General features: G+C 34.7%; 1 protein-coding gene and 1 long non-coding RNA gene across 2 annotated transcripts; both read left to right on the top strand.

The window, feature by feature from the left end:
- The first annotated feature begins 50214 nt into the window (after positions 1 to 50214).
- LOC128285146 (uncharacterized) lies at positions 50215 to 58777 on the top strand. The gene is made up of 2 exons (XR_008275564.1): positions 50215 to 50573; positions 58575 to 58777. It is a non-coding gene; the product is annotated as an uncharacterized LOC128285146 (long non-coding RNA).
- A 7961-nt stretch (positions 58778 to 66738) lies between these two features.
- On the top strand, positions 66739 to 69928 carry LOC108452770 (transcription factor bHLH30). The gene is made up of 3 exons (XM_017750595.2): positions 66739 to 67226; positions 67445 to 68039; positions 68785 to 69928. Exons 2-3 carry the CDS (start codon positions 67470 to 67472, stop codon positions 69250 to 69252), a joined length of 1038 nt encoding a protein of 345 aa, XP_017606084.1. The 5' UTR covers positions 66739 to 67226; positions 67445 to 67469; the 3' UTR covers positions 69253 to 69928.
- Positions 69929 to 72089: the final 2161 nt, after the last annotated feature.

Raw genomic sequence — 72089 nt, 5'->3', positions numbered from 1 at the left:
ATTTAAAACCCAAAACTTCAAACGTAAATAAAAGGATGTCCAGTTCACCAGAAGAAAATCAAACTTTCAGAACGGGTGGCCACTACGAATTCCCTCACAGCTCCAAGCCCACTATGGTTGCGGATTTCTTGCGTGGATAAAAATAAAAGGGGTGAGTTTGGGGAAACTCAGTGTGTAAGGAAAACTCCTTCAAAGCCCAAGTCAGCTCAAGCCTATTGGGCCTAAGCCCATTCAGGTAACAGTGGTACTAGACCAGAGCCCTTTTCAGATTACAATAAACTGGGCCTTAGCCCCTTATTCAGATAACAGTATGGCCCATAGGCCCATTTCAACATACATGCAACATCAATAACATATGCAAGCCCATTTGGAGAGACTACCCAACCCACCAACCACTACACTCCACCCGTACCAGCCATACACTCCATGTGGGGAATAGCTCAACCCACCTAGCCCAACACTCCACAGTTGCAGCCTTGTTGCTCAGTTAATAGTAAATTGAGGCAAAGCCTCCAGTACGTGGACAAGCCACTTTCAGTACTTCATCGTTAATATCCCAATCCCATGCATCAGATAATAACAACATGGCATGCAGTAAATAACAACAGTCAAACATGCATTTAAGTCAATTTAACCCTAGGGGTATTTCGGTAATTTATCTCCTAGGGGTAAAACTTTAAATTTTCCACTTTTAAAGGTATTTCAGTAATTTATCTATTTTAGGGTTTTTCATGCATATTCCTACCTTGCACATACTACAGAATCACGTACCGAGGGTACTTACCGAATTTGGCCCGTTGGCCCATCATTCCAATTTTAGCCCATTAAGCCCAAAAATATCGAGGGCACAGAAATCATGCACTTTGCAATCCAAATTTTGCAGTTTACCAAAAACATTAATCGATTTACCTCACGAGCATTCGCACACTCACAAATCTACAAAATACTAGTTTTCGGCATTTCGGCTTTTCAACTTTTGCCGATCCAAACTAAGAAAGAGGGTGTTAGTTACACACCTGTTTGCGGCGATATGCTGACGAGATCCACACACGAACCGCCTACAATTGGATTACTAACACGTTAATCTAACTATTCAAATACAAACTACGTATTAACCCCTTACAATATTCGGCCAACCACACCTACAGATCATAGTAAGCTTATAAGAAATCAATAAGCAACTCATTAACAAATTTTTGTCAATGTTTACCACATAATCATAATTTCACTGCAGGCTGTCTTCTTGAGCAACAGTCACTAAATTATTTATAACTGGAGCTACAAAACTCCAAATCAAGTGCCGTTAATTTTTCTTGAAAATAGACTCATATATCTTCTATCTATAAAATCTTCAGAATTTTTGGTTTAGCCAATCAATACCAGATTCTTCTCAAAGTTTCCCATGTTTCACTGTTTGACTAATCTGACCACTCTTCATTACGAATCAAATTTCTCATTGTACAGAATTCAAAATATGTTCTTATTTATTTCATTAGAAACTACACTCAATAAGCTTTAATTAAATAATTTATTCAGCTTCTAATTCATCTACCACAATTTATGGTGATTTTCCAAAGTCACGTTACTGCTGCTGTCCCAAGTGGATTTATTACCAAATCACTCTTTCATACACCTATCTTGCATGCATGTTATTTAAACATGTATATCACCAATCAATCATCACATATCTATGATTTTTAATTAAGCATAATCTCCATTTCATCATTTTAAAGCACAGCATGTTAGCCGATTTTTCCCTTTAGCATCTAAGGCACATGCATGCTCATTTGTTTGGCTCAACTTCACATATCTTCCATTTTTCATCAAAAGAACATGAAACAACAACCATTTCCTTCATTTTAATTCATTACCAAATGCTCACAACACAACTAAAATCAAAATATACTTCAAGAGTTAAGGTAGAATCAAGAAGAACTCATGAACCTCAAAATAGAAGCAAGGTACCAAGAACTTACCTTCAATTTTCCTCCTCCTAATGACCGAATACTCAAGAGCTTTCTCCTCTCCTTTCTCTTCTCTAACTTTCAGCTATGATGAACAAAGATGGACAAAAAATTTGTTTTTTTCACCCCTTTTTCTTTTAATAAAACTTCATATTTCATCCATTTAATTCTTTAATACAAAAAGACATGAAATTCTTATCATGAAACATTTACCTAACCCATTATCATGAAACATTTACCTAACCCATTATCATGGAACATTTACCTAACCTATTATCAATTTGTATCAATTTGTACCATAAATTATGGATATCAAGTGTACATTTTGTCTACAACAACATGATGGCTGGCCACTTCATGTAAAATGGGAGGTTTGTCATGCAAATCCTCCTATTTTGCACTCCTATTTATTTGGCCACTCCTATTTATTTGGCCACTTCAATTTAGCCTATAGCATTTTCAAACATTTTCACATAGGTTCTATTTCATAATTTCACCCCTTTTTCTTATGGAACAAAAATTAACTAAAATTACGGGTTCTATCTTAAGCTTGGGCCTTCTAGAGGCCCACTAACATAATTAAACCTATGCCAACATTCACAGATTCCGAAAATTGGGCGTTACAACTCTACCCTCCTTAAAGAAATTTCGTCCTCGAAATTTACCTAATCAAACAGATGAGGGTATTGTTGTTGCATCGTCTCTTCGACTCCCAAACTCGAAGTTTCCTTCCTTAACTTGTTGAAAACGAGCGACCAAAGACTCATCGTTCAACTGTTTTTCCTTAATCGATCCACCGAGTTGGCCTCACTTGCAACTCATACCAGACTTCCATCATCATCTGAGACTCAGACGAGCAAACATTGCTCTCGGATCGAATCTGATTCTCGACTTAGAGCATCGGCTACCACATTAGCCTTGCCTGGGTGATACTCGATCGAATAGTCATAATCCGCTTTTTCAAGCTTTTGCAATCAAGTTTATTTTAAAATTTGCCCCATGAAGTTGTCGTGCTCTTCAATTTAGTCCCCACTGATGTGTTGTGTTTTGATGGGAAGGAATATTTCCTATTTTGGTCCTCTTAGGTTATGCGCATGTGGCATTTTGATCCTTTTTCTTTATTTATTTTTTAAAATTGCCCCAAAACTTTGTTTTTGTTCAAAAATTTAGTCATTTTTTTTAGATTTTAGTTTATTTTCGTATTATCTTCCTATTTTATTTTATTTTAAATATTATTTGATTATCATTATTATTATATATTAGTGTATATTTTTATTTACATACGTATATGTATTTATATCTATACATAGTACTTTTTTAATTACTTTATTTTAATATTATTATATTATATCTACTTTTGAATTTCTATATTATTATTATTATTATTATTATTATTATTATTATTATTATATAGCGAGTGTATATTTTTTATTATCTATGTATATGTATATGCATTTATATATAGTATTATTTTAATTACTTTATCATTTTTATTATATTATATTGTACTTTTTTTGTATTTTGATATTATTACTATTATTATTATCATTGTTGATATAGTGAATGTTTTTATTATATATGTATACATATATGAATTTATATAGTAATATTTTAATTACCTTATTTTAACATTATTATTATTGTACACTTTCCTTTTATGTTTATTATTTACCACTTTATTGATAATTAATTTAACTTATCGATTATTATTATCATTATCATTATTGTTATTACTTTACTATCGCAATATAATGTATTATGAATATTACTTTTATTTTCATTATTTTTATTTTTATTTAATACTTATATATATATATATATTATATAGTATTATTAATAGTTATTAATATTATCGCTTTTGTTAATATATTCGTATGTCATATATGTATTCTTTTAATATATATATATATTATACTCCATATTATGCATATCATATTTTTATTATTATGTATATATTTGAATATTGTTAGTTATATATCTTTTATACTATCGTATGTATATTTCTAATACTATATTGTATATTTCTAACACCATTATTATTTAAATATATACGTATTTATGTAGCGTCTGAATAGTTTTTTTATATCATTTCTAATATAGATATATAAGTATATATTTTATATATATTATGTACATATTTTTAATGTTTTCATGTATATATTTCTTATACTATTCTATGTACGTATTTTGATCATCTTATATACGTATTCTTAAATACTATGTTATATATATATATATATATAATATAAATTTTAGTACCATGTTATGTATATATTATTATTATAACTATTATTTTCACTATTATCACTTATTTTATTTTAATATTATTATGTGTTATTTGGTGTTCATACATTTTTATATCGTTCCACTATATAATATATATATGTGAGTTTATGCAATATTATTAATAATTGTTTTGTAACATTATTATTATCATTTCTAATACGTATATCTATTTTTGATTACTATATTATGTACGTACTTTTAATATTATTATGTATCTTTTTAACATACATGTACATATTCATGTAGTATTATTAGTATATATTTGTTTTTGTTATTAGTATTTCTAATACATATCGTATATATTCATTTTAATATTATGTATATATATTATGTATGTATCTAATATTATTATGTATACACTTTTCATTTCTATCATTATATGCTTTAATGTACATACATTCAGCATTATTAGTATTTTTAATGTTACGTTCACGTCACTTCACTCATTATTATATGTTTGCATATATGTTCGTCTCTATTTCGTATTTAATACTATTGTTATCATGTTTAATATCGCATACATTGTTTTTGTTTTTAATGTTATTGTCATATTTATTATTTACTTCGATATATTTCTAACTCTCTTATTTTTGTTTCTTGCCCATTTTATATCGTTTTGCTGTTCACTACTTTAAAGATTTTTATTCATGTTTTTATTAATTTCAATAAATAAGGCAATAAACCGATTTAACATTTAGTCATCGATTTCATCGCTATGTTGGGTGAAATTCGTCGGCTCGTGTTAAAATGGGACACCTTTCTCAAAAACCAAAAAAATTAAAAATTCTCGTGTTTTAGTCGGATCATGATTAAATGCTACATTGAACTCGTATTTTTGAAAATCAAGACGACGCATGTTTAATAAGATACCACTTTTGGGCGTCGTGGGGGTGCTAACACCTTCCCCGCGCGTAACTGACTCCCGGACCCTATTTTTCTCTGAACTTTCACGCAGGCCTAAAATTCGTCTTTCTTTTATAAAAAGTAAAACCTTTTTGTTAAAACGAAGATTTATCAGGTGCCCGATCACACTTAGAAAAAGGATCGGTGGTGACTCCCCTTGTTAAAATCAAACCTCGGTCTTTAAACTTTCAATCAAACACCCCAATTAGTGACCAAGCTAAATTTTTTACGTCCTACAGCTGGCGACTCCGCTGGGGACCCATTTTTGAGAGTCGAGTCGAATTAAACGCGTGTTGTCAAAATTTTCAAAATTCCTTGTTCAAATTAATATTTAGTCGTGATCCCAAAATTTTTATGGTTTTAGTTTTGGTATAGTTTTTAAATAAAACGTAAAGGTTTGTGAGTTTCTCCCCACACACCGTGCACGTGCATCTTTGCATAACATGAGCTCTATAACCAAGCTCCGTCCGTTTAAGTGAAAGTAAACGTTATGCCTTCGTGAGTTAAATTGTCCCTCCGTACAGGCTAGTGAATACTTTCGGGTTACATATGACTTATGCTTTCATGAGTAACTTGTCTCTCCGCATAGGCATAAGTAAATGTAATCCCTCGAATTGATCTCGTAAACCTATGATGGGCCATGACCAAGGCTCTGTACTAATCTTAGTAGATGTCAGTACAGACAATTCGAGTACCCACCTAGAACCAAAACCACATATAGTGAACCGTACGAACCCCTTAACTAGAGCCATGCCGAACCTCCGCTCGTTTAGTAGTCACCAAAATAAGTACAGGGGAGAAACACCTCTTACCTTTTGCACTTTCACTTTTTATGCAAGGGGATTGGATTGGTTTAATAAACTAGATCGGGTAGCGTAATTTGACAAATTTTTCATGATTTTTCTGCCTATATTTGACTACTAACCAGGGTTGTTCGTCTTTGCTTTATTTTTCATCATACATTATAGGCATCATATTAGAAATGTGTTGACTAGAGATTGGTTGCCAAAAAACGAGTTTCTGATGGAAGAGTTGATTATGCAAACAACCGAGAAAAATGTCGTGGTCCGGGATTGGTCTTTGAAAACCCAGAAAGAAAAAGGGAATAGTTTAATGGAAGGATGTGTTTCTAATCTACCCAAGCACGTAACTGTGAATGTCCGTCAGAATAATTTGGAAGACTTGGTCCGAATCTGGAATCAGTGGGACTCGGACACTAGGGGAATCTTCGCTGAAAGATACGGGGATGTAGCCAACCTGATTGCCATCAATGTTGACGAACGATTGATTCAAGCCATGGTCAGATTTTGGGATCCAGCCTATCAATGTTTTACTTTCAATTAGGAAGACATGACCCCGACTATAGAAGAATACGCTGCTTTGCTTCGTATTGATAATGTGCAATTCTACAAAATATATGTGAAAGAGCCCAAGCCGATGACCTTCAAGAAAAAATAGTGAAATTGACAGATATGACCGATACATGGGCCGAAAAACAAACAAAGAAGAAGAATGAAGTCATCTGTATCCCGTGGTTTTCCTTGCGAGATTTGGTTCTGAGCCATCCCGATGTGTTGAAGAGAGTGAATCTTTTCGCTTTGGCCATTTATGGATTGATCATCTTCTCGAAGGTCCTTGGACACATAGAAGTTGCGGTGGTGGATTTCTTTGAAAGATTAAAGCAAGGAATCAACCCTGTCCTGACAATCTTGGCCGAGACCTTCAGATCTTTAAACAGTTGTAGGAAAATGGGGAAATGACGCTTTATCAGATGCGCGCAGTTACTTAATGTCTGGATTTTGAGCCATTTCTGGAAAGTAGAGCGCACACTGTACCACATGTTTTCAAAAACCTTCACTCCATTGGAAGCCTATCTTGAGAGAGAATGGCCAAAGGATGTCACCGAAGAGCATTGGGTTTCAATTTTTCAGAACCTTCGAGCCGAAGATGTAACCTGAAGAGCACCGTGGATCCGCCCTTCGGTTCTGTTATACAAGGTTGGAAATCAAGATTGGATGCCACTACTCGGGTTATGGGAAGGAATTGGATACGCTCCGTTAATAGTCCAAAGGCAATTTTCTTCACGACAATTCATACCTACCACCGGAGGATTAGCACAGTCTGAGTTTGCTTTTGCGGGTGAAGGATATATGAAGAGGGTTTGAGATACCGCAAAGTCTTGGAAGAGAATTCATCTCATGGAGTTAGCTCTATACGCTGACACTCTCACCCAAGATTATGTAATATGGAGAAAGCAACGAATGAATAGTCAGCACATCTCGTCGACAAATTACATCATCCAGAATCCTTTCTCGGAAGAAGTGCCATCTGAGCTAAAAATGGCAAGACAAGAATTTGAACGAGAAAAGGCCAAGATGTCTCGGGACCTTAGTGCTCTTCAAAAAGAAAACTACCAACTAAAAATCGACGTTCGGATTGAAAGATCTAGAACCGAGAAAGAGCAAAAAGAAGCTGAAGTCGTAAAAAATGACTTAAGGGACCTCCATCTGGAAAATAAAAAGTTAAGAGGCACAATAAAAAATAGTGGGTTGGGCAAATCGCCAGCAGAATAGAAGGAGGAAATTAGCAACATCAAAGGAGGGATGGAATTCTAGAAACGGAAAGCGAAGAAAGAAGAAGAAAAAGCTGCACAGGCTATGATGGAGTTAAGGAAGAAGAACACCGAATATAAAGCTGTGTCTGCCGAGGTAATGACTAGTCGATCTAAATGTCAAGAACTAAAAGAGAGGATACGAGATTTAGAAGACATGCTGCAAGATCATCAACAACAGCTAGATACTCTCTTGGAGGCTTTGGAAGAAAAGAATAGTCAGTATGATAGAGACATTCGTGCTTACGAAGAGGGCCTCCAAGAAAAAGAAATGCAACCTAGCTATTTGATCAATGAAGTTCGTGGGGTAGCCATGCATGTGGTATAATTATCGGAAGAAGCTGAAATTCTGATTTGCCAATTCCCTCCAAGTCGAAGATCAAACATATCAGAATTCTTAGCACGAGTAAAAAAATATGGCGATATAGCTAGGAAGTTTGTGTAATGGCTGAATCGAAAATGACAAAATATTTTGTAATTGACTCTTTTGATAAATGAAATGCCTAAATAGGGACCGTCTTGAAATCAACACTAAATTCTTTCATATTCATGCATGACCAACAATCATTTGAAATTTATGCATTCATTCATTCATTGTATATCCCATAATCATTCGCTAAGGTTAAAACATACAATTCGCAGTTGCAATACCACAAAACTGGAACCACGTCATTTGTATAGGACACGCCGACAAGCTAGAGTAATGGAGGCTGAATTCAATGAAAGGATTGAAAGGATGGAAAGAATCCAAAGGGAATTACAAGAGCAGTTGGCCAAGTCGCAGCAAGAGACAAGAGACTTAATGGTGAGATCTCGAGAAGAATCACTCGAACAGAATGATCAAATGGCCAAGATGATGGAAATAATGTCGGCTCTAGTAAAAGGAAAATGACCTATGAACCCTGACGTTATGGAACCACAGTCAAGGGTTAACCTCGATCAAGATCCGCCCCATCCTCTAGGATTTACTCCACCGCACGCCCACGCAACACAAAAAGGGTACGCTCAATGGGAACCTACAGGCCTGGAGCAACGACCTATGCCACCTACCAATCTGGGGCAAAGAATATTCGTATCAAACCCAGAGGCTAGTCCTGCTGATCCACTCATTCCAGATTTAGACGATCCAGCAGAGATAGCCAGGTTAAAATTGGATGATCACGATGCAAAGGAGAAATATAGGAGCCGAGAGGAAAGGCTCAAGGCGATAGAGGGCACTGAAGTCTTCTCTGCACTGAGCGCTAAAAAGCTCAGTTTGGTACCTGATTTAGTTTTGCCTCCAAAGTTTAAGATACCAGATTTTGAAAAGTACGATGGGACAAGATGCCCAAAAATGCATCTCATCATGTTTTGCCGGAAGATGACTGGTTATGTGAATGAAGATAAGCTACTCATACATTGTTTTCAGGATAGTCTAGTAGGATCGGCTCTTCGGTGGTACAACCAGCTTAGTAGGGAAAAGATCCGATCCTGGAAGGACTTGGCGTCAGCATTCTATGAGCAGTACAAGCATGTATCGGATATGGTGCCTGATCAAATAACTCTACAAATGATGGAAAAGAAACTAGCAGAAACCTTTAGGCAATACGCTCAAAGGTAGAGAGACGTCTCGGCCCAAGTGGAACCCCCGCTAACAAAAACGGAGATAACCGTTCTCTTTATCAACACCTTAAAGGCGCCGTTTTATGACAAACTAGTGGGAAGTGCCACGAAGGACTTTGCAGATATTGTAATATCTAGCGAGCTTATAGAGAATGCCGTCAAGAGCGGTAGAATGGAAGGTCAGAAAAGTTCAAGAAGGGTAGCGCCCATGAAGAAGAAAGAACCAGAAGCCCATATGGTGGGAATGAGAAGTCGTTATACCCCTAATTCGTATCCAAACCAACCTCGACCTCGAAATTATCCACCTCTAAATTTTTATTACCCTCCCCAAACCCCTTACTACCAAGCACTACCTTCTTACTCTTCTTACCCCGTTTACGCCACAAGTAACCCGAGGCCAACCACCACATTTCCACAAAATACTATACCCTCCCAGGGCCAGCCTAAAAACGAACAAAGGCTAGCAAGACCCAATCCTGAGAAACCGCAATTTACTCCTATTCCTGTGTCGTATGGATAATTGTACCCAAAACTTTTGGAGAAGTAATTGATATCCCTGCATTACATGTCACGCCTTAAGCCTCCATACCCGAAATGGTACGATCCAAACGCTAGTTGTGCATAACATGCCGAGAACCAGGGGCACTCTACGAAAAATTGCCTTGCCTTCAAAAGGAGAGTTCAAGGACTCATCGATGCGGGCATTCTACGATTTGATGGTACTGGCGGTACGGCCGGGAACCCATTCCCAAACCACACCGAAGGAAATGTGAGATCAGTGGGAGAGGAGGAAAAACGGCAAAGTAGAAGATTGGTTTCTGAAATAAGAACACCTCTACAGAAAATCTGGGAGGTACTAGTTGAAAAGGGGTTGCTCTATCATCTTAACAGAGTTTTCGAAGGAAGAAATGCAAAAGGTCAAAGTTTTTGCGAATTCCATGGTATTGAAGGGCACGACATTCAGTCTTGCGAGGAGTTTAAGGGATTACTACAAAATATGATGGATAATAAGGAGATTGGGATTTTTTATAAAGGCGAAGAGGCCGATAGAGGAGAAATATGCGCATCTGACAATCAATCGTCAGGTTTCCCGTATAGCGTCGACCGACCGTTTATAATTTATTACGACGCGAAGAAGGAGCCGGTAAAACCAAAGATGATCATTGAAGTACCATCTCATTTCCCTTACAAGGACGATAAGGCGGTACCATGGAAATACGATATCAACATCGTCACACCTGAAGGTGAAAAATTCGAAACCACAACTGGAGATGTTGGGGAGGTAGGCCATTTTACCCACAGTAGGCGGTGTTATTCTAAAGAGATTGAGCTGATAAAGAAGAACAGTGACTGGAAGCAAAAAGGAAAGACAGTGATGTATGAGGCCGAAATTGAGCAGGAAACTCTACCAGTGCAAGAAACTAAAAAGCCTGTGGATGAGGAGGAAGCACAGGAGTTCTTGAAATTTATCAAGCACAGTGAGTACAATGTGGTAGAACAATTGAATAAGCAACCAGCACGAATCTCGGTTTTATCTCTACTATTAAATTCAGAGCCACACCGGAACTCCTTGTTAAAGTTGTTGAATCAAGCTTATGTGGCAAACAATATATCCGTTAAGAAGCTTGATAGATGGGTGAATAATCTAAACACAGATAATTTCATTTCTTTTAGTGATGATGAAATAACACCCAATGGTAGAGGCTCCGTGAAAGCATTGCATATCACAACCAGCTGCAAGGGTTACATAATACCGAACGTGCTCATCGATAATGGGTCAGCACTCAACGTCATGCTCTTGGCCACGCTTTCCAAAATTCCGATAGATCTGTCCTATTTAAGGCCCTGTCATTCCATAGTAAGGGCATTCGATGGGACAAGACGTGAAGTCATGAGGAAGATTGAGCCCTCTAGAAGTGGGTCCCTACATATATGATGTTGAGTTTCAAGTCATGGATATTACACCCTCATATAACTGCCTTTTGGGAAGACCCTGGATCCATTCCGCTGGAGCGGTCCCATCATCCCTCCATCAAAAGGTGAAATTTATCATGGATGGCTGTTTGGTTATTGTCGAGGGAGGAGAATACATTGTAGCATCTATTTCTACCGACGCACCATATATGGAAGTGAGTAAAAATGCTATAGAATGTTCCTTTTGATCCCTTGAATTTGTCAATGCCACATTCGTCGCTGAGGGAAACAGAATTCCCGTGCTAAAACTGTCGAGAAATACCAGGATGGGCATCAAGATGACTGTGGGAAGAGGAGCCCGAGCAATGAAAGGTTTGGGAAGGTACCTGTAAGGAATAGTCAGGGCTTTAAAGCCAGTACATCATAAAGCTCGAAACGGTTTAGGGTTCCAACCAGATGTGCATCAAAAAACAAAACAATAGAAAAAAGATCAAGAAAGAAGGATCGTAAGAACCTTGGGCCGAGAATTAGAATGGGAGCCTATAACGTACCCTCTTTTGTCAAAAGCATTTACATCTGCAGGAATGATATGCCCTGGGCAAGATAATCCATAAAGCACGCTGTTATTAATTGAAAGGGGTCTTCAGAATGTCAATATAAATGTCATTGACAAAGGAAGTGATGCAATTAAAGATGTTTCAACGATACGCCCTTGTCCTCCTAGATTCGTTTTGAATAATTGGACTGCTGTGGATCTCCTCGTAGTTTCTAAATCTTCTCCAGAGTAATGCTCAATATTAATACTATTCTTTTTGTATGTCCCTAAGTAATAGAGGGATTCTTTTGTAAGAGCTTATGATTTGCTCTTTATCATTTAAATGAACATTAATGAAGATGCATTTTGTCATAGTCTCTACATTTTCATTAACTTCATAATTTTTCCCTCTTCTCACAGCCTGTCATTGCATATATCTCACATCATGCCTGTTGGTCCCAATACTTTGATGCTCCTCTAGAGTTTCCTTTTCCATTCAACTTTCAGGTGCTCAGATATCAACGGCATGAACAAACCCGTTATGAGTCCTGAAATCGATTTTGAGAAAGCTGTTTGTTTAGGAGAATTCAAAACCGAAGAAAATGCTGAAGACTATGTCTCGTCTCCTGATTTGCTAAGAATGGTGGAACAAGAGGATAAACAGATTTTGCCTCATCAAGAATCTGTTAAAACAATAATTTTGGGAACTAAAGAAAGGAAGCAAGAAGTGAAGATTGGGACCTCTATTTCAGGGGGCACCAAGCATAATTTGATTGCTTTGCTCCGCGATTACAAAGATGTATTCTCATGGTAATATCAAGATATGCTAGGATTGGATGAAGATATAGTGGTCCATAAGCTCCCATTAAAGCCAGAATGCAAACCCATTCAACAAAAGCTAAAACGAATGAGACTTGAAATGCTGTTAAAGATAAAAGAGGAAGTCAAGAAGCAATTTGATGCTGGCTTCTACAAGCCTCAAAATATCCAGAATGGGTGGCTAACATAGTCCCGGTAATAAAGAAAGACAACAAAGTACGAATGTGCATGGATTATCGTGACCTGAATCGAGCAAGTCTTAAAGATAATTTTTCCTTGCCACACATTGATACGTTGGTGGATAACACAGCAAAACATTCAATTTTTTCCTTCATGGATGGATTCTCGGGGTATAATCAGATCAAGATGGCTCCTGAGGATATGGAGAAAACTACTTTCGTAACGATGTGGGGAAGATTCTACTACAAGGTGATGCTATTCGGGTTAAAGAATGCTGGGGTAACATATTAGAGGGATATGGTGATGTTATTCCATGACATGATGCATAAAGAAATAGAGGTCTACGTCGATGATATGATTGCTAAATCCCGAGGGGAAGAAGAGCATGTAGTGAACCTCAAGAAGTTGTTCGGAAGGCTGAGAAAGTTTCAGCTAAAGCTTAATCCAGCCAAATGTACATTTGGGGCTACCTCGAAAAAGTTGCTAGGCTTTATTGTCAGTGAAAGAGGTATCGAGGTTGATCCAGATAAAATAAAGGCTATTCAAGAGTTACCACCTCCGCGCACGCAAAAGGAAGTCACAAGATTTTTAGGGAGGTTGAACTACATCACTGGTTCATTACTCAACTTACTAACCAGTGTGACTCAATCTTTCTGCTTCTTCGAAAACATAACCTGGGAGAATGGAATGATGAATGCAGGTGGCTTTTGATAAGATAAAACAATATTTTTCTTGTCCTTCAGTGCTAGTACCGCCAACTCCGGGAAGACCATTAATATTGTATTTGACTGTATTCAAAAATTCAATGGGTTGAGTACTGGGGCAACACGACGAGTCAGGAAAGAAAGAAAAGACGATTTACTATCTCAGCAAAAAGTTCACAGAGTATGAAGCAAAGTATTCGTCAATTGAAAAATTCTGTTGCGCATTGGTTTGGGTAGTTCAGAGGCTCAGGCAATATATGTTGTATCATACAACATGTTTAATTTCAAAGCTGGACCCAATAAAATACATGATGGAATCACCTGTACTCTCAGGAAAAATGGCACAATGGCAAATCTTACTATCAGAATACGACATTGTCTATGTGAGCTAAAAGTTGATAAAAGGAAGCGTAATAGCTGACTTCTTATCGACTCGAACAATGGATGAATACGAGCCATTGAAATTTGATTTTCCGGATAAAGACTTGATGTGCATAACAGAAAAAGAGTGCGAGTTACCAAAAGAGAAGTAATGGAAGATGAGCTTTGATGGTGCATCGAACGCATTAGGGCATGGGATTGGAGCAGTCTTAGTATCACCAGAAGGGAACCATTATCCTTTTACTGCCAGGCTAAATTTCTTGTGTACCAATAACATAGCGGAATATGAGGCCTGTATCATCGGACTTCGTGCAGCTATTGAACGAAACGTCAAAATCTTAGAGGTGTACGGGGACTCAGCGTTGGTGATATACCAAATCCGTGGAGATTAGGAAGTGAGAGATTCGAAATTAGTCAAATACAACTATCTAGTGGCAGGACTGATTAAAGAATTCAAAGAAATAACTTTTAATTACTTCCCACGAGAAGAAAACCAATTGGCTGATGCCCTGGCCACTTTGGCTTCAATGTTTAAAGCAAACAGAGAAACAGAAATAATGCCTCTTCAAATGAGCATATATGAATTCCCTGTATATTGTATCAGCATTGAAAAAGAGCCAGATGAACGGCCATGGTTCCATGATATCTTAGAATATATCAAGAATCAAAGGTATCCCGAACAAACAAATGAGAAAGACAAAAGAAAAATCAGAAAATGGCACCGGGATTTGTTCTTGATGGAGGCATTCTGTACAACAAAGGAAAAGAACAAGTGCTCTTGAGATGCGTAGATGCTGGCGAAGCCAGAAAAATACTTGAAGATGTCCATGAGAGAATCTGTGGGACACATGCCAATGGTTTCACTATGGCCAGGAAGATTATGAGACTCAGTTACTACTGGTTGACGATGGAAAGCGATTGTATTAGTTTTACAAGAAAATGCCACAAATGTCAAATTTATGGCGATAAGATTCATGTAGCCCCTTCGCCCCTTCATGTTATGACTTCTCCGTGGCCTTTTTCTATTTGGGGCATGGATGTTATAGAGCCAATTTCCCCAAAAGCTTCTAATGGACACCGATTCATTTTTATGGTTATTGATTACTTCATAAAATGGATAGAAGCCGCTTCGTTTGCCAACGTGACGAAGACTGCAGTTTGCAAGTTTTTGAAAAACAAAATTATTTGTCGATATGGTTTGCGTGAAAGAATCATTTCAGATAACGCTTTGAATCTAAACAACAAGATGATGAAGGAAGTGTGTGAGCAATTTCAAATAAAGCTTCATAACTCATCACCCTATCACCCGAAAATGAACGGAGCTATTGAAACAGCCAACAAGAATATTAAGAAGATTATTGGGAAAATGACCGAGACATATAAAGATTGGCATGAGAAGCTACAATTTACTTTGTATGCATATCGCACATCTGTGCGGACATCGACGGGAGCAACTCCTTTCTCTTTGGTCTATGGAATGGAAGTTGTGCTACTTATCGAAGTTGAGATCCCTTCTCTACGAGTCTTAATAGAGTCGAAATCAGAGGAAGCAGAATGGGTTCGAGCTCGATATGACCAGTTAAACCTCATCGAGGAAAAACGTCTAAAGAAAATTTGTCACGGACAGAAGTACTAGAAGAGAATGATCGCAGCCCATGACAAGAAAGAACGGCCAAGAGAATTCCACGAAGGAGAACTCCTGTTGAGAAAGATTCTCCCAATACAAAAAGACTTACGAGGAAAATGGGTACCAAATTGGGAAGGACCATACGTTGTAAAGAAGACATTCTCGTGTGGAGCTTTGATTCTCACTGAGATGGATGGGAAGGAGTTACCTAATCTAGTGAATTCAGATGCTGTGAAGAAATATTATGCCTAAAAAAAAAGATCAAGGTGAAAACTCGAAAAGGGCGTCTTGATAATAAAAAAGATCAAGGTGAAAACCCGAAAAGGGCGTCTTGATTAACACAAAAGATTAGAATGAAAACCCAAAAGGGCATTCTAATGAAACAAACTGGCTTAAAATGCAAGGCGTTTTGAATGGTGGGTCAAACAGCGAGACTACAATATTTGAAGCATTTCTGAAAGCTCGAAATCTTCTACGAAAGAAGCCATGCTCGAAAAGATTCTTGATTGAGGAACGTGGAAGAGTTCATGCGTTGAATATCTAGAGCATTTGTATTTGTTGAATAAGATCCCTTATCTCTTTATGACACTTTTTATTATTATCATTAATTAACCTTCTTTGTTTGCTACATTTGAAATAAATAAATGTGATGTATCCTTTTTGTTCATACCTGACCATCTTCATGCATCTCATTAGGTGGTTTATTTACATGATAAATAGTGAAATGACATACCCTAAACAAAAGAAATGTTAAGCATTACCTGGATAAGAATTTGATAAGTACAAGAGCCTCAACGCAAGGACGAAGTTCAACCAGGGGCAAAAGAGCGATATCTGAGAAATGCAGATTAGTCGTGAAGCTAGAGGATAGGTACAGGGCCTGAAGAGAAAGTCAAGAGTCAAAGTAATGAATGCAGATCGTCAAAAAAAATTGTGACGAAAATGGACATACGACAAACATGCCTAAGGAGCATAGCAAAATCATGTAGGCATAAAGGCATTTAAGACAAACATGTGCATATCATGATTGTCGAAACCATTCTTTTGAAAATGGGGATCGACTTTGTTTGAAAGTGAAAATTAAAACGGAAGTCGCCACCAATCTTTTATCAGGTGTGATCGGATCACCTTTGTTTTAATAAATCAATTTTAGTTTACTAAAAGCAGGCCTTTGGTCTCTGAAACTTGAGAGAATGCGTTCCGGAGTCGATTACGTGCGAGGAAGGATTAACACCCTCGACACGCCCAAAAAATTGGTACCGAATTGATTAGTTAGTGTCTTAATGTCGAAAATTAAAAATCGAGAAGGGACTTGAAATACGATCTTTTCTATTAATACTGATTTTAAAATTCTTGAATTAGCTTAAATCGATTTGTTTAAAGATTTCATTATCTCGAGATATTGGAGTATCACATCCTGTAAGTTAGGACACAATACCATGAATTCTCGAGCACAAGGTCGTCTTTTAATTTAAATTGGAAATCCGTGCATTTCAAAACTGAAAAAGATATTTAGCTATTTAGAACCAACATGAGAACCGAAACCCCGTAAGTTAGGGCACAATTCTTCAATGTTCCAAAATGCGAAACATTGCCTTATTTATTGAAATTAGTAAAACATGAATAAAAATCTTTAAAATAATGAACAACGTAATGATATAAAATAGGCGGAGACAAAAATAAGCGAGTTGGAAATACATTGAAACAAATAATAAATATGACAACAATATTAAAACAATAACAATGCATGCGATATATTAAATGTAATAATAGTATCCAATGTGAAATAAAAACAACGAATATATACATAATAAAGATATTAAGAGTATGTACGTAAAATATATATATATTTATAAATAGTAATAGTGTTAGAAATATACTATATATAGTGTTTGAAGTATATACATAAAATAGTGAAAATATAACTAGTAATGTTAAGATATATATAATATATACATATGTATAAAATAGATATAAAAAATATGCACATAATATAGTGTAAAAAATACATACATAATATAATTAAAATATATACATAAGATAACATGTAGAAAAAATATATATATATATAAATAATATAGTTTTAAAGATATATACATAAAATAGTATAATATATATACGTAATATAGAATTTAGAATATACCTAATATATTAAAAGAATATATATATAATATAATATTAAAAATATAATAATAACAAAAAGAGAGAGAGAGTGGGTGATTTCTAGCCACAAGGCAAACCAACGTCCGATCATCGGACATGGCCACCATTGTCGATGTGCCACCAGTACTGCAAATGGGACCTCAAAAAAAACTTTTTCGGCAAAAATGGAAAAGCTTCCTCCTTTTATTTTTACTTTCGTATAAAAGAAACAAAATAAAACTGAAAGGAAAACAATAAGCAAACAAAGAACTTAAAACGAGAATAGACCAAAAAACCTCTTTTGCTTTGATATTTGATTAATCTCCAAAAAAAAAAAGCTAGCCTCTCCAAAAACTAGCCTTTACAATTAATTCTTCTCCTTGATTACTCTAAAAAAAACCTTTCGAAAATCCTTTACCATAACTTCCTCCCCCAAAACTTCTTCCTCCCTTAAATACAAAATATGAAAAGGCTTGTATAGCCATTTACAAAATATTTTTTATTGTTTATGTCTTCATTTGTAGGTACAAGTGGTGGTGGAGCAAGTGTGGCTAATGGAGTAGGTGGTGGAGTAAGTGTGGCTAGTGGAGTAGGTGGTGGAGCAAGTGTGGCTAGTAGAGTTGGTGGTGGAGCAAGTGTGGCTAGTGGAGTTGGTGGTGGCAAAGGCTAGGATTTAGTTGAGAAAAGTTTAGGTTGTGGGCTAGGGTTTTTTTATTTTGATTTGGGCTTAGGGTTTGGGCCATTGGGGTTTTGATGTAAATTGGGCTTTGGGTAGTTAAGATTTTGGGTTTTGGGTTTAATTTTGGTGGGTTAGGTAAGGTTAAATTGGGTTTTGATGTAAATGGGTTAAAATTGGCCTACATTTGCCCTCTTTGCTTATTATCGTGTAACGGGAATAAAGCAAAGACACAAAGAAAGGCCAATTTTGCCCGGTCTTTCTAAGTATGGACTTCTTTGGTGCTCTTCTCATCGAGGTAGTCTCTTTCCAAACCACTGTATCTTGTTGTCTTGATCAAATCCACTGCATCTTCTGATATATGCCTTGTAGCTTCGATTTACTCCAAGGTGACTTCAAAAAGATAAGATCTACAACTTCAATCTGCTCTTCTATCGCTTTAGTCAGATAAAATTTGTGGTCTTCTCTTCTGCAACTTTTAGAAAGGCAAGATCTGATATCATCGATCAGCTCCATCGCAACTTCAATTAGCTTCTTTGTAACCCGGGGATATAAAATCGTGTCTTTGATTAATTCTAGTCTTTATCTTTACTCGGCATGTGATCCTGAGCTTAACTCATTTCTCGCAATATGAATTGACTCTTTAAAACTAGACATTAAAAGCGAAATTGAAAATAGCTCAAGACGTGAGCCAAGGCTCAACCACTTCTCATAATATGAGTTGATTTTTAAAACAAAATTTGTAAAACAGATTTTGAAAATACCTCAGTATGTGACCCGAGGCTCAACTCACCTCCGTAATATGAGTTGATTTTTGCAAAGCATAAATTGAAAAAAATCAATTGAAAATACCTCGGCGTGTGACACGAGGCTCAACTCACCTCTCGCAATATGAGTTGATTTTTTGACAAACATAAATTGAAAAAAGAAATTGAAAATATCTCGGCGTGTCCCGAGGTGAACTCACCTCTCATAATATGAGTTGATTTTTGGAAAAACAAAATTTGAAAAACAAAATTTGAAAATACCTCGGCGTGTGAGTCTAGGCTCAACTCACCACTGCAATATGAGCTGATTTTTCAAACACGTAAATTGAAGAACAAAATGGAAAACACCTCGGCGTCTTGAGGTTCAACTCACCTCTCGCAATATGAGCTGATTTTTTTGAAAGATGAAATTGAAAATACCTCAACGTGTCTTGAGGATCAACTCACCTCTCATAATATGAGTTGATTTTGACAAACAAAATTGAAATTACCTCGGCGTCTTGAGGTTCAACTCACCTATCGCAATATGAGTTGATTTTTTTGAAAAAAGAAATTGAAAATACCTCAACGTGTCTTGAAGTTCAACTCACCTCTCATAATATGAGCTGATTTTTTTTAAAGACAGAAATTGAAAATACCTTAACGTGTCTTGAGGCTCAACTCACCTCTCGCAATATGAGTTGATTTTTGACAAACAAAAATTGAAATTACCTCAGCGTGTCCTGAGGCTCAACTCACCTATCACAATATGAGTTGATTTTTTTGAAAAACAGAAATTGAAAATAGCTTGAGGCTCAACTCACCTCTTGCAATATGAGTTGAGTTTTGACAAATAAAAATTAAAATTACCTCAGCGTGTCCTGAGGCTCAACTCACTTCTCACAATATGAGTTGATTTTTTTAGAAACATAAATTAAAAAAACGAAAATTGAAAATACCTCAGCGTGTCCTGAGGCTCAACTCACCTCTCGCAATATGAGTTGATTTGAAAAGCAGAATTTGTAAGGCAAAAATTGAAAAACAGAAATTGAAAATACCTTAGCGTGCCCTGAGGCTCAACTCACCTTTTGCAATATGAGTTGATTTTTGAAAAACAGAAATTAAAAGCAGAAATTGAAAAACAGAAATTAAAAATACCTCGGCGTGCCCTGAGGCTCAGCTCACCTCTCGCAATATGAGTTGATTTTTGAAAAGCATAAATTGAAAAACGGAAATTGAAAATACCTCGGCGTGTGACACGAGGCCCAACTCACCTCTCGCAATATGAGTTGATTTTTTGAAAGATAGAAATAAAACATCAAAATACCAAAAGATGTCATCTGGTGGAACTCAGTGTCCTTTCCTTTGATTGATCTGACTATCATCGAAATCTCTTGTTCTCTTTGAAATACATGTATATGTCATGCATGATGTTATCATGAAATGCACATGTTTGCCTTAAATGCCTTTATGCCTACATGATCATGCTATGTGCCTTGGGCTTGCTTGTTATATGTCCCTTTCCGTCATGATTTTTGATGATCTACATTCATTGCTTTGACTCTTGACTTTCTCTTCAGGCCCTGTACCCATCCTCTAGCTTCACGACTAATCTGCATTTCTCAGATATCGCTCTTTTGCCCCTGGTTGAACTTTGTTCCTACTTTGAGGCTCTTGTACTTATCAAATTCTTATCTGGGTAATGCTTAGCACTTCTTTTGTTTAGAGTATGTCATTTCACTATTTCTCATGTAAATGAACCCCATAATGAGATGCATGAAAATGGTTAGGTAGGGACAAAAGGATACCTCACATTTATTCATTTCAAATGTAGCAAACAAAGAAAGTTAATCAATGATAGTAAAAAAAAAGTGTCATAAAGAGAAAGGGGATCGCATTTCAACAAATACAAATACTATAGATATTCAACGCATGAACTCTTCCACGTTCCTCAATCAAGAATCTTTTCAAGCATAGCTTTCTTGCGTAAGAGATTTCGAGTTTTCAAAAATGCTTCAAATACTATAGTCTCTCTGTTTGACCTACCGTTCAAAACGCCTTGCTTTTTAAGCCAGTGCTTGCTTCATTAGAACGCCCTTTAGGGTTTTCACCCTAATCTTTTGTGTTAATCAAGACGCCATTTTTAGGTTTTCACCTTGATCCCTCTCTCTTTTTCTTTTTTCTTTTCTTTTCTCTTTTTTTTAAGATGCCCTTTTTTCGGGTTTTCATCTTGATTTTCCTTTTTTTAAGCATAATATTTCTTCACAGCATCTAAATTCACTGGATTCGGTAACTCCTTCCCATCCATCTCAGTGAGAATCAAAGCTTCGCCCTAGAATGCCTTTTTTACGACATATGGTCCTTCCCAATTTGGTGCCCATTTTCTTCGTAAGTCCTTCTGTATTGGAAGAATCTTTCGCAGCACGAGTTCTCCTTCGTGGAATTCTCTGGGCTGAATTTTCTTGTTATGGGCCGCGATCATTCTCTTCTGCTACATCTGTCCGTGACAAATTGCCTTTAAACGTTTTTCTTCGATGAGGTTTAACTGGTCATATTGAGCTCGAACCCATTCTGCCTCCTCTAGTTTTGAATCCATTAAGACTCGTAAAGAGGGGATCTCAACTTCGATAGGTAGCACAGCTTCTATTCCATAGAACAGAGAGAAAGGAGTTGCCCCCGTAGATGTCCGTATAGATGTGCGATATGCATACAAAGCAAATGGTAGCTTCTCGTGCCAATCTTTATATGTCTCAGTCATTTTCCCAATAATCTTCTTAATATTCTTGTTAGCTGCTTCAACAGCTCCGTTCATTTTCGGGCGATAGGGTGACCAGTTATGATGCTTTATTTGAAACTGCTCACTCACCTCCTTCATCATTTTGTTGTTCAGATTCAAGGCGTTATCTGAAATGATTCTCTCAGGCAAACCATACCGACAAATGATTTCATTTTTCAAAAATCTGCAAACTGCAGTCTTTGTCACATTGGCAGACGAAGTAGCTTCTATCCATTTTGTGAAGTAATCAATAACCACAAAAATGAACCAGTGTCCATTAGAAGCTTTTGGGGAAATTGGCCCTATAACATCCATGCCCCACATAGAAAAGGGCCACGGAGAAGTCATGACATGAAGGGGTGAAGGGGCTACATGAATCTTATCGCCATAAATTTGACATTTGTTGAATTTTCTCGCAAAACTAATGCAGTCGCTTTCTATCGTCAGCCAGTAGTAACTGAGTCTCATAATCTTCCTGGCCATAGTGAAACCATTGGCATGTGTCCCACAAATTCCCTCATGGACATCTTCAAGTATTTTTCTGGATTCAACAGCATCTACGCATCTCAAGAGCACTTGATCTTTTCCTCTTTTGTACAGGATGTTCCCATCAACAATAAATCCCGCTGCCATTCTTCTGATTGTTCATTTGTCATTCTCATTTGCTTGTTCGGGATACTTTTGGTTCTTGACATATTCTAAGATATCATGGAACCATGGCCGTCCATCCGCTCTTTTTCAATCTTTGAAACAATGTGCGGGGACTTCATATATGCTCATTTGAAGAGGCATTATTTACATTTCTCTATTTGCTTTGAACATTGAAGCCAAAGTGGCGAGGCATCAGCCAATTGGTTTTCTTCTCGTGGGAGGTAATAAAAAGTTATTTCTTCGAATTCTTTAATCAGCTCTGCCACTAGATCACTGTATTTGACAAGTTTTGAATCTCTCACTTCCCAATCTCCACGGATTTGGTATATCACCAAGGCTGAGTCTCCGTATACCTCTAAAGTTTTGATGTTTCGTCCAATTGTTGCACGGAGTCCCATGATACAATCCTCATATTCTGCTATGTTATTGGTACAGAAAAAGTTCAGCCTGGCAGTGAGTGGGTAATGGTTTCCTTCTGGTGATACTAAGACTGCTCCAATCCCATGCCCCAATGCATTCGATGCACCATCAAAGCTCATCTTCCATGACTTTTCTTTTGATGCCTCACATTCTTTTTCTGTAATGCACATCAAGTCTTCATCTGGGAAATCAAATCTCAATGGCTCGTATTCCTCCGTTGTTCGAGTTGCTAAGAAGTCAACTATTGCGCTCCCTTTTATCGATTTTTGGCTCACATAGACGATATCATATTCTGATAGTAAGATCTGCCATCGTGCCATTCTTCCTGAGAGTGCAGGTGATTCCATCATGTACTTTATTGGGTCCAACTTTGAAATTAGTCATGTCGTATGATACAGCATATATTGCCTGAGTCTTTGAGCTACCCAAACCAGAGCGCAACAGTATTTTTCTATGGACGAATACTTTGCCTCATATTCAATGAACTTTTTGCTGAGGTAGTAGATCGCCTTTTCTTTCTTTCCGGACTCGTCATGTTGCCCCAGTACGCAACCCATTGAATTCTCGAACACAGTCAAATACAATATCAATGGTCTTCCCGGTATTGGTGGTACTAGCATTGGAGGACTAGACAAATACTATTTTATCTTGTTAAAAGCCACTTGGCACTCCTCGTTCTATTCTCCGGGACTATGTTTTCGAAGGAGTCGAAAGATTGGGTCGCATTGGTTGGTAAGTTGAGCGATAAATCGGGCGATGTAGTTTAATCTCCCTAAAAATCCTCTGACTTCCTTTTGCGTGCGGGAAGGTGGTAACTCTTGAATGGCTTTTATTTTATCTGGATCAACTTCAATGCCTCTCTCGCTGACAATGAAGCTAAGCAATTTTCCTGAGGTAGCCCCAAACGTACATTTGGCCGGATTGAGCTTTAGCTGGAACTTTCTCAGTCTGTCGAACAACTTCTTCAGGTTCACTACATGCTCTTCTTTCCCTCGGGATTTAACAATCATATCGTCGACATAGACCTCTATTTCTTTATGCATCATGTTATGGAATAACGTCACTATAGCCCTCTGATATGTTGCCCCAGCATTCTTTAACCCAAATGGCATCACCTTGTAGTAGAATGTTCCCCACATTGTTACGAAGGTAGTTTTCTCCATATCCTCAAGGGCCATCTTGATCTGATTATACCTCGAGAATCCATCCATGAAAGAAAACAATGAATGTTTTGCTGTGTTATCCACCAACGTATCAATGTGTGGTAAGGGAAAATTATCTTTGGGACTTGCTCGATTCAGGTCACGATAATCCATGCACATTCGTACTTTGCCGTCTTTCTTTGGTACCAGAACTATGTTGGCCACCCACTCTGGATATTTGGAGGTTTGTAGGAAGCCAGCATCAAATTGCTTATTGACTTCCTCTTTTATTTTCAACAACATCTCAAGTCTCATCCGTCTTAGCTTTTGTTCAATGGGTTTGCATTTTGGCTTCAATGGGAGCTTATGGACCACTATATCTTCATCCAATCCTGGCATATCCTGATATGACCATGCGAATACATCTTTTTACTCACGGAGCAAAGTAATCAAATTATGCCTGGTGCCCCCTGAAATAGAAGTCCCAATCTTCACTTCTTGCTTCCTTTCTTCAGCTCCTAAGTTTATTGTTTCAACAAATTCTTGATGAGGCAAAATCTGTTTATCCTCTTTTCCACCATTCTTAGCAAGTTAGGAAACGAGACATAGTCTTCATCATTTTCTTCGGCTTCGAATTCTCCTAAACAAACAGCCTTCTCAAAATTGATTTCAGAACTCGTAATGGGTTTGTTCATGCAATTGATATCTGAGCACCTGAAAGTTGAATGGAAAAGGAAACTATAGAGGGACATCCAAGTATTGAAACCAACAAACTGAATGTTATGGTATGGCATGAGGCAAATGTAAAGATAGGCTATGAAATGATTATGGAATTAGTGATAATGCGAAAAATCGTGACAAAATGCATCTTCATTAATATTCATTTAAATGATAAAGAGCGGATGCAAGCTCTTACAAAAGAATTCTATTATATCTAAGGACATAACAGAATGTTAACGTTTGAGCATTACTCTGAAGACTTATAAACTACAAGAAGATCATCGGCAGTCCAATTGTTCAGCATGAAACCCAGGGGACAAGGCGTATCTTTGAGACGTCTTTATTCGCGTCAGCTCCTTTGTCAATGACATTTATACTGATATTCTGAAAACCCTCTTCGATCATTAACATTATGCTTTGTGCACTATACTGCTCTGGGTATATCATTCCCACAAACGTAAATGTTCTTGACAAATGAGGGAATTCCATGGGCTCCCATTCTAGTTCTCAGCCTAATGTTTTCGCGATCCTTCTTTCCTGATCTTTCTTCCACTGCTTTATTCTTTGACGCATGTCCAGCTGGAACCCTAAACCGTATCGAGCCTTGTGGTGTACTGGCTTTAGAGCCCTAACTATTCCTTGTAGATATCTCTCTAAACCTCTTCTCCCTCGAGCTCCCCTTCCTATAGTCAACTTGACACCCATTCTGGTATTTCTCGACAGTTTTGGCACCGAAATTCTATTTCCCTCAGCGACAAAAGTGGCATTGACAAATTCAAGGGATCGGAAGAAACATTCCACTGCGTCTTTGCTTACTTAAAGATATGGCGCATCAGTAGAGATAGATGCGATAATGTCTTCTTCTCCCTCGACGGTGACCAAACAACTATCCATGATGAACTTTACTTTTTGATGGAGAGAGGATGGAACTGCTCCAGCAGAATGGATCCAGGGCCTTCCCAGAAGACAGTTATACGAGGGTGTGATGTCCATGACTTGGAACTCGAAATTGTAAATGTAAGGGCCCACTTCTAAAGGGATATCAATCTTTCCCATAACTTCACGCCTTGTCCCATCGAATGCCCTTACCGTGGAATGACAGGGCCTTAAATAGGACAGATTTATTGGAATTCTGGAAAGCGTGGCCAAAGGCATGACATTGAGTGCCAAGCCATTATTGATAAGCACATTCGGTATTATGTAGCCCTTGCAACGCATCGTAACATGTAGTGCTTTCACGGAGCCTCTACCATTGGGTGGTATTTCGTCATCACTAAAAGAAATGAAATTATCCGCATTCAAGTTGTTCACCTATCTGTCCAGCTTCTCCACAGATATATTGTTTGCCACGTAAGCTTGATTCAACACCTTCAGCAAAGTGTTCTGGTGTGGCTCCGAATTTAACAGCAGAGATAAAACCGAGATTCGTGCTGGTTGCTTATTCAATTGTTCCACCACATTGTATTCACTGTGTTTTGATAAATTTCAAGAACTCCTGTGCTTCCTCCTCATCCAAAGGCGTGGAATTTCTGGAAAGCGCGGCCAAAGGTGTAATGCCCCCACACCCGAGACCGTCGCCGGAGTCGAGTATGAGGTGTTACTAAGCTTAGTTTAACATTTTTAGAACTTTGAATTATTTGTTTCTACATTCACAGCTTTTAAGCTACTTGCGTCACAGTCACAAGAAAAATCATATCTTGAGTTACAAAACTCGAAATTAAGATCCGTAAATTTTCCCTGAATCTAGACTCATAAAAATATCTATTAATTTTTTTCTAGAATTTTTGGTTGGGCCAATTAGTACAGTTTATTAGTTAAAGTTACCCCTGTTTCAAGACTCGACTGGTCTGACCTCTGTTTACTTCGAACCACATTTCTCTCTGTACAAAATTCATATGACTATGAGGTTTGTTTATACTAAAACTAGACTCAATAAGGATTCTGAGGATATAAAATACACCACCTAATTATATCTTTACAATTTATGGTGAATTTCTAAAGTAGGAATAGGGGATTCATAAACTGCTATGACTCTGTTTCACTAAAATTAAAATATCTTCTAACATATACTTCCTTTACTTGTTTCATTTGTTTCATGTGAAACTAGACATAATAAGCTTCAATTTGATATGTATTTAACCACCAAATTCAATTTCTATGATTTTTAGTAAATTTTCAAACTCGCGTTAGTGTTGCTGCGGTATTCTGTTTATGGTAAATTTCATCCTTTTTATGAGTTTTTATGCACTAAGTATCTTAATAGTTTTCCTTAACATCAAACATAATCTAAACTAACCATTTTCATAATTTATCATTATCAAGAATTTCCTCAACCATTTCACAACCATACCATAAGATCATTTACACAAAATGGGTATATTGCTATACATGCCATACTTAAATTTACAAGCCATTTACCAAAAATCTTACGGATAGTGTGGTGAGCCTTCGACCTATCCCGACTCGAAGTGGCTTGTCCAAAACTACAATGAGTAAGAAGGAGGAGTAAGCATAAATGCTTAGTAAGTTCATATGCAAATAATAAGTAACATAACAAGCAGTTATACCACAGTCAACATTAGCATACATCACTAAAACACATATCACATTTTAATCATTCTTCATCATCTTATTACCTTATCGTGGTTGTATCAATACTCAACCCGAGGGTTAAATACATACCTGTCCAAAATATCCATTTCATATCACTTACCAATCGTCTCTTTACATCTCGAAATTTTCCTCCATTTGAGTAGAACTTTACCCGTTGAACACATCGGAATATAATTGGATACATGGATAACTTGCACATAAGTGCCACATATTCAATCAAGCAATCATGTAACCGCCCATAGCGAACTCGGACTCAACTCAACGAGCTCAGGCGTTCGCATCCATAAGTGAACTCGGACTCAACTCAACGAGTTCGGATGCCTAGTTACATCTCACGAACTCGGACTCAACTCAACGAGTTCGGACATTCGCATCCATAAGTGAACTCGGACTCAACTCAGCGAGTTCGGATGCTCAACCATCCTAGTGACATGTCACTTGTATCCTAATCTATTCCTAAGGTTCAAACGGGCTTTTCCTCGAACACTTATCCTTGCCGTCTTAGTAGAATACCGAAATCAATACTCTCGGTAACAATTATATTTAACAAGTAGTTCACATAATTTACATATTATTTGAAATTAACCACAAAGCATACATTTCATAATAAAATTCAGCATAACATATAATTAACATCAATAACTTAAAATAACCATTATGCTACATTATTTACACATGAACTTACCTTGGTACCAAAATACAAAGATTTTGCAATTTAGTCCACAATCTTTTCTTTTCCTCGATTGAGGTCGATTCCACGTCTTTCTTGATCTAAAATAACACATTTAGCTTATTTAATACTCACATTATCAAATTAATCCTTAACTCAAATTTTGGAAAAATTACAATTTTACCCTAAACTTTTGCATATTTACATTTTTGCCCCTAGGCTCTGGATTAAACTTTATTCCTTATTCTTATGTTTTACAACATGCTGATCACTTTTCTCTTCTATGGAAACATCAAATTCTCACTCTAACATGTACTTGTGACTATTAGGTATTTTTACCGATTAAGCCCTTTTACTCGTTTTTGCTTAAAATCGAGTAGTACAAGTTGTCTAACATAATTTAAAACTTCATATTCTATCATAAAACATCAAAATACACAAATTTCACCTTTGGGTATTTTTCCAAATATAAACCCTAGGTTAAATTATTGCTAACATAAGCTTTATCGAGTTCTGGGATCTCAAAAACGTAAAAATCATTAAAAGCGGGCTTGGAATCACTTACTATGGAGCTTGGAAGCTTGAAACAAACCCTAGCTATGGAGAACCCTTGAAATTTCGGCCTAATGAAGAAGATGGACAAAATTGGCTTTTAATTTTGTTTTTAATTCATTTTAATAACTAAATGACCAAAATACCATTACTACTAAACTTTCCAAAATTCCTTCCATGTCCTAATTTTGTCCATGAACTTAAAATTGGTAAAATTGCTATTTAAGACCTCCTCATTAATATTCCAAAACAATTTCATACTAAAACTTCTAGAATGCAAGTTTTGCAACTTATTCGATTTAGTCCCTACTTTCAATTTAAGCACTTTAGGCATAGAATTTCATCACGAAATTTTCACACAATCATGCAATCATATCATAAACATCAAAATCATTGTAAAATAATTATTTCTATCTCGGATTTGTGGTCACGAAACCACTATTCGATTAAGCCTAATTTAGGATATTACAACTCTCCCCCCTTTTAAAGATTTTCGTCTTGAAAATCTTACCATAAACAGTGTGGGTATTGGTTTCTCATAGTTTCTTCAGTTTCCCATGTAGTCTCTTCTACCCCATGCTTTTGCCACAACACTTTCACAAGTGCAACACTTTTATTTCTTAGTTGTTTGACTTCTCGAGCTAAAATCTTAATCGGTTCTTCTTCATAAGTCATATCAGTCGCAGATTCAATTTACATCGGTGAAATTATATGTGAAGGATCTGAACGATACCGACGTAACATAGATCGTGAAACACATCATGAATCTTTTCTAATTCGGTGGTAAAGCTAGCCGATATGCTACCGGTCTAACTTTTCAATTATTTCATACGGTCCAATAAAACGCGGACTTAACTTGCCCTTTCGTCCAAATCTAAGGACTTTCTTCCATAGAGACACTTTCAAAATACCTTATCACCAACTTGAAACTCAATGTCCTTTCGCTTTAGGTGCGCATAAGATTTACGTCTATCCAAGCGACTTTCAAACAATCTCGAATTATCTTCACTTTTCTTGATTTCTTTTATTAAATCAACTCCATAAATCGATTTTCCTTGAGTTCATCCAATACAAAGGCGTTCGACACTTGCGACCATACAATGCTTCATAAGGTGCCATTTTCAAGCTCGTCGATAGCTATTATTGTAAGCAAATTCTACCAACGGCAAATATCTTTCCCAACTTCCTTGAAATTCCAATACACAACATCGAGCATGTCTTCAAGAATCGAATTACTCTCTCGATTGTCCATCGGTTTGTGGATGAAAAGTAATCTGAAATTTAACCGTACCTAACGCGTCTTGCAACTTTTGCCAAAACCGCGAGGTAAACCTTGGATCTCTATCTCGAAATAATCGATAATGGTATTCGTGTAATCTAACAATTTCTTTAATATCTGATTCAGCCAACTTGTTAAGAGAATAATTAAATGCGCAGGGATAAAATGAGCCGACTTAGTTAATCATCAACTATTACCCGGATGGCATCTTTCTTTCACGGAGTCAATGGCAATCTGAAACAAAATCCATAGTAATCCGATCCCATTTCCATTCAGAACCATAATAGGTGGAGTAATCACGAAGGTACTTGGTGTTCGACTTTCACTGTTGACAAATTAAGCATTTGGACACAAACTCGATATATCTCTTTTCATTCCATTCCACCAATACATTTTCTTCAAGTCATTATACATTTTCGTACTACGGATGAATCGAGAAATAACCACTATGTGCTTCTGTAGGATCTTTTGAATCAATTCCTCATTCTTGATACACAAATCCGATCTTTAAACATTAAGCACCCATCGAACCAATTAGAAATCGATCCGTGTCGACTTCACCTTTATTTTCTTTTGGCTAGCAAATCTTGATCATTTTCCGAGTTTGAAATCTCTTGTAAAACATTGGTTTTGCTCTTAACTCTGCTAGAATCGAACCATCATTTGACACTTTCAAGCGAGTGTTCATAACTCTCAAAGCAAACAACAACTTTTCGCTCAAAGCATCAAGCAACCACATTCGCTTTTCCGGATGATAATCAATAACAAGCTCGTAATCTTTCAACAACTCCAACCATCTTCGTTGTCTCAAATTCAAGTCTTTTGTGACATCAAGTACTTAAGACTTTTGTGGTCGGTATATACCCGACATTTTCACCATACAAATAATGTCGCCAAATTTTCAAAGCAAACACCACCCATGACCAATTCCAAATCGAGTAGGATAATTCCTCTCATGAGGTTTTAAGCGCCTCGAAGCATATGCCACCACTTTTCCTTCTTGCATGAACACACACCCCAAACCATTTAGAGAAGCATCACTATACACCACAAATTCTTTACGATTCGGTTTGTACTAACACTGGTGCCTCTGTTAATAACTTTTTCAATTCTTCAAAACTCTGTTGACATTCTTCCGTCCATTCAAATTTAACATCCTTTCGAGTAATCTAGTTATAGGAGCAGCAATTATAGAAAATCCATTTACAAACCGCCGATAATACCAGCTAGCCCCAAGAAACTTCTAACTTCGATTCGTTTTTGGTGGTTTCCAATCAACAATGGCTGAAATTTTACTAGGATCAACCCGTATACCATCACGAAACAATATGACCCAAAATCCAACTTCCGGAGCCAAAATTCACTTTTACTAAACTTAGCATACAAATGCTTATCTCTCAAAGTTTGCAAAACTATCCTCAAATGCTCGGCATGTTCTATCTCATCTTTTGAATAAATTAAAATATCATCTATAAACACCACAACAAATTTGTCCAAGTATGGTGAAATATGCGATTCATTAAATCCATAAACACAGAGAGGAGCATTTGTCAATCCGAATGGCATAACTAAAATTCATAATGACCATACCTTGTTCTAAAAGCGGTTTAGGTACATCGACTCCTTTACCCGCAGATTGGTAATACCGGATCTCAAGTCAATCTTTGAAAACCATGTCGCTCCTTTTAGTGATCAAACAAATCATCAATTCTAAACAGCGGATACTTGTTTTGATTGTCACCTTATTTAACTGCCGATAATCAACACATAATCTCATAGAACCATCCTTCTTTTCACAAATAACACGGAGCACCCCAAGGTGAAAACTTCGGTCTCACAAAGCCTTTATCAGTCAACTCTTGCAAGCTGCGACTTTAATTCTTTCAACTCTGTTGGTGCCATTCTATATGGAGCAATCGAGATCGGAGTTGTTCGGTATCAAATCAATACCAAATTCTACTTCCACGATTGAGGCAAACCCGCAATTCTTCCGGAAATCGTCCGCAAATTCACACTGGCCTGCATCGATTCAACTTTCTTTTCAACTTCTTTTGTATTAATTACATACCCCAAATAAGCTTCATAACCCTTTCTCGAGATATCTTTGAGCCGACATTGAAGAAATCACACTAGGCAATGCCTCGATTTATCTGATTCAACCCCAGAGTTTCACCATTTCCACACTTTAATTCTATAACCTTTTCTTTGCAATTTACTATAGCATCATGCAATGTCAACCAATCCATACCCAAAATAACATCAAATTCATCAAGCGGCAACAACATCAACTCGGTAGGAAAGTAATGATCCCGAATCATTAAAGGACATTTCTTACATACTTTATCAATAGTCACACATTTGCCTAACGGATTCGACACTCTAATCATAAATTCAGTATTCTCAATGGTATATTCATACTAGACACCAATTTCATGCACACATATGCATGAGTAGAACAGGATCAATCAAAGCAATAACATTAACATTATAGAGAAAATGTACGGTAATCACATCGGTGAGGAAGCATCTTCACGCACTTTAATAGCATAAGTTCTAGCGGAGCCCTTCCTTGAGTCTAACGGTGCATCCACAGCTACATTCTTCTTGCTTGTTTCACTTCCAACTTTTCTCGGATACCTTCCCTCGAGTGCGCACCACTAGCTTTTACATTCGAAATTTTTCTTTCTCGGCTCTCTCAGGCGGTCTCTAATAAAATGATCCGGAGAACCACATCGAAAACATTCATTTGCTCGCACGGACCAAAATGATTTCTACCACACGGCACTTTCGGGTTTAACAAATCTCATATTTCCCACACTAGCCGCAGTAAGTAGTCCGAGATTTAGGACCCACATTTCGCTTCTTAAAATTTCCATATGATTGCCCAGCTGAAACTTGGGAGCGAGGATTCATATTTCTTGACTTTCCGGTTTCTTTGTGAGGTGCATTACTCATTGGTCTTTTCTTCCAATTTCGTGTTTGATTCTACCTTTTCTTTTCCTTCAATAATTCTTCACCTTGCAAGCTCGATCGACAAGTACCACCATTTCTTTTAGTTCAAGGATCCCAACAAATACCTTAATGTCTTCGTTAAGCCCGTCTTCAAATCGTCGGCACATCTTGGCTTCAGAGGAACATATTCCCAGCATACTTACTTAATCGAACAAACTCTCTTTCATATTCGAGATTGTCATATTACCTTGCTTCACTCAAGAAACTCTTTACATTTCGATCAATAAATCTTTCACTAATATATTTCTTCCAAACTCTTCTTGAAAGAATTCCCGTGTTACCCTCTTTTTTGGTACCACCGAAATCAAAGTCTTCCACCAATTATAGGCTGAATCTCTCAACAAAGATGTAGCACATTTCAAACATTCTTGGTGTACAAGATAATTCATCAAATACCGGATAGAATTTTCAAGCCGAACTCGCTTTCTCGCATCATCATCAATATTTGCTCTAAATTCTTCAGCCCCTTGTTTACTGAATTCTATCAACGGGGTTCTGTGAAATTTTATCATATCCACTCCTTGAGGCATTGGAGGCATAGGTTGAGGAATTGGGGAGGTGGGGAGGTCGTACATTTGGGTTCGTCGACGAACTCGAGTGTACCATGCACTCATCATTTGGAGAAAGGCTTCGATCCCTTTCCCTCCTCCACGACCAACAGTGAGGGGTGGGTTTTCGATCGCGTTGCTCCATCAGCCGAGCTGGCGCATTACTCAGACTTCATCTCGCCACATTTGGATCGGGATCCATTTACTATATAAAAAAATTTCATTTAAAAAGGTCAGAAGTCGTCACACTATCACAATTCATACATATGGCATGTATAGCAAAATCCGTACATACAACACGTAGTCCGAGAACCGACTAAACCTGCTCTGATACCACTAAATGTAATGCCCCACACCGAGACCGTCGCCGAGTCGAGTATGAGGTGTTACTAAGCTTAGTTTAACATTTTTAGAACTTTGAATTATTTGTTTATACATTCACAGCTTTTAAGCTACTTGCGTCACAGTCACAAGAAAAATCATATCTTGAGTTACGAAACTCGAAATTAAGATCCGTAAATTTTCCCTGAATCTAGACTCATAAAACTATCTATTAATTTTTTTCTAGAATTTTTGGTTGGGCCAATTAGTACAGTTTAATAGTTAAAGTTACCCCTGTTTCAAGACTCGACTGGTCTGACCTCTGTTTACTTCGAACCACATTTCTATCTGTAAAAAATTCATATGACTATGAGGTTTGTTTATACTAAAACTAGACTCAATAAGGATTCTGAGGATATAAAATACACCACCTAATTACATCTTTACAATTTATGGTGAATTTCTAAAGTAGGAACAGGGGATTCAGAAACTGCTATGACTCTGTTTCACTAAAATTAAAATATCTTCTAACATATACTTCCTTTACTTGTTTCATTTGTTTCATGTGAAACTATACATAATAAGCTTCAATTTGATATGTATTTAACCACCAAATTCAATTTCTATGATTTTTAGTAAATTTTCAAACTCGCGTTAGTGTTGCTGCAGTATTCTGTTTATGGTAAATTTCATCCTTTTTATGAGTTTTTATGCACTAAGTATCTTAATAGTTTTCCTTAACATCAAACATAATCTAAACTAACCATTTTCATAATTTATCATTATCAAGAATTTCCTCAACCATTTCACAACCATACCATAAGATCATTTACACAAAATGGGTATATTGCTATACATGCCATACTTAAATTTACAAGCCATTTACCAAAAATCTTACGGATAGTGTGGTGAGCCTTCGACCTATCCCGACTCACGAAATGGCTTGTCCAAAACTACAATGAGTAAGAAGGAGGAGTAAGCATAAATGCTTAGTAAGTTCATATGCAAATAATAAGTAACATAACAACAGTTATACCGTCAACATTAGCATACATCACTAAAACACATATCACATTTTTAATCATTCTTCATCATCTTATTACCTTATCGTGGTTGTATCAATACTCAACCCGAGGGTTAAATACATACCTGTCCAAAATATCCATTTCATATCACTTACCAATACGTCTCTTTACATCTCGAAATTTTCCTCCATTTGAGTAGAACTTTACCCGTTGAACACATCGGAATATAATTGGATATATGGATAACTTGCACATAAGTGCCACATATTCAATCAAGCAATCATGTAACCCGCCCATAGCGAACTCGGACTCAACTCAACGAGCTCGGGCGTTCGCATCCATAAGTGAACTCGGACTCAACTCAACGAGTTCGGATGCCTAGTTACATCTCACGAACTCGGACTCAACTCAACGAGTTCGGACATTCGCATCCATAAGTGAACTCGGACTCAACTCAACGAGTTCGGATGCTCAACCATCCTAGTGACATGTCACTTGTATCCTAATCTATTCCTAAGGTTCAAACGGGCTTTTCCTCGAACACTTATCCTTGCCGTCTTCCGTAGAATGCGAAATCAATACTCGGTAACAATTATATTTAACAAGTAGTTCACATAATTTACATATTATTTGAAATTAACCACAAAGCATACATTTCATAATAAAATTCAGCATAACATATAATTAACATCAATAACTTAAAAATAACCATTATGCTACATTATTTACACATGAACTTACCTTGGTACCAAAATACAAAGATTTTGCAATTTAGTCCACAATCTTTTCTTTTCCTCGATTGAGGTCGATTCCACGTCTTTCTTGATCTAAAATAACACATTTAGCTTATTTAATACTCACATTATCAAATTAATCCTTAACTCAAATTTTGGAAAAATTACAATTTTACCCCTAAACTTTTGCATATTTACATTTTTGCCCCTAGGCTCGGGATTAAACTTTATTCCTTATTCTTATGTTTTACAACATGCTGATCACTTTTCTCTTCTATGGAAACATCAAATTCTCACTCTAACATGTACTTGTGACTATTAGGTATTTTTACCGATTAAGCCCTTTACTCGTTTTTGCTTAAAATCGAGTAGTACAAGTTGTCTAACATAATTTAAAACTTCATATTCTATCATAAAACATCAAAATACACAAATTTCACCTATGGGTATTTTTCCAAATATAAACCCTAGGTTAAATTATTGCTAACATAAGCTTTATCGAGTTAGGGATCTCAAAAACGTAAAATCATTAAAAGCGGGCTTGGAATCACTTACTATGGAGCTTGGAAGCTTGAAACAAACCCTAGCTATGGAGAACCCTTGAAATTTCGGCCTAATGAAGAAGATGGACAAAATTGGCTTTTAATTTTGTTTTTAATTCATTTTAATAACTAAATGACCAAAATACCATTACTACTAAACTTTCCAAAATTCCTTCCATGTCCTAATTTTGTCCATGAACTTAAAATTGGTAAAATTGCTATTTAAGACCTCCTAATTAATATTCCAAAACAATTTCATACTAAAAACTTCTAGAATGCAAGTTTTGCAACTTATTCGATTTAGTCCCTACTTTCAATTTAAGCACTTTAGGCATAGAATTTCATCACGAAATTTTCACACAATCATGCAATCATATCATAAACATCAAAATCATTGTAAAATAATTATTTCTATCTCGGATTTGTGGTCACGAAACCACTATTCCGATTAAGCCCTAATTTAGGATATTACAAAAGGCATGACATTGAGTGCCAAGCCATTATTGATAAGCACATTCGGTATTATGTAGCCCTTGCAACGCGTCGTAACATGTAGTGCTTTTACGGAGCCTCTACCATTGGGTGGTATTTCATCATCACTAAAAGAAATGAAATTATCCGCATTCAAGTTGTTCACCCATCTGTCCAGCTTCTCCACAGATATATTGTTTGCCACGTAAGCTTGATTCAACACCTTCAGCAAAGTGTTCTGGTGTGGCTCCGAATTTAACAGCAGAGATAAAACCGAGATTCGTGCTGGTTGCTTATTCAATTGTTCCACCACATTGTATTCACTGTGTTTGATAAATTTCAAGAACTCCTGTGCTTCCTCCTCATCCAAAGGCTTTTTAGTTTCTTGCACGGGTGGAATTTCTTGCTCGACTTCGGCCTCATGCATCACTGCTTTCCCTTTTTGCTTCCAGTTACTGTTCTTCTTTACTGGTTCGACCTCTTTCAAAAAACATTTTCCACTTTGGGTAAAATGACCTACCTCTCCAACATCTCCAGTTATGGCTTTGAGCTTTTCATCTTCCAGTGTGACGATATTGATGTCATATTTCCATGGTACGACTTTATCGTCCTTGTACGGGAAAGGAGACGGTACTTCGATTATCATTTTTGGTTTCATCGGCTCTTTCATCGCGTTGTAATAAATTATTAACGGTCGATCCGCGCTATAAGGGAGACCTGATGACTAGTTGTCAAAGGTGCAGACTTCTCTTTCGTTGGTCTCTTCCCTCTTTTTAAGGACCTTAATCTCCTTATTATCCATCCGGTCTTGAAGCAACCTTTTAAATTCCTCACACGACTGAATGACGTGTCCTACAATTCCATGGAAATTGCAAAAACTTTGACCTTCTTCTCCGAGAATTCTATCGGGGTGACAAAGCAATCCTTTCTTAACCAGTACCTCCCAGATTTTCTACAGAGGCGTCCTTATTTTCGAAACACATCTTCTGACTTTCCATTCGTCCTCTTTCCCCACTATGCTCACATTCCCTTCAGCATGGTTAGGGAACGGGTTCCCAGTTGCGTTACTGGCACTATCGAATCGTAGGATACCCACGTCAATAAGTCCTTGAACTCTCCTCTTAAAGGCTAGGCAATTCTCCATGGAATGCTCCTGGTTCCCCGCGTGGTATGCACAACTAGTGTTTGGTTCATACCACTTTGGGTATGGAGGTTTAAGGGGTGCCATGTAATGGGGAGAAATCAGCTGTTTTTCCAAAAGTTTTGGGTATAATTCCCTATACGACACAGAGATAGGAGTAAATTGCGGTCTCTCGGGATTAGGCCTTGCTGGTCTTGGTTCGTTTCTGGGCTGGCTTTGAGTAGGTACCGTGTTTTGTGGGAATGTGGTGACGGGTCTTTGGTTGTTCGTGGCGTATACGGGGTAGGAAGGAGGTGGTGCTTGGTAGTAAGGGGTTTGAGGGGGATAATAGAAATTTGGAGGTGGATAACTTCGAGGTCAGGGTTGGTTTGGATATGGATTAGGGGTATAACGGCTTTCTATTCCCACCATGTGGGCTTCTGGTTCTTTCTTCTTCATAGGCACTGTCATTTTTGAACTTTCTGAACCTTCCATTCTACCGCTCTTGACGACGTTCTCTATAAGCTCACCGAATATTACAATATCCGCAAAGTCCTTCGTGGCGCTTCCCACTAGTTTGTCATAAAACGGCGTCTTTAAGGTGTTGATAAAAAGGACGGTTATCTCAATTTTCGTTAGTGGGGGTTCTACTTGGGCTGAGACGTCCCTCCATCTCTGCGCGTACTGTCTAAAAGTTTCTGGCGGCTTTTTCTCCATCATTTGTAAAGTCATCCGATCAGGCACCATATCTGATACATGCTTGTACTACTCATAGAATACCGACGCCAAGTGTTTCCAAGATCGGATCCTTTCCTTACTGAGCTGGTTGTACCACCGAAGAGTCGATCCTACTAGACTATCTTGAAAACAATGTACAAGTAGCTTATCTTCGTTCACGGAACTGGTCATTTTTCGACAAAACATGACAAGATGTGCTTTTAGACATCTAGTCCCATCGTACTTTTCGAAATCAGGCACCTTGAACTTCGGAGGCAGGATTAGGCCAGGTACCAAACTGAGTTATTTAGCACCTAGTACCAAGAAGGCTTCAGTACCTTCTATTGCCTTGAGTCTTTCATCCAAACTCCTATACTTCTATTGAGCCTCGTGATCATCTATTTTCAACTTGGCTATTTCGACTGGATCATCTAAATCTGGAACTACAGGATTGGCAGGGGTTGCTCCAAGATTTGACATAAATGTTCCTTGCCCTAGATGAGCAAATGGCATAGGTCGTTGTTCCAAGCCTGTGGATTCCCCTTGAGTATACCCTCTTTGTGCTACGTGGGGGATAGAATGGATCCTGGTCATGATTAATTCTTGATTGAGGTTCCATACTGTTGGGGTTCTGCATGGGTCCTTTTCCTTTGACCAAAACTGATATCATCTCCATCATTCTAGCCATTTGATCCTTTTGTTCAAGTGATTCCTCTCGAGATCTTACTATCAAATCCCTCGTTTCTTGCTGTGACTTAGCCAGTTGTTCTTGTAATTCCTTCTGGACTCTTTCTATCCTTTCGATTCTTTCATTGAACTCAGCCTCCATTGCTCTAGCTTGTCGACGCGTTTTATACGAATGGCGTGGTTCTAGATTTGAAGTGTTGCAACTGCGAATTATATGATTCTAACCTTAGCGAATGATTATGGGATATGTATATACAATGAATGGATGAATGGATGCAAAAAGAGGCGTTGATTCCAATTCAATTTCATTAGAAGAACTTCACTAGAAGAAAGATTTCTTTACATAGAACGGATGATTACATATACGACTTTGCCCTAATGCCCAAAGTCCTAACTTTCCTAAGAATCCAAGCTAAGCTTCGGCCTCGGTCTGATTCCGACTCGTACTTTAAGCTTAATAAATCAGCCTGAACTGCCAAGGTTTGCAAGTGATCAACTATCTCCCGAACCTGAGCTATAGCTTCGCCCATGACATAGTCTCTATTTCTAATCTGGTTTTGAGAATGGTGAAGCTGTTCTCTGTAATAGTCGTTGTTTGTCTCAAGAAGTTCCACTCGAATTTTGCTATCTCACAGTGCGGTCTCGAGTTCTTCTATTTTCCCTTTCAACTATTCGATCCTGCTCAGACTAGCCTTTAGCTTAATTATCGAATTATGGCTACGATGTTGCCGAAGTAATCTTTCCAATTCAGCCACCCGAGCTCGTAACTTCTCCTTTTCGTTTTGGGTTTCTAACAAACACTTCTTCAGAGTGTCCTCTCGTACTCGGGCATCTTGAAATCTTTTCTCCCAATGGTCGGCTCTAGTCTTTTCCTCTTTAATCTCTTGACGCCATTGTTCCGACGTTTTACCTAATCCGGCAGTTTTTATTGTTATACGAAGCTTCTTGTAATCGATTTTTAGACTATCTAAATCTTCCTCGGCCTTGTTCTTTCCTTTCCTTAACTTCTCGGCCTCTAGCTTGTGGATATCAACGTCTAACCCCAACTTCATTTTATCTTCTTCTAGCTGCTCTATCTTCTTCCTCAACTCTGAGTTTCTTTTCTCAAAATCTTGCTTAATGAACTCTAACTCGGATGGGATGACCCGTAAATGCTCCTCTATCGGTTTTGTGTTCCCTTGATTCTGCCTAAGGATGTTGTCGTTGACTCTCCTACCCCACCACCATTCATAGTCGGGGGTCGTCATCAGGCCTACAGTGAATCCTTTTATTCTTTGAGTTTGGTTTCATGCATCTGATATCTCGCGAACCCTCTTTTTATAATTGTTGTCTTTATAGGGGAACTCACATTGTACCAACCCTTGTGTCACCGGTATAAACTGTCTTGATCGATACTGCCTTAACACCATCAGTGGAGTGTATCCAATGGCTCCCCATATTCCAGCCAGAGGGACCCAGTCAAAATCACCGCACCTATATAAGAGCTCGTCAGGAATCAACCACGGAGCCCTCCATTCAACGTCTTCGGTCCGTAAATTTTGGAGAATAGTTATCCACCTCTCTTCGGAGATGTCGTCCCGCCTCGATGTGGCCACTAATTCTCTTAATGGCGAATAATCCTTAGAAAATATCCGATAGGAGACCTTCTCCACCTTCCAAAAATGACTGTGGAACCAAGCCAAAAGAAGCTGTGCGCAACCAATAAATCTTCCCTCGCCCGCTCTCCGGCATGTATTCAAGGATCGAAAAGTTTCTGCTAGGATTGCCGGGACGGGTGTGGTACCTTTATCAAGTCGATCGAATAAATCTAAGACGGCTTCATCTATGTATCCAAGTGCTTTAGGAAAGACGATCAAACCGTAGAGACTTCAGGCAAAAACATCAACCCTTTTCTTCGAATCCGGGTGCGCAAGAATAAAATCCCTCAAATTCCTCCAAGGAATACATTTACTATCCCCTTTTTGCTTGATGCGGGTCGCAACCCATTGCTCGCTCATCCCCGTGATATTCATCAATTTCTTCAAAAAGGGAGGGACATTAACAGGTCTTGAATAGGCCCTATCAGCCTGAATCTTCGGGCAATTAAGTAACGCCATGTATTTCTCCACCGTAGGTACTAAATCAACTCCTCTGAAAGTGAAGCAACTGTAAGCGGGGTTCCAAAATTGCGCGAGGGCCCGGAATAAGTACTTCTCCACCTTTACATCGAGCAAATAAGGTAGGTCACCGTAGTTACAGTAAAAGAGTTGTTTGACTTCGCCATTCCAACTATTCCATATATCCCTTAACTCTTGCAGTCGTTTCGAGTCACACTTGATGCGAGTGAAATCCCACAACTCCGATTCATATCCTCGATCAAACTATCTCCTTTCTCTGTATGCGTTCTCTCGGACCACACTCGGACGGACGCATTATCCTCCATTCTATCAAGAAATCTTTTTCTATGCTAAACTCTTCTAATTAGTAACCGAACGTAAATCAACACCCTTTTATGATGAAATGTCATGCGAAAATGATCAAAATACAACAAGTTAGTATTATATACAAAGAATAGAATTCAAAGCAAATAGTGAGTAAATAAGCACCTAATCGGGTAACCACTAGGGTTTGGTGTGGTTCTACCTAGGTAGGCTCCTAGGGCTCATTACATGTAGTTTGGTTACAAGTAAAGGTACTGAACCAGCAAATTCCTCGATCCTCACCCATTATAGGTTCATACTGAGACCGAGTTCGATTCAGGGGAATACATTTCCCTACGGCTATACGGAGGTGAAAACCCCACGAAGACGCAAGTACGGATGTATCCCGAAAGCGATCCACTATCCTATACGGAGGTGAAGACCTCACGAAGGAGTAGTTTTTCACGTCCACTTAAGAGGGTGAAATTGACCAATAATGCAATGCGATATGCAAAGATACCTCAAAGAATTAAACCACTTAAAGCAAGCATATTATGAAGAGAGTCGCGAAAATAACAGACAACATGCAATGCAGTAAATTTAAAATCGATTTTCGATTTTTGACAAAAGACAAAAAATAATCAATTTAAGGTTCGACTCTCGAGGTCCCCAGTGGAGTCGCCAAGCTGTCGAAACCATTCTTTTGAAAATGGGGATCGACTTTGTTTGAAAGTGAAAATTAAAACGGGAGTCGCCACCAATCTTTTATCAGGTGTGATCGGATCACCTTTGTTTTAATAAATCAATTTTAGTTTACTAAAAGCAGGGCCTTTGGTCTCTGAAACTTGAGAGAATGAGTTCTGGAGTCAGTTACGTGCGAGAAAGGATTAGCACCCTCGACACGCCCAAAAAATTGGTACCGAATTGTTTAGTTAGTGTCTTAATGTCGAAAATTAAAAATTGGGAAGGGACTTAAAAATACGATCTTTTCTATTAATACTGATTTTAAAATTCTTGAATTAGCTTAAATCGATTTGTTTAAAGATTTCCTTATCTTGAGATATTGGAGTATCACATCCCGTAAGTTAGGACACAATACCATGAATTCCTGAGCACAAGGTCGTCTTTTAATTTAAATTGGAAATCCGTGCATTTCAAAACTGAAAAGGATATTTAGCTATTTAGAACCAACAAGGGAACCGAAACCCGTAAGTTAGGGCACAATTCTTGATGTTCCAAAATGCGAAACATTGCCTTATTTATTGAAATTAGTAAAACATGAATAAAAATCTTTAAAATAATGAACAACGAGAATGATATAAAATAGGCGGAGACAAAAATAAACGAGTTGGAAATACATTGAAACAAATAATAAATATGACAATAATATTAAAATAATAACAATGCATACGATATATTAAGCGTAATAATAGTATCCAATGTGAAATAAAAACAACGAATATATACATAATAAAGATATTAAGAGTATGTACGTAAAATATATATATATTTATAAATAGTAATAGTGTTAGAAATATACTATATATAATGTTTGAAGTATATACATAAAATAGTGAAAATATAACTAGTAATGTTAAGATATATATAATATATACATATGTATAAAATAGATATAAAAAATATGTATATAATATAGTGTAAAAAATATGTACATAATATAATTAAAATATATACATAAGATAACATGTAGAAAATATATATATATATATATAAATAATATAGTATTAAAGATATATACATAAAATAGTATAATATATATATATATCGTAATATAAATTTAGAATATACCTAATATATTAAAAGAATATATATATAATATAATATTAAGAAATATAATAATAACAAAAAAAAGAGAGGGAGAGAGTGGGTGATTTCCGGCCACAAGGCCGGCCACCGTCGATCCTTAGGACCATGGCCAACCCTTGTCGATGCCACCAGTACTGCACATGGGACCTCAAAAAAACTTTTTCGGCAAAAATGGAAAAGCTTCCTCCTTTTATTTTGACTTTCGTATAAAAGAAACAAAATAAAACTGAAAGGAAAACAATAAGCAAACAAAGAACTTAAAACGAGAATAGACCAAGAAACCTCTTTTGCTTTGATATTTGATTAATCTCCAAAAAAAAAACTAGCCTCTCCAAAAACTAGCCTTTACAATAACTCTTCTCCTTGATTACTCTAAAAAAAACCTCTCAAAAATCCTTTACCATAACTTCCTCCCCCAAAACTTCTTCCTCCCTTAAATACAAAATATGAGAAGGCTTGTATAGCCATTTACAAAATATTTTTTATTGTTTATGTCTTCATTTGTAGGTACAAGTGGTGGTGGAGCAAGTGTGGCTAATGGAGTAGGTGGTGGAGTAAGTGTGGCTAGTGGAATAGGTGGTGGAGCAAGTGTGGCTAGTGGAGTTGGTGGCGGCAAAGGCTAGGATTTAGTTGAGAAAAGTTTAGGTTGTGGGCTAGGGTTTTTTTATTTTGATTTGGGCTTAGGGTTGGGCCATTAGGGTTTTGATGTAAATTGAGCTTTGGGTAGTTAAGATTTTGGGTTTTGGGTTTAATTTTGGTGGGTTAGGTAAGGTTAAATTGGGTTTTGATGTAAATGGGTTAAAATTGGCCTACAACAATGATAACATCATGCATGACATATACAGGTACTCCAGTAGAGCAAGAGGATGTGATGATAGCTGTACTAAATCAAAAGAAAAGACACCTGAGTTCCATCAGATGTCATCTTTTGGTATTTTGATGTTTTTATTTCTGTTTTCAAAAAAATTAACTCGTATTGCGAGAGGTGAGCTGAGCCTCAAGACATGCTGGGGTAATTTTCAATTTCTGTCTTTCAAAAAAATCAACTCATATTGCGAGAGGTGAGTTGAGCCTCAGGACACGCTGAGGTAATTTCAATTTCTGTTTGTCAAAAATCAACTCGTATTGCGAGAGGCGAGTTGAGCCCCGGGACGCGCTGAGGTATTTTCAATGTCTGTTTTTCAAAAAAATCAACTCATATTGCGAGAGATGAGTTGGGCCTCGGGTCACAAGCCGAGGTATTTTCAAAATTCCGTTTTTCAATTTTCTTCCAAAAATCAACTCATATGGCGAGAGGTGAGTTGAGCCTCGGCTCACACGCTGAGGTATTTTCAATTTCTATTTTTTTTTCAATTTATATTTTTCAAAAATCAACTCATATTGCGAGAGGTGAGTTGAGCCTCAAGTCACATGTCGAGGTATTTTCAAAATTTGCTTTTCAAATTAAGTTTCAAAGAAACCAACTCATGTTGCGAGAGGTGAGTTGAGCCTTGGCTCACGTGCTGAGCTATTTTCAATTTCTGTTTTTAATGTCTGTTTTTAAAGAGTCAATTCATATTGCGAGAAATGAGTTGAACTCAGGATCACATGCCGAGTAGAGAATAAAGATTGGAGCTGATTGAAGACACCAGATCTTTTCTCCCTGAAGCTGTGGTGGAACTGCTCGAGGATATCAGATCTTGCCTTTCTAAAATTGCAAAAGAGAAGACCACAAACCTTATCTGACTGAAGCAATAGAAGAGAAGATTGAATCTGTAGATCTTATCGTTCTGAAGTTACAGTGAAGCAGATCGAAGCCACAAATCTCATATCCTTGAAGTTACATTGGAGTAGATTGAAGCTACAAGGCATATGCCAGAAGATGCAATGGATTGAACCAAAGCTACAAGATGCGGTGGACTGGAAAGAGACTACCTGAGCAAGAAGAGCACCAGAGCAAATCAAAACTCGGCAAGACTAGACAAATTTGGTCTTCCTTGAAAGTCTTTGCTTTATTCTCGTTGCACGACAATAAGCAAAGAGGGGCAGCTATAGAAGCCCAAAATTTGTCACTAACCCAAAACCTATTACAATTAAACCCAAAACCCATTACAATTAAACCCAAAAAAAACCCAAACCTGTTTACAACATTTTTAGCCCAAACAATAAACCCAACTAAACCTAATTACCTAGCAAGCCCAAATACCCTATTAGTCAAACTAGGGTTTCAGAAAAGCTGAAACCCTAGCCACCCTCTCCCCACTTGCCTCTGCCAAAGTCAGCCAACTGCCCCACTGCCACTGCACCGCCGTCAGGCCGGTCACGTCCGCCACCTGCTCCACCTGCAAAATCAGGCAAACACGAAAGTAATAATTTTTAGAGCATTGTAAATGGCTATAAAAGAAAGCCAAATCAAAAAACTGGCTTCTTCGACAATTTCTTAAAAAATAAAAAGAAAAACCATTCGATTTTTTAGCGAAAATAGCGATTCCATCAATATCCAAATGAGAAAATATCATCCAAACAACAAAAACGACCCAAAATTAGAAATAAGAGAAAATCAAGAGGCAAATACCCAAGGTGATTTCGGTTTTCTTTTCTTCTTTTATTTTTTATTTTATCTATTAATTTTCATGCATATTTATATTATAAATATATAAAAAATAATACAAAAAAATAAAAAATAAAAAATTACCTTTTCCGGCCACCGTGTATCGACGACGGTCCGGCGACCGGACGGTGACCGGCCTTGTGGCCGGAAATCCCCCTCCCCCTCCCTTCTCTCTTCCTTCTCTCTCTTTTTTTTTCTTTCTCTCCTCACCAAATGATTTTTTTTTTGCAAATTTTGGACCTTTTATAGCCCCCCAAAACGACGTCGTTTTGGGGTTGGCCTTTAAACCCCAAAACGACATCGTTTAGATGCGACCCGGTCCGACCCGCCTAAAGATCCACATGTTTTTGGAAAAGCGGGAATTTGCGCATGCTGTCCTTCCGCTTTTTCAAGCTTTTGCAATCAAGTTTATTTTAAAATTTGCCCTATGAAGTTGTCGTGCTCTTCAATTTAGTCCCCACTGATGTGTTGTGTTTTGATGGGAAGGAATATTTCCTATTTTGGTCCTCTTAGGTTATGCGCATATGGCATTTTGATCCTTTTTCTTTATTTATTTTTAAAATTGCCCCAAAACTTTGTTTTTGTTCAAAAATTTAGTCCTTTTTTTTAGATTTTAGTTTATTTTCGTATTATCTTCTCTATTTTATTTTATTTTAAATATTATTTGATTATCATTATTATTATATATTAGTGTACATTTTTATTTACATACGTATATGTATTTATATCTATACATAGTATTTTTTAATTACTTTATTTTAATATTATTATATTATATCTACTTTTGAATTTCTATATTATTATTATTATTATTATTACATAGTAGTGTATATTTTTATTATCTATGTATATGTATATGCATTTATATATAGTATTATTTTAATTACTTTATCATTTTTATTTTATTATATTGTTTTTTTGTATTATTACTATTATTATTATCATTGTTGATATAGTGAATGTTTTATTATATATGTATACATATATGTATTTATATAGTAATATTTTAATTACCTTATTTTAACATTATTATTATTGTACACTTTCCTTTTATGTTTATTATTTACCACTTTATTGATAATTAATTTAACTTATCGATTATTATTATCATTATCACTATTGTTATTACTTTACTATCGCAATATAATGTATTATGAATATTACTTTTATTTTCATTATTATTTTTTATTTAATACTTATATATATTATATAGTATTATTAATAGTTGTTAATATTATCATTTTGTTAATATATTCGTATGTCATATATGGATTCTTTTAATATATATATATTATACTCCATATTACATATATCATATTTTTATTATTATGTATATATTTGAATATTGTTAGTTATATATCTTTTATACCATCGTATGTATATTTCTAATACTATATTGTATATTTCTAACACCATTATTATTTATATATATATGTATTTATGTAGCGTCTGAATAGTTTTTTTATATCATTTCTAATATAGATATATAAGTATATATTTTACATATATTATGAACATATTTTAATGTTTTCATGTATATATTTCTTATACTATTCTATGTACGTATTTTGATCATCTTATGTACGTATTCTTAAATACTATGTTATATATATATATATATATATATATATATATATACATATATAATATAAATTTTAGTACCATGTTATGTATATATTATTATTATATCTATTATTTTCACTATTATCACTTATTTTATTTTAATATTATTATGTGTTATTTGGTGTGCATACATTTTTTATATGTTCCACTATATAATATATATATATGTGAGTTTATGTAATATTATTAATAATTGTTTTGTAACATTATTATTATCATTTCTAATACGTATATCTATTTTTGATTACTATATTATGTACATACTTTTAATATTATTATGTATCTGTTTTTAACATACATGTACATATTCATGTAATATTATTAGTATATATTTGTTTTTGTTATTAGTATTTCTAATACATATCGTATATATTCATTTTAATATTATGTATATATATTATGTATGTATCTAATATTATTATGTATACACTTTTCATTTCTATCATTATATGCTTTAATGTACATACATTCAGCACTATTAGTATTTTTAATGTTACGTTCACGTCACTTCACTCATTATTATATGTTTGCATATATGTTCGTCTCTATTTCAGTATTTAATACTATTGTTATCATGTTTAATATCGCATACATTGTTATTGTTTTTAATGTTATTGTCATATTTATTATTTACTTCGATATATTTCTAATTCTCTTATTTTTGTTTCTCGCCCATTTTATATCGTTTTGTTGTTCACTACTTTAAAGATTTTTATTCATGTTTTTATTAATTTCAATAAATAAGGCAATAAACCGATTTAACATTTAGTCATCGATTTCATCGCTATATTGGGTGAAATTCGCCGGCTCGTGTTAAAACGGGACACCTTTCTCAAAAACCAAAAAAATTAAAAATTCTCGTGTTTTAGTCGGATCATGATTAAATGCTACATTGAACTCGTATTTTTGAAAATCAAGACGATGCATGTTTAATAAGATACCACTTTTGGGCGTCGCGGGGGTGCTAACACCTTCCCCGCGCGTAACTGACTCCCGAACTCTATTTTTCTCTGAACTTTCACGCAGGCCTAAAATTTGTCTTTCTTTTATCAAAAATAAAACCTTTTTGTTAAAATGAAGATTTATCAGGTGCCCGATCACACCTAGAAAAAGGATCGGTGGCGACTCCCCTTTTTAAAATCAAACCTCGGTCTTTAAACTTTCAATCAAACACCCCAATTAGTGACCAAGCTAAAATTTTTACGTCGCTACACCCTTTAATTATTTTTAATCTAAAATTCAACTTTCACCCTATATGCAATTTAGTCCTTATACCTAATTACTTTTAATTCAAGCAAATTCACTTAACTGAAACCTAATTAACTACACAACTAAATTTGTAAATATTTATTAAAAATATTTAGGAGTCCGATTTACGGTAACAGAGTCCTGGGAATGCACCTTTTTTTAATTTTATCATTTTTAATTAATTAACCATCAAAACATTAAAATTTCTTAACGATAATTTAATACCATCTTAATGACACTCCGTAAACATTTATAAAAATATTTACGGTTCAGTTTATAAAAATAAGGTCCCGATACCTTATTTCCTAAAACCACATGAACTTAATAAATCACTTTATAACATAAATTATCAAATCAAAAACCATTTTTTAAAAATCACATTTGACTCGTAAATATTAAATAATAATATTTATGAACTTACTCGTCAGATTTGGTGGCCCCGAAACCATTGAAAAACAGATTGTTACAATGCAATCCTAGACATATGACGACATAAATCTATCGGATTTGAGACAAATCTAATTGGGGAATCCATAGCATGAGTTAATGCGATAATATGGGTTTTAATTAGAAATAAATTTCAATTAATTAACTTAGAGTTAGTTGCTCTTATGCTCAAAAGAGATATTAGTATAATTTAAGGATTTCTACGAATCAATGTGTTAAGTAAAGAAATTGCGTAATTTAGACTGATAGTGACAGATGAAATCTAGGCGGATTCTTACTTAGGTATTTTTCTTCTCTCGGTTGTTATTCGATTATTTCCGTGTTTGGTTCTTTGTTGCGTTCGTTAGTTAATTAAATTAGTTAATTTTAGTTTTAATCGATCATTTGAATTATCCAGTTAAATAATAGAAAGACGATAATTACTAGTACTTGTGGTCTTTGTGGGAACAATATATTTGCTCACCGTAACTATACTATTAATTGATAAGTGCACTTGCCTTAGTAAAATTTTTGGTTAGTTTTGTGATCATCATTTATTACACCTTAAAACAAGTGGCATCATCCTAAATCTACTTGTGGAGTTTTTTATTCCACCGACAACATATCAAATATTCATGTTTTTAAATTAATTTTGAAATTACAATAAAATAAAACCATAATTAGAAGAATAAATAGGTAAAGATGTTAAATATAATGATAAATAGATGGGAGGATACAATTAAAATGCTTAAAAAACAACGAGCATAGTGGTTACACCGACTTCCCTCGTACTATCGAGAGACGTTCAAAATTTATCATCATTTATTATCATCCTTATCTAGTCTTAAGGATTATCTTTAACCAAATAATAATAATGATACCGACCTTGAAAGCATATAATTTCTTCATTGTGGTACGTGAGAAAGTGATTGAAAAGCTTTCTTATATTTTGGTTTTATTGCTCCTTTTGGCATTCTACATTTCTTTTCTTTTCAATTTAATTTTTCCCTTCTATTGCCAAAGTTATTTTATATTTGCTCTCTAGATATTAGCAAAATCACAAAGTGAGCGAAATGAAGAGATTTGATTGAAGCTTTGTGCAAGCTCTCGTTAAGATATTAGTCATGTCCTTAAAAGTAATTATTCCGTAATTAGTGGCTTGTAATCATACAAGCTATTGGTTTCCACTCAAGTTGTTATGGAGGCTTAATGGCCATTGATGTTTTAGTTAATTAAGTTAAATGTATTAGTGGGTCATCCAATTTCTTTTATTGTTCCTACAACACCGATTGAAAAGAAAAGAGGAAAGGAGAAAGGAGATAGGAGATGAGTCTCTCGATTGTCATCCACTGATTTGAGGAAGAAAGAAGGTGAGTTTTTCCGTTTCATTTTTATGAAATTCTAGTTTATAGAAGTAGTATAATTCAACCCAAAAATTAGATGTTCCAATTGTTAAGCTTTCTCTAAGTTCACAAAGAAATAATGATTTTTTGTAACCATGAAACAATAAGTGATGAGATTAGATTATATAAAATCTTGTTAGAATCATAACGGTAGTATTGCTTTAAGCTTAAATTGAAAATTAATTATATAGATGAGAAATGATTATATGAAATTGTGATTCTATGTCATCCTTATCCCTTTTTAATAAGAGAATGACAAATTCGATTTTTTCTCCTGATTTTTAGCATTTTTAGTTTGATTTGAAATTTTTCAAGAAGAAAAAATTGAAAATTAAGAGAAAAAATTTGATTTGTCACTATTCTACTGAAAAAGGAAATCATAGTTTCGTACAATCCATTCTCTTATATAGATAATTATATGTTAATAGAATTTGTTTGTAAAGGATAAAATATTTGATGATTGCTATTAAATACTAATAAAATAGAGTCCTTATAGTATGTTTATAGGAAGTCAGAATTAAATTAAATTAGATAAATTACAAAATATAGAAATTTCATTTAATATTTAAAAAGTATATAAAATGAATTTAATTTTAATATATATTAAGTTGAGAATTTATTAATTGTTTTATACTTGATAAATTAAACGAGGTTAAAAATTGGAATGTCCGTGGAATAGTGGAAAGAAGGAAACGGGCAATGAGCAATAAATTCGATTGTGTTCTCTAATAATTGTTCTCAGTTTATTATAATTGAATGATATAGGTAACGACATATACATTTGACTATTTAATTTAATTGACTTATGTCAAATTATATATACATATATAATTGCGATTGTGAATTGTGTTAGATAATACTATATACGGTACAATAAGTTTTAGTAAGGAATAGTAAAGAATGATGCCCTATTAACAAATAAGTTTTAGTGGCGTTTGCAATTTACTTCGTATTGAGTACTCTTTATTTTGGTAATATACTGATGAGTGTTGGGTATATATATTTTGAACCTAACGATGAGCACTAGGTGCATATATATTTAGCGTCAGATGTATATTACTTCGATAGTTCTCAAAAGTATTGAATGTCTATGAGAACATATCGATGAGCACTAGGTACATGTTATGTTAGTGTGATAGTGAATTATTCCGTGTATTGATTTTGAAACCGTGTTTAGATAATAGAGACTTCTTAAGTATAAATATAACATGGTTAAAATATAAGTTGGTATGCAAATAAAAGCTTGAATTAATCATTTGAACTTTAATACAAGTGAGAAGCATAGCATGTAAAAGATTATGTGAATTTGTGTATTATGATCCCTAGGGGCTGATGACATTATAAAATGAATTGAAGCATTCGATTTATAGAGTAAAGATCAAAATAGAAATGATATTATGAATGGAACACAAATGTAGATACTAATCTTAGTAATATAAAAGCTTTGAAGGCAAAATTTATTTGTTAATATACGAGAATTGAATTACTTAAATAATTTATGTTTGAATTGATTAATTGAACCTTAATATAATTGAGAAGAATGATAGCATGCAAAAGGTTATGCGAATTTACAAGTCATGGGAGACGATGTAATTATAAAACGAATTGAAGCATTTGATTTATAGAAATAAAATTACAGTAGAAATGATATTATGAATTGAACATAAATGTTGATACTAGTCTTACTAATACAAAACCTTGAAGCCACAATTTATTTGTTAATAAACGAGACATACATCAAATTTTGACGATCTTGATAAAGCACTAAAGAATGAAATTATTATTATTTAATTGATTAAGTAGCATGATATATACTTAATAGTTACATAAATTATGTTAGTACTACTGAGTTTCTCTACTTCTCTGTCCAACGTGCAAAATTATCTGTTTTTATGCACAATAATAATTGGGTAGGGTAGAGTTGTGGTTGATGTTAGGAGGACTCTCTTCTTATCTCAACAATTTTGTATTCTACTTATTGTCTTAAATTTTGTGTTAATATGTACCTAAATTTCTAAATAGCTATTGAAGTGTTCATGATCATTATGAATAAATAATATTAATGAAATGGTAATTCAAGCTAAATAAGGTTTTTAGATATATTATATTTAAAAATAAAATGATTTTGAATTATATCATAATTATATACTTAATTGTTCCATAATTGAATTAACATAGTTTGAGTTATTTCGAAAGCGTAATGTGACATCACACTTTTAATTTGATGATCGATCGGATGTGGGTGTCATAATAAATTACATAAAATATATAAAATAAAAATAAAAATAACATTGTAATTAAAATTAAAAATTACATTAAAATAAACCAAACTTGATTATAAAATTTTAATTGTTTTTAAAATTTTAGTTTTCTTTTTATCTGTTGGTGATTGACCCATATAAGCAACGAACAAGTAAAATAGAAAAGATTAAACATACAAATATTTACGTGGAAAACTCCTCTAAATAGGATAAAAAAACACGAGCAAAAGAGGCTTTGCCTTTTCACTAAATGAGTAAACAAACAAGAGTACAATATGGATAAAGTAAACCTAAATGTACTAAGCATACATTACCAAATCCCGAAACAAAACCCTAACTTGGGAACAAATTTCTCTCTATAGTTAACACCATAAATTCTTTCAAACTTATATGCGACTACATATTGTGGCCCACAAAGAAAAGTCATTGCTGATTGGCAAATCAAAACATGGATAGAATGACCCCTTTAAATAGGTTGAGATAAAAGGGCTAAAATGACTAAAATATCCTTGAAGTAATCAGAGTTCAACTGGGAGAAGAAGTCCTACTTGGAGTCTAAAACGCGGCTACATTAGATGAGATATCGTTGCGACATCACGACTCTCCTTATCATGACTTCGCCCTTGCTCCTGCCTCAAGAGATTTTCGCCTCGTCTTGACGACCCTCGTCGTGACATCGTCCATTGATTGTCGCGTTGTCGCAACGTCACATACATTCTCACAGGGGCGTAGCCAGGGGGCCTGGCATGGGCCCCAGCCCCCTTAAAATGTAAAATTGCATTTTAGGTCCTTAAATTTTTTTAAAATTTTAAATTAGTAAAGGTAAAATTTCACTTTGGCTCCCCTAAAATTATAAAAATCTGATTTAATCCTTTACAAATTATAAAGATATAAACTATAAAAAATTAAAATTTTATTTGGCCCCACTAAAAAATTTTTCTGCCTTCGCCCCTGCCTCCTCGTTGTGATGTTGAGCTTCTATCTCCGGTAAGTGCCTGCAAAACGTCTGATAAATGCGAGGCACACCCCATATATCTCTACTTTGACTCGTATTTATCATGTTTCCTTTTCCATGCCTGTCATGGGCATAACTTGAATTTTGCAGAATGTCAACTAAGTCTAAATCATACTTAAACTTGGAAATTGAAAAATTTTTAGTCTTCAAATCAAAATTGTATAATGCAATAAGAGCTAGTAATACCTGAACAGGAGAGAAAACATCAACTCTTTTCACTTGAATGTAACCCTTTGTGACAAACCTTACATCAACATTCTACAAACCATTCGAACCCTAAAGACCAAAAGAGGATGGGACTATTCTTTAAATCAAGCACATGTTTGACATCTGAGACGACTCCACCTTCAACCGGATTATATGTAAAGAACAACAAATCATCACACTTGTGCTTGGCCACATCAGCTACCTCTGTAATTATCTGAAACTGTCAGAAACTGAAATTTTTGATCTCGTTGAATTTTTAGATATCCAAATTCATTGTTGTTTCACTAAAAGAGTCAATTTGTGGAAGTTGAACCTTACTCTGATACCAATTTATTGGGGATCAACCCATACAAGCAATGAACAAGTAAAATATAGAAGATCAAACACACAAATATTTACGTGGAAAACTTCTTTGAAGAGGATATAAACCACGGGCAAATGAGGCTTTGACATTTCACTAAATGAGTAAACAAACGAGAGTATAATATGAAAAAAAATAAACCCAAGCATACTAAATGTACATTACCAAACCCTGAAAACAAAGCCCTAACTCGATTTTTTTTTCTCTATAGTTAACACAAAAGACTCTCTCAAACTCATATGCGACTACATCTTATGGCCTTCAAAGGAAAGTTCTTACTAATTGGCATATCAAAACAAGAATACAAGGGCCCTTTTAAATAGGTTGAGATAGAAGGGATAAAATGACTAAAATATCCCTAAAGTAATTAGAGTTCAACTCAAAGAAGAAGTCCTGTTAGAAGTTTAAAACACAACTACATTAGATGAGATATCGTAATGACATCGCCCTTGCTCTTGCCTCAAGAAATTGTCGCGTCATTCTGATGACCCTCATCGTGACGTTGTCCCTTGCTCATTGTATCGCCGCAACGTCACATATCTTCTCATCGTGACGTTGCATGTCTGTATCCGGTAAATATGTGCAAAACATCCGATAAATGTGAGACACAGCCCACAAATCAATTCGTATGATGGTATATTCATCACGAATTTCATAGCTTAATATTTATAATATTTTGAATATATTCATCATGAATATAATGGCTAAATTAATGTGGAGGATTACTTAATATTGGGAAAGAATATTTTAAGGAAAGACAAAAAACGAAAGTATGTATCATAGAAATTAAGTTACACATTTGACATATAATATTCTCAAATTAATTAAAATATTGGGTTTATCTAATTTTCAAATTTTAATGTTTGTGTTAATTCATATTTATATCAAGTGTGTATTATATGATAAAATGTCAAGAGTTAAGGAATAATATTGTGGTCTTATACACAATTTTAATTTATGAAGTGTAATTTTACTGTGTGTTATAATTTGTTTTATTTTTCTTAACTATTTTTGAATGTTTGGTTAAAGTTCTATGTGAGTAGGGTAATATATTCCTAGAGCTTTTTAATTGCAACGTTTTGGGAAGTTGGCATTTCTTTACCCAGTTGGAAAGCAATGCTTCTCTCACCTTTTGTCTTATTGCATTTGTCATCCTCAAGGTTTATCTCGAAAGTTTGGAAAGAGTCAATAAGTTCATTGATTAACAAACTTTCAAGACCTTTAGTTTCCTCAATAATAATGAACTTAATAGAGAATCCCTCTGGAAGAGATATCAATACCCTTTTTACCAGTTTGATATTTGAATATTCTTCACCCAAAAAAAAAAAAGGCCTGGTTTGAAAGATCAGGCAGTGCTGCGTAAAACTCTCCAATGGCTTCAGTTGCATTCTCAGGTTCTCGAACTTGAAGGTCAGGCATATTCGATTTCTTGATACTAGAAGTACCTTCATGTGCACTTTCCTAGATACCCCAAGTAGATTTGGCAGTGATACATTTAGCAATCCTCTTGAATTCCTAGCAAGCTTTTCCAACTTATCTACTCTCTCTTATTTTCAATATCCATCATTAGTGGCTCCCATCCAGTAAGAACAATATGTCAAGCCTTCTTACCAATAGATTTAATATATGCTTTCGTGCGAGCTTTTCAATAGGCATAATAACCAATTTCCAGTATTAGAGGATGTGAGGTAGATAAACCTTTCATAGCTTAAATCTAACAACACAAGGGATCTCCACTAACTATATTAAGTGACAAGCTCTAATACCAATTATTGGCCTAAACAATTGCCGAGACATAAGTTGTGTGCTTAAAAAAAGTGGCTAAGGGAATGAGTACTCCTTCGAGCACTACTATAACATGAATAGAAATGAGAGACATAAAGTTTGTTTATGTAATATGATTTTCCTATGTCTGCGGAGCCTAACCCAGTAAGATTTATCCACTATTTCAAACACTTCTAAAAAGTGACCCCAAATCTATCACACCCCTGTGACAATTTTTTTACTTTTGTACCATTGAATATTAGAATTCTCACCACTAAATTCACCCTTATGAACTAAACATGTATCAATTATATAGAGTTATTTGAGACTTGCTAACATAGAGAAGACCTATCACAATCCCTACTAAACAAAAAACAAATTAGCTAACTACAATATAATAATAACAAAAAAAAAGGTAAACATGGACTCTTGACGGCTAATAATGAAACGTTCCAATCCAATATTCACGATCCAAGAGATTATATAAGGATAATCCAATCTAATCCAATTTTCAAAATATGTTTCCCCAAGTAATATGATCTTCATTAATAACCTAAATACAATCTTTATAATCACTATAGCCCATAATTCCAGTTCAATAAATTGCCAATAACACAAATATAGAAATTGCATAACTAATCGTAGTTATTCTGAGAGTGGGAACTTCCTTGGACACTCCTTTATACTTTTCACATTTTTCAACAAAATCCTTAAACTTTAAATCTTAAATCTTTAAAATTAAATTCTAAACTTAATTAAAAAAAAATTTAAATTAAATGGCTCACAATTATTCGGAAATTTACAAAGACTGTGAGCTAATCATTTTCCAATATGAAATGACAAGTGGATTAAATTCTTTTTTTTTAAAAAAGAAATATTTCAACCAAAATTAATGGCTTTCATGAGTAAAATTATTAGAACAATAGCTTATTTAATTAAAAAATTAAAAAAGTTGTTTAAAAAGATCTTGTAATTAATATTTTTTGGGTACACTAAGCGTATGATTTATAGATTCATGTATATATATTAGCCAGTGTTGGTCACTGTGATAAGGAAATGCTTTTTAATTGTTTTGCTTTAAGGTAAGCTTATGACTTTTGCCGGCAAAAGTGTTGTTGGATCCTACGGTTTGGCTTAACAAGGGATTGACAGAATTGCTTTTTCCAAGCTTTGCGGCATATAATGTGTTTCGTTATAATTGAATTTGTATGCTTGGTTTATGTTGGGTCAGTTTGACTTTTCTATTTTAGATTTTGTGGGTGATAATTTATGTGGTATTTTTTTTTTGATGTTCTGTTAAAGAATTTTTTTATTATTAATAATAAAATTTTGTTTGCTGAGAAAACATGTACATATATTGACGTAGAAAGATGAAAATCCAAGAGAGAACATGTGGACATATATACCTTACCTTATCATATATAGTAGTAGTTTTCATTGCTTAGATTGAATTTAAAAGATTACTTTAGCTTTTTGGGCGGGTCATTACCATATTGCCTACTGTCACACAAAATTGTTTCCCAAAAGCTAAACATAAGTGATGCCCCATAAAATGCAAATGATGAATGAATTAACAAGCAAAGAAGAACAGAGAAAACCAACCCAGTTGATGGGTAATTAATTACTCCAATTTAAAATTTCGACTAATTAACTGATAAGTAACATAGCTCTATCTATCTATATGTACATGTGTGTGTGAATTGGATGATGTCTTTCATCATGTCTTTTGTTTTAGTTTTATTGAGCCTGGTTTCTCTCTTCTTACCCCACAATGCCAGGGGAGTGGCCCTGGATTAATATTGTGGGATGTCAAGGTGGTGCAATTGAATAAGACTGAACAGCAGATGAAAATATCTTCTCAAAATATTACTGCCTGGCCTTTTTCCATGATTGCAATAACTCATCAGTTTGGGCTTGTCGTATTTCCCCATCATAGGATGTCTAGTTGCCTTTACATCTTAACACTTGCTTGTAGGTTTGTACGCGCACTTCTACCAATGATAAGCCAACCCAACCATTTTGTTTGGCTTTTTGGATGACCAAAAATTATACATATATAGATATATACATATATATCAGTCAGATTTTGCCTTTTGTTTGCTTCAAAGTTTGCCAATCAAGGCAAATCCTTGGATAGATGACCAGTCATCAAGTCCTTTACGAGGACCTCATCTTCCAGTGTCTAGCGTGTCGCCTGCCGATGTACTTGTTTTTCTTTTTTTCCTGCCACACGGGAAGCACCTAATTTATTGTATATATCTGAAAATCCATATGGGCAAAATAGATCATCAAAACTACGCATTTAGAATTACGAATTCAAAGTGCTAATTGCCCAATATTCCACTACTCTTTGTTGATAGAGTACATATGCAGATTCTCTTTCAAAAAGGAAGGAGGATGTTCGGCTTCAACTTGTAGCTGATTGAGACCAATGTACTCTCAGATTATCTACGTTTAGTAAACAAAAGAAATTGGGACATACTGCTATGCTATTCATGCTAGGTAAGCTTTTTTTGTTAACTTTAATGGGAATATAATTCTTCTCCAATTTCCCAAGACATAAGTAGCAATATTCTAAATGGACTGCTCTGCTCAATATGACATGCATATGTGTGTATGAACGCTTTAACTGTCAGATACCCTGAACTGGGATCGATAAAAAAAGAAAAGAAAAGATGCCTAAGGATGGATAAAATTGCCCTCTGCACTCAACTCAGTTGAGATTCCGGAGAGAGCAAGGTTTAGGAATTTTATTTCACGTTATAGCCCGGTACTGCAACCACTTGGTCAATCAATATTAATGGACAATTTACAACCGTCAGCCTCAGCCATTAGCATATAAGCATTTCCAGCTGCTAGCTACTAGCTACTAGTACTACCTCATAAAAGTCAGTGGGCCTTGCTTGACCATAAAAACCCTGTTGATATGTTGTGATCGGTAAAGTGGAACACTTTCGACAAGCACCACTACTGATTGATTGGGGCTATTGGCTATACCTTTCACATAAATTGGATTCCAGTTTCAAAGTATCACCTAAGTAGATGAGGCTAGCCACAAAGTTTCAAATTTTCAATTAAAGGAAGCTGTTAATTGCACAGTAATCTACATGATTAACTTGTAATCTTGTCAGTTGAACGTTACTTCTCTTATGGCATGCATGTTGATCAAACTTTTGAAGCTTGCATGTTTCCTAGAGAGGGTTTCAGTCCCTTTATGTTTGGGTCTTCAAACTTGGCTTTTCAACCAAGAGGCAATTAAGCAGCAATGGATTTAACACTTGGACATTTGGAAGGCAATCTATTATTATATTTCTGTTTTACTGAATTGGTGGTAAAGAATGAAATTGTCACAACATCCTCACTTTTAATAAACAATAAATATTATTTTGAGGATAATTTTATTTTTATATAAATTTTAAAAGAATAATAATTTATTATTATTTATTACTATATTTAAATATTTTATTGAGATAGCATCACATTTTATCAATTAAAAACTTAAATATAGTAATAGATAATAATAATAATAGTTTTTGTGATTGCCATGGATTTGATATTTGATGAATAAGCCTACAATAAAAAAGGGCAGGCTATGGTATGGAAGTAACATTGTAACTCCACCGTTGGACTAGGAAAAAAATTCAAGTCTGGATTTATAGTTAGATTTGATAAAATAGGCTGAAAACTTACATAGAGCATTATAGATCATAGCCCAGCAAAAAACATTAAAGAACCCAAATTCCACATGTTCAGGCCAGGCCTCAATTTCAACTTTCAATTGTATTTCTCTACACATCTACTTCCTATACTGCTGGGCTCTTTTTTTTTTGTATTATTCATTTTTTTGGCTTCAAATATTAATTGATATCAAAATAAGCCTGATCAAATTTACTAAATGCTATATATTTTCTGCGATTGTATGTTTGTATTCTCATTACTATTATAAACCAAATGAAAAATGGTCTCTCCTGTGTTCATGATTTTAGTGCTCCAATCATGAATCCTTGATAAGCAAGGTTATCACTTCTTTTTTTTATTTTTTTTATTTCTGTCTGGCATGTTATATATGTATCATATGAATAACTTTTAAGCGTGCAGCGATTAACCCAAGTTTTTTTTTTTTTTGATCGAAATTATTGCAAATGACAATGATGAATATACATGTGAGGGGGCCTAACAAGCCTCTATAGCTAGCGTTTTGTTCAAGCATGGTCATGTCTTTGTGCTCTTTGTTGGACTCTCATGCATGCATCCTTGCATGCATTCACTTTTTCTATATCTATGATTTATTATTTGTATATATAAAAATAATACAAGCCATCTTTCCTTTCTTTTTTGTGTAAGTATAAATGCAGGCCATGTAATTAAGTACTCCTCGATATGGTTGTTTCTCTACACTGGATCTGCCCTAATTTAGCCTTTACAATCACGATATTTGACCTCTGTGACAAAAGCTTGCATGTGATTAAAAGCAAGGTATCATGTTATTACTTTTCAGATTAATTTGGAATTTTTCAACTGTAGTATATACATAGAGAGAGAGATTGTGGAGCCGACTTGCTTAATTAGAAGATTTTTTAATATTAAAAACTAATTTATGCTCCTCCAACTTTATGAAAAAATTATTTTAACCATTTATTTAATTTTTGACTTTTGTAGCTTCAAAATGAATGGATATTAACTTTTTTAAAATATATATATTTTAATAATTTTTAGTTTTTAAATAAATTTTATGTTTTTAAAATATTTATATGTAAAAAATTAATTAATTGCTAATGTGACATCCACATGACAAGCCACATGTATGCCACGTTAATAAAGTTAAACATATGTTAATTTTTACATCTATTTTAAGGTAATTTGATAAACAACTCAAGTTTAAAGGATAAAAAGATGAAAATTAAATAGAGGGCTAAAATAACATTTTTAGACAAAAAAAAATTTGGTTTAATTGATAAAATTAAAATTTCTTTCTCGAGGTTTAGAGTGGATTATACTAAAATGGCCTTTTTTAGATAATGTAAGAATTGCATCATATGTGTAATTAAGTGTTAAAAATATTTGTTGTTTAATGCATCCATCCTCAAACTACTAACTAATAAGAGTGGTATGAAGTCCATTTTAGCTTGCAATTTCTCCAAGTTTAGAATAATAATGATATAAATGGAGTTTGTTGCATAGGATTTATTATTTTATATAAAATGTTGAGTGAGATGAATGTTTATAGAGTGCAATTGTAAAGGTGAAATCAGATTGGAAAGGAAAAGGAAACAAGGGAAAGCATTGTAATGATAAAATAGTTTTAGATCATAATTGCGTATTTAAGAAATGTTGGTAGTTTGGGTTGATGTGAATTAGAGACAAAATAATAAGGAAGCTAGTTATAGTGGGACTCACTTTCGGTTTAGGAAATAAATTAATGGAAGGAAAGGATAGATAAGAGCATATTGGTACTTTGTAAAAATGTGAGTGAAAGAGACGTGTTGATGAGGGTGAGGGAATGTAATTGGAAATGCAGAAACCCACTGTCCCACTTTGAGGACACATTCCATGGAAATTTGGGGTTCTGCTTTTGACTCTCCCCTCTCTTCTACGGAACACCCTCCAGCCGCAGCCACGGCCATAAATGCATATCATGAAACCATGCCCCATTTTCTCTATAGGCAACTTATTTTTATTAATCTCATCCCTAGTCAAGCACCAAGGACGGCTTTACTCAGAAGTTGAACGCTGTGGATTTAGGGTTAAAGATGAGATTCGGTTTGGACGGACCCACCAACTGATCTTCTTGCATTGGATTGGATGCTTCTCGCCGTCCATCCATTTCTTATTTTATGCGCCTTTAACATTTACAATGTTATATTAATTAATTGATTAGTTACTTTGTAATTTTTAGATAGAGCTGTTATTAGTTTAAGTTTAAAGATTCATATGAAAAGTTTAAATAAAAATATAAGATTTGAAAATTGATTGTAGCTCTTAATTTAAGTCCTGTTTTTAATTTGAATTGGGCTTTGGATAAGATATTTTTCTCAAGCCCAATCAATTTTATATATTTTACGACATGCATATCCAAAAAAAAAAAAACCTATCCCATTAATTTAATGCCAAAATGAATCCTAAAATCAACCCAAAATACAAAATATATATAATAAAAATTAATTAAGGCTTTAATTGGTATGACAGAAAGAAAATTTGGAAAGATTGAAAGCTTGAAAGAAAAAATGGAAATATTCAAAAAGAAGAAGCAATCTTCACTTGGTAGAAATGAAAATGATATAATTCTCTAATTTTCTCTCCTCCGAAAGAAATGATTTTAAATGTAATTATAATACTAATTCCTTAAGTTTTATTGGCATGCAAGGAAACATAAAAACAAACAAAATAAAGAAGAAGAAAACATTAGGTAGACACTACTTCTAAAACTAGAGTTAACTAATTATTAGACTAGTATTAATTAATGTAATTATTAAGTTAGCTTTGAAAGTAGGATTTTCAAAGCCAAGTCATTTACTTTATTGATTTAATCTCCCCTCTCCTCACAAAAACACCAAAAATTTGGTATGCGAAAATAGTAACAAAATAATATATAAATTTTAAAAGTACAAAATTTGTTACTACTTCCCTCACTCACCAACTATACTGAATAATAATTCCATGAAAATATTTCGAAAATCAAACCCACAAAAATGGCATATGACATCACGATATCCAACTAATTATAGAATATCAGAATTTATTGAACACTTTTCAAGTCTGCATATTTTGACAAGTTTATTGTACATAGCAAGTTTGAAGTTGATCTTAGTGAGTCTTTTAATCATGAACTTTGGCAGCGCTCCATACAGTTAAGTTCCATGGGTGGAACTATTTTTTCCTTAATAAGCATGCTCCATTGCTACTTTATTTCTGTGGACGAAAAATTCCTTTTTTTATATTTCAATTCATTCATGCTTCTTTCTTGACTTACAACGAAAAAGAAGACTTCCTAACCCTAAAAATGATAATAAATAATTCCAAAAAAAATATATAAAACCTTAAAAGTTAGAATTGAATCCTGTAATACTAGAAAAAGTAAACTAAAATAACACTGATATGAGAGTTTTTCTTAAACTCATTATTTGAATGTTGATTTCATTATACCATATTGTCAATCTTACATAACAAAATAGTCCATTTGCATTTGAAAAATACTGGACAGAATTTGGGGTTTCGCCTCTGGGAACAATTATGGTGTTGAAAAGGGGTAAATTGGTTGGATGATTTTTGTTTTGCTTTTCTTGGCAAAGTTTCTGTCTTGAATAACCTTGTAATTACGCATAGTTTGCTGGTCATCAAAGATTTAAGAGGTTTAAGCCATGATTTCTTTTTCCTTCATCACCTCTTTTTAACTTTTTACCATAAAAACATTACATTTCGATACTTGTATCAATCCTTTTTAGGCCAACCAACCAGCAAGCTTAGCCGGTAAAGGCTATAACACAAAAATAGCGAATAAAACATAGAAGCTACCCTGCCTGCCTGCCATTTGTCCGAAGCTAATGGAAACATCTATAATTAATTCCCTTTTAGAGTCTTGGTCTATAAGTTTTATATACTCAATACCATGGGCATTGAATTTCACCAAGCAAGAAATGTAATCATGTTTTCTTTCCGACGGATAAAGGAATATCTAGTCATTGAACTTAATAATTTTTTCCGGTTTAGTCCTTGAATTTTTTTTGTCCATATTAATCTTAGAAGCTGACAATTTTCTCAATTTTGATCTTTGTTGTGACGCAACACTTTAAGATTGTGCTACATTATGTCTTAGAGCGTCACATCATTATAAAGACTAAAATTGAGAAAAGTTGTCAAATTATAAAATTAACATTGATAAAAAATTTAAGGACCACGAGTTGAAAGTATAAAAATTATCCCACTTTCAAATGACATGTCCAAACAAAATCTTCCTTTGGCTCATAATTAATATTATATATGTTTATGTTTGAGTTTAATATAAGAAATAGCACCCCAATTATGTATCAAAATCTTAATTGATGGCATATAAAATAATAGCGCAAGTAAATTTCAGCTAGAAGCTATGTAAATTGTTAATCGAAAGAAGATTAAGGGAATCTGAATAGTGTGGGATTCATTTAGATTATATAATATATGCTATTTTTTGAATGCTAACATGTATATATTATTACTCCACTTATTTTCAGCTGAGGACATGCATGATTGTTGATTGTGGAAACACCTTTCCCACATTTTCAAATCAGGCTTCATTACTTCGAGTACTACATTCAGGGCATAGCTTGAGGGGTTGGTCAGGGCTCCAATCTTTTTTCTTTTTTTTTTTTTTTAAATAAAAAGTAGGAAAAAATTACTCTGGTTTAAAATTTATAATTTCGTTTTTCTATTGTCTTAGTATAATGTAACAAAAATATAGTAACATATATAACTTTTCTATTGTCTTGATGTATATAATTGCAAAGATAAATAAATTTCAAAAATTAAATGTTATTTCTCCTTTAAAATGTAATTTATAAATCATATTGTATTGGTTCGAAATTCATAAAAATGTTAAATGATCTACAATATGGCTATTTCAATGTATTTATCGTATCATCAAAGCAATTTTAATATGAGTTTTACAATAACAATATATTTGTATAATATCAGACTGTGGAAATTTGGTTATTATATTACATGAAAAACTATATAATTCTTCTTTATTTCTTGATATCTAATACTATGGTTTTTATTTTGTTGGTATACACTAAAGTTAATATATAAGTACATTTCATCATTTCATATCCTAAAGGAGTTAACCGTTTCTTTCTTGCTTCGTCAGGTAGTCCTCTATGATTGTACTTTTGTTAGGAGTTTTGCCGAAAGGGAGCAAATGGGAGAAGCTCCCATGTCTTCATATTTTGATGATGCTTTGGTAATAAGTCTCCCAACTGAAAAAGAAATATATACAAATATTGCAAGGTAGCCAAGCCCATTCCAATGCTACCTTTACATGTGCATGTGAAAATGAAGACTGAAAGTGCCAACCAATTCATAAAGTTATTGGACTTGAGAAACAACACTCCTACACTAATAATTAATGGAGAAGTGCCCAGAATTCCCTTTGCACTATATAATACATATGGTCGTAGAGGGTCATTAGAGAAGGAAGGCAAGCCATGGATAAATTCACATATGTAACCGAAACCCAGAAGGGTCGTGAAATTGAAGAGCAGCTGAAGAGGTAGAGAGAGAGAGAGAGAGGAGGGGGGGGCCAGGAAGGTGGAGTGTGTTCCAAGACACAATGATTACATGGTCTTGGGGAAGCAGAAAGGGTGGCGTGGAAATAGCCAAGAGTGTTGAAGAACGTGGGGGCTTGACCGAGGTAGGAAAAGGACGAGGCAATGCAATATGCATCAATATGAAATAAAATGGAAAAAGAAGATAAGGGAAAAAAAGCCTTAATTCACAATTTAGTCCCTAAATATACCAACTTTATCATTTTGGTCCTTAAAAAAATTTTGTCCCAAATGGGGACCTAACATTATCAGTTTTTCCATATTAGGACCTAAAGTTATTAGTGTTCCAAGTTCAGTCCTAACATTAAAAAAAGGCTGAGTCATCCAGCCAATTTTTTTTTGGCACATGTCATATAATGATGTCACGATGACATCATCATCTATTTTTTTTTTAAATCTTGAAAAAATATTAAAGAAATACTAAAATTTATAAAATGACAAAAAGTACTGAAAATTATTAGAAATTATAAATAAAAATAAAATTGTAAAAAAAGGGTGAAATAAAAACAAACTGCAAAAACTGAATTAATCATGTTGAAATTCAGGTAAGCTGCCCTAAATAAAGTATAATAAAAAAATAAAAGTTTGGTTAAACATTTCTTCACATTTCGTGCATATAATTTCAATCTTTGAAATTATATGGTTTCTTCACATTTCTTTTACTTGGTTAAACATTAAGAAAAATGATTATTTCATGAAATGGTTTAAATTAGATTTTCTAAAAGAAATTTAATGATGATGTCACAATGACATCATCATATGAAATGTGGCGAAAAACAATTGGCTGGATGACACAGCAGGTTTTTTAACGCCAAGAGGACTAAACTGGGAAGACTGATAACATTAGGTCTTGATTTGGGAAAAAAAAGTTTAAGGACTGAAGTAAAAGGAGGAGTATAGTCGAGGGAGTAAAGAGAGGAGAAAGCCAAAAAAGAAAAGAGAAAAGGGTTTAGCTAAGCCTTTTATCATGATGATACTATCAGCCTTTTTGGTCTTTGGTTTGTCGACAGTGTATGTGTTGTGTGTTCACTGTGTTTTGTTTTTGTTTTTGTGTTTCCCATCCCCCACTCGATCTCTCTCTCCAACTGCACTCACAGACACAGAATGTAATTATATACTTTGAACCAATCACAAAAGCAAACTAATATTATTATTTTATAAAGGGAGAGATAGAGAGAGATATACTTTCATGTATAAACTACTACTAAGTTTAATTTTACTATAAAACATGTATATAATTAAATAAAGAAAAAGGATCCTGATTGCTACAAGAATGGATAGAGAATGCCTTAGGAAGAAAGCAAAGGAGACTAACAGTACTTGCAGACTCTATAAATTTAGAGTGGTGGAGAAGAGGGAAGGGCACAGATCGATGATCAGTGACCAAAAAATTAATAAACAAAAAGAAGAAAACAAAGCAACCAAAAAAACACCGAGATAGCATATAGGGAAAAGCAAAGCTTATTTTGAAGCTAAGGATAAAAAAGGGGTCAGTGTATCACCCACAAAGGCACAAAGACCTGCCAGAAACTAACCTACCCCCCCCCCCCCCCAAGTGATAGAGATTGAGTTATCCTCTTCCTTCATACTCGAAATCTCCTCTCCCTTTTTGCTTTTCTTTCTTTTTACCACTTACCACCACCTCAACCTCAAACCACATCATTTACAACCATAATTCAGAGACCTCTGCAAACTCCATCTATGTATCAAAGGAAGGTTTGTTTTCTTTCTCTCTTTTCTTTTCTTTTTTCGTAACCCTTTTTCCAATTTATCCTTCCTATACGAAACTGTAAACCAACTTCCTTATTGTATCGCACCACATCGGATAAGGAAGTGATCATCAATACAAAAACTTCATATCTATATGTGTAAATATATGTATTGCAGTTGAATCGATGTTTTTATCTTTTTTTCTCCTTTCCATTTTGAGGCAGATTTAAGAAAGGGAAATATCAAGGGATGTGTGGAAAGAAAGACGAAGATCAGGGAGAGTGTTCTCAAACTATCCATAACATACAAGGTTACCAGGAACAGTTATATATGCAACAACAACATCAACAGATGCAGCAGCAACAGCACAATATTGATTTATTTGGAGGAACTAGGGGAGGGCTGATATTCCCTGAAGTATCTCCCATCCTACCATGGTCTCTCCCCCCGATTCACAATTTCAATCCAGCCCTATTCACTGGAAACCCAGTTCGAGACGATGACCCTTTTTTGGTCCCTCCTCCGCCAACCTCGTATGGGGGTTTATTCAACAGAAGAGCTCCTTCCCTACAGTTTGCATATGATGGCACCTCAGCTGATCATCTAAGGATCTTATCTGACACACTAGGACCGGTGGTTCAACCCGGCTCAGCTCCTTTCGGGCTCCAAGCTGAGCTGGGGAAGATGACCGCTCAAGAAATCATGGATGCTAAGGCTCTCGCGGCTTCTAAAAGTCACAGTGAAGCTGAAAGGAGAAGAAGAGAACGAATCAACAACCATCTGGCCAAGCTACGCAGCTTACTCCCAAGCACCACCAAAGTAAGTTGGTAGTCATTGCACATATAGTCGTAATCAATTTTTTTTAAAATCTTCATAAATAAATAAATGGTTAAAAAGAAAAGAAAGCATTATAAATCATCACGCGTACAACATGTCCTGGGTTATTATATTATATTATATGGAACTATGGAAGTGTCACTCATTCACCTTTTTTGCACCCTTTTTGTTTTCTATTATATTGAGCTTTTTCCCTTCGAAGATATATCTGTAGATTTTTCTAAGATTCTACTTGGATGTTCTGATAATATGCTCTTCAAACCTACCATTTAGACCTGAAAGGTCGTCACATTTCTTTCTTGGCCCGTGTTTTTTAAATCTTTTTCCAAAAAAATAAATAAAGCTTGTCTTTGGGCTTATTCTTAACAGTCTTGTGGTAGTTCCAAGAAGGAAAAAGAATACGAAAAGGGAATGAGCGTTAATGTCGCTCGGTTGATATGATAAAGAGAAACCAAGGAGCAGTTTAAAAGCTTCCACGGAATTTTGTTGCCGGATCATCAGTCAAATTAAGTTGGGAATGAAAAGAAATAAGGAGAGACAAACTAGCACACTCTGTCAGTTTACACTATTACGCCACTGCCATTCCCTTGAGATTAAAATGAACCCCCCACCATTAACTACCAAAACTAACCTAATCACATGCACGTTAATTAATAACTACGTTGTTTATAGAGTTTGATGCCAAGTTAATTGTTGTTGTCTTGGTTATCATCCCTTTGTGACGTAGACGGACAAGGCTTCACTGCTTGCTGAAGTAATCCAACATGTTAAGGAGCTGAAACGACAGACCTCTTTGATAGCAGAAACCAGTCCTGTGCCCACCGAAATTGATGAGCTAACCGTGGATACGTCGGAAGAAGATGGTAAGTTTGTGATCAAAGCTTCACTTTGCTGTGAAGATAGGTCCGACCTTTTGCCTGACCTAATCAAAACATTGAAAGCTTTACGCTTGAAGACACTAAAAGCTGAGATTACAACGCTTGGTGGGCGTGTAAAGAATGTTCTGTTTATAACCGGAGAGGAAGACTCCAGTAGTAGCGCTGAGCAGCAGCAACAACAGCTGCAGTATTGTATTAGTTCAATACAAGAAGCATTGAAAGCGGTGATGGAGAAGACTTCCGTGGACGAGTCTTCTTCAGGGAATGTGAAGAGACAAAGAACCAACATCAGTATTCTTGAACATAGGTCTCTTTAGCTTACAAAAGACCTTGAATACGTACTTTTTTTTTTTTACCGGTATTCATGATGAGGGGTGTTCATTTTTCTCTTCGTTTCTTTTGTTTTTCTTTTCTGAGAGTGTGTTTTAATTTGAGTATTTCTGTCATTGGACAAAATATATATAATGATGGTGTGGTTGGTTTGTATACTTAAAAAAATGGGTTCAATTATAGAGAAGAGATGAAATGGAGAAAGAGGAGGTAGGGCTGAGGTATGGTGATGGTGATGGCAACGGATGAGCTGGTTGTTTTGGGGTTTTGGTATTGGGATGACCGTGTGATGGATGATGGTGATAGCAGCACAAGGGAGGAATATGGTTTGGATTTAGTGAAAGGAAGGAATAGGCAAAAAACAGTGGAGGATCTTTTTCGTGGGAAGAGAAACCTTATATCAAAACCCAACATAGAAAACGTGAAGGTGATGGGTGTGATGAGTGGAACCAGGCAGCTTAGGTTGGAGTTGGGACAAAAAAAAACAAGACTCTTAGGCTCTGGTTGGTCTGGGCTTTTTGTTTTGTTTGTATTGTAGCTGAAAGAAAGAATTTACTATATGTCACTACTCTTCCCCTCTCCTCAGATTTTGGTGGAGAATTTATGATCATAATATCATAAGTCTAGTATATTAAGAATGGTAACCAACGTAATTCTTTTTTATTTCTTCTTGTGCTTCTTCTACCATCATCACCAACCTTGTTATCTCATATGTTTTTCCCTTTCCTCTTTTTTAATTTATTAATAAATAAATAAATAACGAGCGAAGAAATGGAGAAAGGAGAGAGATATTAGAAAGAAAACCCTAACGAGCCTGCCTGGTATGTTCTAATTTATGCACCACACAAAGAGATTGTTTTAATATAATTTAATTGTTGATATTTTATACGACTGTCTTTTTCCTTCCTTCCCTGGTTTTTGAATGAATATTATATTAAAGACTGGTCTGATCCATTATTATCTATGTAGTTTCATGGTTAAAATATATATAGAAAGTTTCTATCAGGACTTATTTTTCTTAATTAATGTAAAATAAATAAAAAGTGTTAATGTCTTAAATACGAATGACATTGATTTTTGATAATTAGATGATGCGTATACACTTATTCTCTATACAACTTATTATCTATACTATTACAAACTTCCCTACTAGTATCATTTTTAATTATTCTATTACATCTTAATAACAAATCATATCATATCATCTTTGATTTTATTTGCTTATACTTTACTGATTATGTATAAGATAATAATTTATAATCTAAATCTTATTAATATTTAGTCCATTATCAATAAAATTTTTAGATTTCACAAGCATGATCATAAATTCACAAATGTTATATAAAGATTTAATATATTATTTTAAAAGAATACAAGATTGTTTGTGAAATTAAAAAAAAAAACACTAAATACTAACTCTTATTATAATGATATTTTTATATTTTCATGTTTTATATAAAATATTCAAATAAAACATCTAAAATCATTACTTAAAATAAAACCAAAATATCTAGGTTGAAAGTCAAAATTTATGAAGATTTGTACCACCTGTAATCTAATTGATGATTGAATCTTTTATAAGTATATACATTTATATACAAGAAATTCTAAATGTGTTTTTTTATAAATATTTTAATATAATGTAATACCAAATAATATCTTTTTAAAATTTTGGTGGTAGAGTTTTTTCAACTATAGTTCCTTAACTGATATGTATATCTGGTCTTGTCTAAAGTGTAGTCTTTTGACATCATAGTCGGAATATTAAAAATAACACATATTTTTAATTTGTATTTAAAATAAACAAAAGATAAATAAGTGGAAATGTAAAAGTTTTATTAATAACTATTAAATTATTATTTTCTACGCTTGTCAGTGAAATTTTAAACTGTTAAAATAATATTACTCATCTCATTTAATGATTAAAAGTTTAAGAATTAAAAATATATATATACACGTGAATTGAGTTTTAGTTAGGTTGGTATCGATATTATTATCAGTGCAAGAGGACATGGGTTCGAGTGCACTAAAGTGAATTATTCTCTACTTAAGGGTTGAAGAAAATTATAAATAATTTTAATTATTGTATAAAAAATAGATATAATAAAAATTAGTAAATGGATTTCCATTTTTCTTTACAAAAGAAGTAGGAGTAGTAATAACAATAAAATAACAAAATAATAATGATTTTTATCAAATTAATGGTAGATTTGAATAGACAACGTATTTATTTATAATTAATATAAAAATAACAGTGACAATAAAATTACATATTATAACATAAGATAAGAAATAAATTAAATACATGTCTAAATTCACCCTAAATTTAGTTGGCTGTAACTTGAAAGTCATATATTACACGTATGTATGTGTATATGACAGCACGGTGGTCAGTTTTTTGCTGTCCAATAGTACATTATCTGCAGGAAATGGTTTTTTTTCTTTTTATAATGAAACTTTATTTAATTTACAATTTTATATATGAATTTTAATTTAATATAATTATGTATATATAATTTTGATTCTGTTTTAAATTTATATATAAAAATTTAATTTTAATTTAATTGTATATATTTAAAGAAATATAAATATAAATATTAATTTTATATTAGATAAATATAATTATTTAGATATGAAATATGTAGATGTAAAATGATGATATATCGATATTAATATTAGTGGGTTATGAAAATTAAATCAAATAAACATTTCATGTATAATATTGCACAAAATTAAAATTTATATATAAACATTACACATTATATTAAAGTTGATGTATAGTTTAAATTTATCCCTTTGATAATTTGAAATATATCTTTAAATT

The sequence above is a fragment of the Gossypium arboreum genome, chromosome 12, assembly GCF_025698485.1.
Source record: "Gossypium arboreum isolate Shixiya-1 chromosome 12, ASM2569848v2, whole genome shotgun sequence".
Classification (NCBI taxonomy): domain Eukaryota; kingdom Viridiplantae; phylum Streptophyta; class Magnoliopsida; order Malvales; family Malvaceae; genus Gossypium; species Gossypium arboreum.
This window is presented reverse-complemented; position numbering and strand designations above follow the sequence as displayed.

What these genes read in the sequence shown, in the direction of transcription:
- LOC108452770 (XM_017750595.2), top strand. Translation starts at nt 67,470, where the DNA reads ATGTGTGGAAAGAAAGACGAAGATCAGGGAGAGTGTTCTCAAACTATC. An exon ending in TACTCCCAAGCACCACCAAA is followed by an intron (nt 68,040 to 68,784) that starts GTAAGTTGGTAG and finishes TTTGTGACGTAG; the next exon opens with ACGGACAAGGCTTCACTGCT.